The sequence below is a fragment of the Diadema setosum genome, chromosome 2 (assembly GCF_964275005.1).
Source record: "Diadema setosum chromosome 2, eeDiaSeto1, whole genome shotgun sequence".
Taxonomy (NCBI): Eukaryota; Metazoa; Echinodermata; class Echinoidea; order Diadematoida; family Diadematidae; genus Diadema; species Diadema setosum.
The window spans coordinates 30,500,349-30,572,437 of NC_092686.1; the positions used below are offsets into that span (position 1 = coordinate 30,500,349).

The 72,089-nt window shown below is 37.6% G+C and overlaps 1 protein-coding gene and 1 long non-coding RNA gene across 3 annotated transcripts; both read right to left on the reverse strand.

Annotated features, from left to right (window-relative positions):
* Positions 1–2,808: 2,808 nt before the first annotated feature.
* LOC140241667 (uncharacterized) lies at positions 2,809–4,635 on the reverse strand. Its single transcript, XR_011902094.1, has 2 exons — positions 4,092–4,635; positions 2,809–3,158 (listed from the first exon to the last, which is right to left on the reverse strand). It is a non-coding gene; the product is annotated as an uncharacterized lncRNA (long non-coding RNA).
* A 7,034-nt stretch (positions 4,636–11,669) lies between these two features.
* On the reverse strand, positions 11,670–42,386 carry LOC140246262 (transketolase-like protein 2). Of its 2 annotated transcripts, none has more exons than XM_072325723.1 (11): positions 42,184–42,386; positions 28,623–28,740; positions 26,796–26,909; positions 24,463–24,560; positions 23,003–23,194; positions 20,418–20,545; positions 19,261–19,451; positions 18,173–18,494; positions 17,291–17,505; positions 16,284–16,500; positions 11,670–13,703 (listed from the first exon to the last, which is right to left on the reverse strand). In XM_072325723.1, exons 1-11 carry the CDS (start codon positions 42,291–42,293, stop codon positions 13,534–13,536), a joined length of 1,875 nt encoding a protein of 624 aa, XP_072181824.1. In that variant the 5' UTR covers positions 42,294–42,386; the 3' UTR covers positions 11,670–13,533. The 2 variants fall into 2 exon arrangements, with proteins under 2 accessions (XP_072181824.1, XP_072181825.1); XM_072325724.1 differs by lacking the exon at positions 42,184–42,386 and adding an exon at positions 34,023–34,462.
* Between the last annotated feature and the right edge of the window lie 29,703 nt (positions 42,387–72,089).

Sequence of the window (72,089 nt, forward strand, 5' to 3'; positions counted from 1 at the left end):
AAAAGACCTCTCTCCTCGTTACATACTGCGTTATATCTACTATCACCTTTACACGGTAACAGAAATATCAAAATGAAAACTTCATGATAATTGACAGAAACCATGTGTTTGCTTACTAAGTTAAGGCAATCGTGATGATAAAAAAAGAAAAAAAGAAAATCTTACTGGTTATGATCAGTCAGGACAATTTAGACTACTCACGATCTTATGAAAGACTGTTTTCATCTTTATATTTTTTCACTTTGAAATATTGGAATATCGGTGGAGGAAAAATAATGTTTCCCGGTTATACCTTGAATTCTTCAATTCCAAATCACTGTTTTCCAAATTCCTTTTCAATATTTGTTAAATACAAATTCTCACGTTTACATCAGCCAGCTCAAATCCATAGGGATGATTTGGTTCAAAGTAGGAAAGAAAGAGCACTTCCCATATGAGTGTGTAGTAAAATCATCACGAAAAATAGGATTTTCCTACTAAAAAAAAAAGAACTGGGAATGACCAGAATTCAGATTTCTTTTTTCCTCCAAATTCAGAATGGATGAGAGGTCTGCCATGCCATAGGTATGTCACCTGCATATGGGATTTCAGTTTTTTTAGGCATGTCCATGTTCACTAGTAATGTTCCCACAGAGTAACAGAAGTGTGATAAAAAACATTTACACTACTTATATCAATTGGGATTGAACACATATCTTGTCTTGAATTATAATGTTAACTCTGATATGGTGAACTTTGATATGTTATTGTCATACCATAATAAGTTACAGCTATGAGAATCAAATTAATCGATGCAGTGCAAAAATCACAGAAAGGTTAATGGAAATATTCTTTAAAGGTAGGGAATCCCATTTGCATGCCTTAAATGAAGAGTTGTATAACTACAGTGGTATGTTGAAGAGAGTATCATTTCAGAAACTCCCATAAAGTATTGAAAGTGGAAGGTAACAGTTAGTACATTTTTATTGACCGTTAGATTTTGAATTGAATTTTTTCGGGGCTCACCGTAAATTCCAGTACATTACTAGGCTACCTTTGCAGACCCATGCACTGCATGTGTGTCCATCATGTATATTTTGTGAAGAAAGTTCATCAAAACTTACAAACATTTCTATATACATTCTTGCCACACACTCTATATGTTATTACATCAGCTCTTATACTTTTAGATTTGTGTTTATAGATGAAAAAAAAAATACAGAAGACTGCAACAAAAAGGCTTAAGTGTGGCTGACACACAGAACTACTGAGTAGTTGAGTTTTGTGCATTATTCAAATTGTAGATAACTGTTGACTTCCAAATTTCTCAGCAGTGGCCTAAACAAGTCCCCTGAGGTTCATATTTAATGTTTTGCTTCATTTTGGGAGGTCTGTAAAAGGTATCGCCTACCTTTAAGAGGTGACTTAAAATTGGAAGAATGATTTTCTGCCTTGTTAACATTTCAGCCTCAAGTGCATTGCAGAGGTTAAGAAGATAATTAAAAAAATCAATCCAAATAAGTATTTGAAGAGAGAGTATATAATATGATAACAGATGTATCTGCTGGAAGAGCTCTAACAAGGTCTATTGGACCAGGCAAACCACCAACTGGCTTTGTTGGGACAGGAACAGCACCATCTCGGTGTGATACAGCAGAAATGGCACCAACTGAACATTTTGGAGCAGTAACCACATCAGTTAACAGAGGAATTAAAGTAAATAATTATGGACTATAGCAGAAAAGGACAGAAAATGTCATTTCTATTTGATTTAAATCATACAGCATAAAGAGCGAGTTCAAAAATTTCTCATAAAGACATGGAAAATCTTACTGGTAAAGGTGGTTCTAGAGCAATAAAAGTTCGGACTTGATTGAGATATGAGTGGTGATATAATGTATTTTTTATGTAAAGACGTAAGAGTGTGACTTTTGTTGTTGTTGTTGTTGTTGGCAAGTAAAGCTAAATGATTCTCTGAAGTTTTATCTTTTATGTTTTTGCTCAGTTAAGAAAAAGAAATTAAGCATGCCTGACAATTCTTAAACCATTCAATTAGATATATCATAAGGCTAGTACCAGTAGTGATGATGGGGAAAGGTTCACCTGGCCATGTTAGACCAGAAATAGCACTAATTGGGTGAGATGGAACAGGATCAGCACCACTTGACTGTGTTGGAACAGGAACAGCACGAGCTGGCTGTGTTGGAATAGATACAGCATCGAATGACTATGTTGAAGCTGAAGCAGCACCAACTGGTTGTGTTTGAGCATGAGCAGCACCGACTGGCTGTTTTGGATCAGGAACAGCATCAACCGGATGTCTTGGAAGAGCAGCACCAACTGGCTTTGTGGGACAGGAACAGTACCATCTGGGTGTGACACAGCAGAAATAGCAACAACTGAACACCTTGGAGGGATAGTCACATCAGCAATCTAAGTGAAGAAAATAAATATGGAATACAGCTGAAAACAAAAGGCAATTTCTATTTGACTAAAATCATAAGGCATAAAAAGTGAGTTTTAAAAATTCTCATTCAGACATTTAGTATTTTACTGGTTAAGGTGGTTATAAATCAATTAAGATGGGACTTGACTGAGATAGGAGTAGTGATAAATTTCTATTTTTCATGTAAAGGCCTAAGAGGGTGACCTTTTTATTGTTGTTGTTGTTGACATGTAAAGCTAAATGATTCTCTGAAGTTTTTGAACTTTTATGTTTCTGTTCAGTTAAGGGGAAAAAAAAGAAAATAAACATGCCTGGCAATTTTTAAACCATTCAATTAGAAATATCAATAAAGCTAGTATTGATGATGGGAAAACGTTTACCTGGTCATGTTAGACAAGAAATGGCAGTAACTGGGTGTGTAGGAACAGGACCAGCACCACTTCACTGTGTTGCACCAGGAACAGCACCAACTGGCTGTGTGTTCAAACAGGAATAGCACCAGCTGGCTGTGTTGGAATATGATCAAATGACAATGCTGGAGCTAAAGCATCGCTGACTGGTTATGTCTGAGCAGGAGCAGCACCAACTGGCAGTCTTGGAACAGGAACAGCATCAACTGGATATCTTGGAAGAGGAGCAGCAACAACTGGGTTTGTTGGAGTAGAGAATTCATCGACTTGTTGTGGTATAGACCATGTTGTGGTTACTAACTCATCACCATTGTTGGTACGGTCTGCCAGCAAAGAACAAGTTAGGAGATCACATTACTTCCACTTACACGAAATTAAAACATTGTACAAATTTCCTCTTAGATCCTACATGCTGATTTTGCTAATTGATGACGCAGAGAATTAAGAGAGAATGAAAAGCATTAAATTTATTTGCGCACAAATCCAAACAATTGTGCCAGTCAAATACTTTGAAAACAAAACTTGTTACACTGAATTTCTCAATGAACCAACTCTAATGTGTTACACTACAATTCATGAAAATGAATGGAGGATGTAGGAAACTAATAAAGAAGAAATTCAAGTGCATGCTTGTTTTTATCAGTCCTGAAATTAAAAAGAATATTAAATGTTCTCTACTGCAAAGCTTTTTTATGAGCTTACATAATACATTAAAATGCTTCTGATAACTGAGATTGTAACTGTTACAATTACATATCAACTACCAAGCACTTGGTTTTGTATTTAAAGTATTACATGTATGTATACCTTTGAGTGGTGAAATGGTTTTACTGCAAAGAAAAACGAGAGAGAGAGAGAGAGAAACCACAATATCCTTACAAAGAAAATACAGTTAGAATATCCAGGTAACTGTACAGATTTTTGTAATTACTTTGCCCAAATCAATAGGCGAATACTGTTAACCGTCAACTGTAAGATTATTTCATGTAACACCACACTTATCAATTACACCATGGCATATTATCTATCTGATGGAAATTACTTCTTTAAATGCCATTGTTTTAGAGTCAGTAAATTTGAATCACATTCATTTATGCCTGGCAAAGACCTGTGCTTAAAATTTAGGGTGCATGTTAACATAGTATCATTTGGGGATGGGGGGGGGGGGAGGGAAAAGAAGAGTTTCAGACCTAATTGTTAAACCATACTCTTCTAACCAAGATGTGAAAGAAGCAGGGAGTTATTTGAAGACTCACTAGAAGATAAACAGTGATCACTGTCTCCAGCAGGGGTCTATCTGATGATCACAACTATGTCCATTTCTTCCTCTTGGTCCACATCTGTTTCTTTTGAGCTCAGGAGTCGCATCAGTTTTCCCCTTCACCATCCTCTCAGCCATTTCATCTTTATATTGATGCCTATCCTCAAAACTGTTCTTCTACACATTGAGATCACCGCATGACTGCAACGACGCTTGTTGTACCATCATTGTCCCATTTGACCACAGCATCCATGACCTTGCCAAGTTTTTCCTATTCTAGGGAGAAGGGGATACTAAAGAGAGAAAAGCAAACTGTATAGGAATTATGCAGACCCATCATAAGATCTAACATGAAGGTGCAATCTATGTACAGAAAGTATCTTAATTGTGAACTGTATCCTAATGACACCAGGGAAAGGAAAAATCAGAAATATGGGGCAAAATAGTTTCATAAAGACTCCATGTGCAGGATAGAGTACAGACCAAGTAGTGTAGTCACTAGATACTGTATGTTCTTGATCTAAATAAGACATTTCATTATTCAAAAAAGCAACCCCCCCCAAAAAAAAAAAAAAAATGCAACACAGTCTACTTAGGACTATTGGTTACCTATCTAGTGAAGTGATATTCAATTCCATTTGGGGGAAGAACTGTTACAGTTGTAGAATTTGGGGTCTAGCAGAATATGTGTAGCCACTATATAGAGCCCTCTAGGTGATTCTAGCTCTTTTACTTGAGATCCCATTCCACAGTTCAGACCTCTTGAATTGGTAAGGATGTGATCGCTACGCGCTATCACTTATACAAGCCTAGGCCATAGCCTAGATTTTATTTATTGATACTCATTTAGGAGCTCAGTGACAAAAATATCAGTGGTACTGGTACATTTAATACGTTGACACAAGCTACAATATAAATACAAGAGAAAAAGAAATAAATCGTCCACCAACTCACATATATCTACTAGAATTCTAGATACCAATCAGTTGACATATCTATGATACCTGTACTAGATCTAGCGTACTGTAAATTTAGTACTATAGTAGTACTGGTACAGTACTAGTTTGTACTGCGTACTACTACTAAGTACTACTGGTGTTCTCAATGTCAAGCTAGCTCAATCCCTTTTTATCTTTAGCTTATTATCAGATTATACTTTCTGTAAATTCAAATCAGGGTGTTACTGAATGTTTAAGTTTAATGTTAATGGTGCATGCATTTATATTGGTGGGTCATGAAACTTCCTTGAAAGATCTTTTAAGTTTTAAAATAAAGGAATAAGGACTAAAGGAGGCAACATCGCTGAACATTCCCCATAGTCTCAAGGGGGTAGAGATCCTTGTTGTGTTGGGAGTACAAAAATCGAATTGTGTTGTTTGAGGGATGGATAGACACTGTATGTAGGCCTCTGTGCTGCGTCTACTACGGCTATACCCACCGGTAAGAACTACGCAGGCAACGTGAGTCTACGTGTCTACACACACTATGAGAACATGACATCAAATTACGCATGTGGGACTAGATTTGGAGAGTCTTTGCTACGATACCTTTAAGGCCAATTTCATCTTAATTTCAAACGTGAAATTGTTGTTAAAGAAGTTGAGAATGTAAATAGTACCTAATTTGAGCAATACAACAACAATGCACTCGATTCGGGGAAGTAAAAACGAAGTTTTCGTACCTTTTACGTCCACGTAGTTTCACATTCGACGGTATGAAAAAACGATCACGAAGGATCATCGATTTCTCAAGGCGTTGAATCGATGATTCGACCCTTTGATAAAACGCTCCTTGCGATTCGACGTTTTCGTCATTTTTATGATCACGAATATCTTTAAAACGAAACAAAATTCTGGTCCCAAATTTTCACACATGATAGATACATGAAAGAAGAATCGAAAAAAGCAAAAAAGTGAATTTTCATTTTTCGACCGAAAATTCGCAGATTCGACGGTTTGTAAAATCGCTGACGATTTTGTGTCGTTTTTCGCACCGTTGGTTCAGTTGATAATAGATATATCATAGCATAATACGTAGATATAATGCATGTTGAAATTTGTGTGTTTGTATATCTTTTGTTTGTTTGTTTGTTTGTTTGTTTGTTTTGTGCTTTTGCTGTTGGTATTCTTTTTGCCTTTGGATGGCCTCTTTGAATCTTGTCAACGTCATGCATGGGGAGGAGAACGATGAAGATATAAGGGGATAAAGGGGAAAGGGGAAAAAGAGTGAAGAGTGGAGAGGAAACCACTTCTAATTATACTGATTTGATTATATTCTGCGTACTTCGTGGGAGTACTTCAAAAACTTATCAAATTTCTTCGTGTTTGTTTGTTTGTTCGTTCGTTTGTTTGTTTTTTTACAGCCATATCTAACTGTACTCACCAAACGGTAAACGTGTACATCTCCTGTAATCAGTCATATAAATCGTTTGACTTTCCCCATCTCTTTCGTCCGGTCTTCCAAAAGATCATTGATTCTAGAATTTTTGGCAGAGGAAGGTCGCATTTTTCTTCCAAACACTGACGGCGTGAAATGCGATGCGTTCTTTCCGAGTGGCCATTGTACTGCGAATCAAAACATTATCATGGGACGTGATGCTGTCATACTTGGCCGTGGGATCAGTTCCCATAGTCCAATGTTTAACGGTTCGCACTTATTTTGTTTTCTGATTTACCTGGTAGCACGTCTGGCTTTATTGATACACGATAAAACTGGTTCAGCTGAAAACACAAGATGACACTCAAGAAAAAGAAACAATCTATTCTTTTCAAGAGGCTATATCAAAACGGGGACCATAAAAATTTATACCATTAAAGGAATAAAGTCAGATATACTATCATGAGAATAGCCTCTGTATCGTTCATTGGCTTTACCTAATGATATCTTTGTCTATACTGAAAATAAAAAAGCACTGTATACTTTGCAGAAGGTTCCAGGGACAGATCTCCAGGTACTGGGCCTGCATGCAAACTCTTCGCAAATAAGGGTCTTGCCAAGGCGCTGCAAGGTACGACCCACTTACGATACACCTGAATTTGGGAAAGTTTAAGGTTACTTAACAAATAAAAAAAAAAATAAAAAAAACCTCCCTCAAAAGTTTCTTCGAGCAAAGTTCGAACGCTACACACACACGCACACGCACGCATACAAGCACACCCACATTGATATTTCTACTTATTCTGCATGTTGCTCCTATATGTTTGTGTGTGTATGCCCTTTTCTATTACATTGCTTCTATGCTGTTACCATATTTCAGTGACTATGTACAGTTACTACTACTACAGATTGATGATAATTATGAAGATCAAATTACTTGAGTTTACATGTCTTCACACTAATCTGACATAATCATCGGTGAATAAGGAAGTATATACTTGAAGATGGGGTAATGATAATGCAGGGCCCTCTGTTGGTATACAAGAGCAGTGGCAATACTGAAGAGGCTACCCTACATAAGACCTTATTATGTTACCAATCGTTAGTTTCATGTATCGGAAGTGATCGGAAAATGATAAAATCGGCTTTCCAATGAGGGTCCAGCTTTAAATACCTACACGACATACAGCTCAGATTTACACTTTTGCATATCATATTTGTCGACGGGATTGACTTTTTGTTTTATATGCGTTATCATTAAGCGAAATTTTATTTCATTAAAATGGTGACACATTTGCTCAGACGACAGTTACGTTGTTCCGGTCTTATTTTCTCCAAGGACCTAGCGTTAGTGTTAGGGTTGTGATAGAATTTCAGGTTTAGTTTCATGTGAAGATTAGGATTAGGATTAAGGTTAGGGTTATGTTTGTGGATAAGATTTAAGTTTGGCTTAGCGTGCAGATACTTCATGAGAGTAACTGTCTCAGGAGCAAATATTATTGAACCCATCAAACATAAACGTGCAAAATCCACCGATATAGAATGTTAATGTTCAAAATGAATCTTCAGAATGCTCAGAAAGACGTTGGCATCAAACCCCGATCATCAAAGGCACAAATAACCTCTGGACATTCTTTTGTACATCCATAGAAAACTGACAGCGGTGTGAATAATCACAGTCTGTTGGAACTCCATCTCTTGAACCTCCACGTATTTACTTCGGCAGTAACGGCGTCAAGGAAAGGTAACTTTTTATTGCTGCAGAAAATTAAGGGATAGGGAGACAACGATTAAGGCCGAGTCTAATAGGAGGTAAATGTAAAGAACATCGAACCAAAATTCTTTGACCCTCCAGTGTCCATTGTCCGAACGCAGATAGTACTGTTGACATCACTGCACAATCCACTCATCAGCTGCAGTCTCGATGGCCCTGACGACGGGTAAATAGACCAAACTGCAATGCAGACGAGGTTGGCTATTGCTTTCTGGCTTAATCATGTGGAAGAAAATACAATGTAGGCCTACTTGGCATAGTTTACGAGAGTTGATGATACGAAGAAAATTTCAGAACGTCGCAGCCCAGTAAGGTCTTGTCGCCTTATAGGAACTATATAATGCAAATGTACGTTGACTTGTGTTGATTTGATACTCCCAACATCGCTTGTGAGGATAAGTGAACATCTAAATCCGTTCCATACTTTCATAATGATTTTTTTCAACTATTTTTTTTCTTCAGATTACTTGGACCCCACAAAACAAACAAGCAAACTTTCCAAACCAAGATTTCTGAGAATGACATCACCAGTCAATGATTGCTTTAGTACTTGGTGCCAGTAACAAAAGATATATTTCGATGTTACTGACATGATTAATAAAAGAAATTAAAGGGAAACAGGCACGTTATGCTCGGTGTAGAGGAAGGACAATTTCGACGAACAGCGCCACCTACAGACCAATTAATTATTGTATAGGGTGTCCAGATAATGGGATAAGGAATATATGAGAGATGGAAAAGGAGAGTTGCTAGGGTGTTACCCCGTCATTTTCCCTCCCTCACCCCCTAAAATGTTCAGGACCTTTAATTGTGTTTGCGTGTGTGTTTGTGAAAAAAGCGAGAAAGAAAGGGGGAAAACGTTATTCTGTCCATTTCTAGCTAAAAAATTGGGAAAGCCTATTAAAAATAATACGATGGCATTAGCAAAGATCTAAAATTAAACCGTACATTGTTCTTGTCCTTGTTTATTTATTCATTTTTTGTGGGGGGGGGGGGGGAGTGTGAGGGTCCCATGAAGAGTACAATTTTATTTTGAACAAAAAAATAATAATCGGTAACATTGTGGCTCCCCATAGCGTGACAGAACTACCCCCTAACAGCCACACGTGTAGAAATATATACAATGTACTTGATGTCTTTGGTAATGTAGATGGTACTGTTCAATTATTTACAATCTCTCGCTCGATAGCGTGATGAAATTGCACCCCATAATTATTATTTTCACTTCACAGAACACCTTCTACATGTACTGTACATACATGTACTTGTCATTAACATGTAGATGGCGCTGTTCATCCTATCGGTCTCGAGAGCTTTCTATTTCGTAGTGTCGGTCAAGGGGTCTCGTTGACTTTCTTTGCCTGCAAGTCGATCTCGTGGGCTTTCTTTGCCTGGTGTTGGTCTCCTGAGCTTTTGCTTAGTGTCGCTCTCGTGGGCTTTGCGTAGTGTCAGTCTCGTGAGCCTTTTTTTGCATAGTGAGCCGTATAACTCATAGGCTGTATGACTCATGGGTGTCGGTCTCATGGGATGACCCCCATAAACAGATGTTCTTGTGTCCACATATGAGGGTATTATGAATCAATACGAGTCGGCATGCCTTGCTCTGCATAGTTCCTTTAATCCTATAGCTGCAGGGGGAGGGACTAGAAAGACCCCCCCCCCCCCCAATCTTGTCCAAAGCTTTTTTGTATCACTGTTGATAACATCTTAATAGTTAAATATCCGCACTTCTTAATCTCATTCAGTCATTAACATAAGTTGTGTCAATTGACTGTACAAAGGAGTGACCCTTCATATGAGCAAAGGTAATTAATTACACACTGGCAAGTCAATGTGAGACACGAACATCACTGGGAAAAATCTTTTTGTTGTTGTTGTTGGGGGGGGGGGGGGTTCTGCTTGTACTTGCAGTCCAGACCATTTCTTACCACTTCCAGTACAATTGATGATGTAGACAATCCTATACAACCTACGAATGCAACCATTACACACCCACACATTAACACATATTTTGTAAAAAAAAAAAAAAAAAAAAAAAAAAAAATTAATGTTTATGAGTGAAATGGACAGAATATTCATCTTTCATCGAATGAGATATTCTGTCCATTGCATGAATAAAAAAATATTTGTTATTTGTTTTATATAACACCCAAAAGTAAATCCTTGTTATTTAGTGTTTTATGAATTTAGAAATAGAAGGGACTTACATTTTGGTGAGAAGTGCTGAGCGCTATACACTAGCGAGTAGCACACTGTCCGTGTTATGCTCGATTGTATGCATACTGCAAACGCGAACGTTTTACGTATGTAGTGTGCCGGGCTTTCAGCATGCATGCAATGGAGCAAATCGCTTGCAGATCCAAGATTGCACGGACCACATTGGAGCCACAATTGCATGAATGATGGCACAATAGGAAAATGGGACAAATTATGAAATCAAACAACCAATCAAATGACAAGGATCTATTTAGGTGTTGTATATAAATGTACATTGTGTACACATCTTGTGTGTATATCATATACCCGGTACATACATGTATAATATATGTATATTATATTTTATTAATAATGTCAATTTATCTTGGGGTGCACCTAGGGGAGACAATACATGGTCATTACTTCTATATTAATGAGATACTAGACCTTTAGCGAGACAAAATTGTGTCTCCTTAACATTAGCGAATATGGTATACACGCATTACACATGTATGGGGGCGCTGTGGCATAGTGGATAAGACTCTCGACTCCCGATCGGAGGACCCCAGTTCAATTCCAACCCAGTACTTACATCTTTGGACAAGATGTTTTTTTACCCACCATGTCCCCCTCGACCAAGGTGAATAAATGGGTACCTGGCAACACTAGGGCAATAAAAATGGCAGGGCCCTCTGGTACAGCAGCGGCAACACTGAAGAGGCTACCCTGGATATGTAAGACATCATCATCATCATCATCATCATCATCATCATCATCATCACATCCCACTCAATCCTTGCATTACTGCTAACGCTCAGAACACATTTTCCACACTCTGTCTCCCTAGTATAAGCTATACCCAGAGTTATATAATAGCATGTATACAGGTCTGTGTATATCTGTGTACATTCTGTAACAGTGTGTTGCACAAAAATATATACATATATTGTATCAGGCCTTGACACTAACTTCTTTCTGTGGTGGCCCATTCGGGCCACTAAAATATGAATTTGAAATTTTGGTGGCCAAAAACATAGAATATGGCGCAACTATAAACCTTTCTCCCTCATATAAAAAATCATTTCGAATTGTAGCTGTCCGATCATTCCACCTCCTTGAAAATTTGGTGACAAATCATTTTTAGTGGCCCTGGGCCATGCGAAATATCAAGCCCTGATTGTATTGCCATCTGAAACAGAGAAATAGCAGACTGAGTATCCTGAAAAGCAGTTTGAAATGTATCTTTAATTGTCTATTCCATTATCTTTGATAACAAAAGAAACACAATACAACCTTGTATATCAGGAGATTTTTGTCACTAGGGACAGCCGTATTAACATGACATCTACCACAACCAAATTGTTTAACTTGAGAAGGTACAGTATACATAATTGTTGTAAAGTCTAAAATAACCTTTTACACATTGGAAGCTTTGCTTTTGTAATACACATTCTGAATACTAAAAATAAACAATGGTCTTGATCATAATCAAATGTGAGCAAAATTTTCACAAAGAAAAATACATTTCTCCTAAAAAATTTCTGCACATCTGTAGACAATACATATCTGGGCAGAAATCACATTATTTTGAATAACATGAGTGACAAACAATTGGAAAGAACTGATTTACAACAGAAACGACAACAAGTATCAAAACATTTGGTATACATAATATTGTTGCAACTGATGGGGGAGACAGTGGTAGATCAACTGGCATGATATGCTACGCATACCGAGTTCATCTAAACAAACTTATTTGTAGGTGTACACACAATAGTAATCTAAACAGCTTTTTATCAGAAAATTGGCGCATTGTCAAGTACTGCATTTTTTTTTTTCCAACATCAAACTTGGAAGTGTAAACTACTTATTTAGACACATTTTTATTGAAGGTGGTGTGGCATGAAGAGCCATCACGAAATGTTTCCCTCAAAAAAACAAAACTGTAAAACTTGGCAATGTTGTCTTCACACACATTCTTAAACCTGCCTTACATGAACACATGTTTGAGTTCTCAATTTTACATGGGTTTTTGATTGTCCTCCACTTAAGGATAAATTCAAAGCATAACACCACTGGATCCAAAGTTCACATCAGATGTTGCAGACTTATTACTTGTGTGGTAAGTCAGATTTCCTCAACTTCCATACTGAAAACTGGAGTGATGTTGATTTCCGTGGGATGCGATCGTCCTATATGCTGGTCTGAAACTGCATGCACTTTATCTTGGTAGACTTTATTTAGAGCAGTTTAAGCTAGAACCCTGCATTTGCCAAAAGCAATTCATCTCACTTTGAATTGATTCTCACCCACCCTGCGAAGACTTTGAAATATACGAAATTAGGCTATAGCTTAGAGTTCTATTGCAGTGAATGTTACAATGTGTTGACCATGTTGACAAATTGAAGCTGTTAGTCTACAGGGAAAAGTGATTAATTCAAATCTAAACACACAAGAAGTCATCAAAAGCACGCAGAATTCACCGCTGTGATATCTCTGTGGTAATTGCTTGCAGTAGAGTGTAATATGAAACCACAAGTCTGGCTCACCCGACGTTTGTGGACGCATGGCAGAAACAGGGTCAGTGCCATCATACAAGTATTAACCCTATTGCCCTGCCACTAGCTTTCTGAACAATGATCACAACACTAATGCTTTTATCCACATTTCTTTGTTTTTCTGTCTGTTAGCAATTTTATCAAAAATATTAAGGGCACTCAATATTCTGGTATTTTGTGCCATAATTCATGTAAAATGCAAGTACTGTTCAATTTTTTACAATCTAACCAAATTACACCCAGCACAAAAAAACTCAATAACAATGCAATCAATACAGGTTTTGTTTGCTTAGAGCACTGGAACCCATCAAGCTGGTTGTACCTTGAAATTGATATTTTGTGTTGTATCACAGAATTGGGGACAGTTGGAAAACAAACATGGGTTACAAAAAGAAATTACCAAAAAACAAACAATAGTTATCAAAAACCACTCCTCTGCTCTCCTAGTCTAAATCTCATCCGAAGGCTTAATACCGATGCCTTGGTATCAACCTTATCAGATGGCTTGATATCGATGTCTTGGTCCCTGAGGCCTATGGAAGCATCTCCTTGACAGCCTTGGCGATGCAGTTGGCGCTGATGCCGAATTTCTCGAGGAGGACAGCCGAGGGCCCACTACGGGGCACTCCCACCACGTTGAGGCGGCGCACAATGACCCCACTCTGGTTGGAGAGGGCGGCTGAGACTGCCTCGCCAATACCACCTGAACAGGAGACAGAAAAAAAGTGTGTGAAGTTCATTCCTCTAACAATGCTGGAAAAAAAAAATGCATTCACTTACACGGATCATCCTATAGGGAAATAAAAGCTCAAACATCAATGTGGATTGAGGGAAAACAGCAATATTAGCAGAACACATCAGTGAAAGTTTGAGGAAAATCAGACAGTCGATCCAACAATTATGAATTTTGAAAGTTTTGGTACCATCATTGCTGGATAAGGAGACTTCAACAATTCATAGCTTCATATTGGACAACATAAAGAAAATATAAGGAGAATTCCACAAATCTAATTTTCATGAAACATACTATAATGACGTCATTATGATGTTCAAGCCCTCATCTGCAATGCCATCATTACTTTTTTTTTTTTTTGGGGGGGGGGGGGAGTTTTGAATTTGGATCACTGTACAATATGAAATGTATCCACTGATTAAAACAAACGAAATCTACTTCTTGTGGCAGCAATCAATATTCACACGACAAGCTCCTTGAATGTGAAAGAGAGATGCAAAAAATAGGGAATTTCGAGGCACATTTCCTTTTAAATCGTTACATATACAGACCAGAGGAAGAGAGGTAGGGAGGCAGTCTGGTTTCTAGCCTGGCAAACATGAGGGAGTTTGTAAGGTTATTGCAGATTAAAATGACTTAAAAGCCACCCCAAATTCAAACTAACTTTGATTATCAAATATGGTAAATCAAATGAGAAAAAACTAGAAATGTCGCTATGGCGACTGATGCCTCCGCCATAATGCATGATTCTCCCAATAGGCGTATAGTACAATGTCTTCACAATGTGTGATCCATGACAGTTTCACATAACTGGCAAAATATTGAAATGACAGGTTTGTCAGAAATGTCTTGAACTGGGTTTGCTATAATTTTCTAAGAGTGCAGGTACACATATTTGGGGAATTTTGGGAAAGTTTATGCAATGAGTAATTTCCACGGTACAAAGAAAGAGTGTGATGACGGTACAAAATAGATTTTTTTTTTTTTTTTTTTGTTGGGGGGGGGGCATTGAAACCTGGCCTTTGACCCTTAACCTTTGACCTTCTGGCTGGAAATTTCCCGGAGAATCTCCATTAGGTAATGCATGGATTAAGTTTTGAAACTAATAATGCACGCATTGCATATATTAGTATATGAGGGAAATAGTAAAATTTTGAGGAGTTGACCTTGACCTTTGACCCCTGACTATTGACCCATGACCCCTAAATTCCCTAGATAATCCCTGCCAGACAGTACATGCATATGTACCAAGTTCGACGAAGATATATTGAAGCATTTGAGAGAAAAGTAATATTGCAACATTTTCATCTAACCTTTGACCTTTTGACCTTTGACCTTATGACATGAAACTCTCTCTGGAGAATCTTTACGCAGTAGTACATGTCCACACCAAGTTTCAAGAAAATACCTTCGGGCATTGCATAGATATGGGGGAAATTGCAACATTTGTAGCATTTGACCTTGACCTTTTGACCTTTGACCTCTTGCCAATGTCACTTAAATCTACTCAACTAATTGTCCCATCATACATCATCCTTGGACCAAGTTTGGTGAAAGCTGCTTCATCCAGTTTTGAGTTATCATGTAAACAGATAAATTTTAGGATTTGACCTTGATCTTTGATCTTTGACCTCTGTCCGATTTCACTGAAAAACTAATCAAGTAATTGTCCCATCATACATCATCCTCCAACAAAGTTTGGTGAAATTTGCTCCATCCAGTCTTGAGTTATCGCGTAAACGGATACAATTTCATGATTTGACCTTGACCTTTGACCTTTGACCTTCAGCCGATTTCACCCAAAATCTAATCAAATAATTGCCCCATCATACTTCATACTTGGACCAAGTTTGGTAAAATTCCAGTAAATATTACTCAAGTTATCGTGTAAACGAAAGCGGACGTACGTACGTACGGACGTACAGACGTACGGACGTACGGACGTACAGACGTACGGACGTACGGACGTACGGACGGACGGACAGAAGGACAACCCGAAAACATAATGCCTCCGGCACCACTTCGTGGCGGAGGCATAAAAAAGGGTTGAACTGTCATTAGAATTGTCCTTGAAATCAACAACAAAAGTTTGGAAATCTAAAGATTTGCATGTTGTCAACCAACAGTCCTTCCAATATGCGTGATATGATGGAGAAACAACAGAAATAAGAAAAAGGGCACACCTTTCACCAAATGGGCAGGCATGACAGCTAAAAGAAAAAGGGCAGGTAAATCTATGGCCTTGAGAATACAATTTTTCCAACCAAAGAGGTATCAACAGCCATAGCCGTAGATGGTCATCAATTAATTCGAGCCCTGTTATTTGCACAAATGGCTGTGACCAATATCAGTGTGATACGTTAAAAAGACATAAAAATCTTTAATACGATGATGTTTCTTTTTACATCAGAACTCATTGAAACTGCTACAATCGTGCTTGTGTGACGTAACTTCATTTATCAACGTCAATTTGAACACAAGAGTGGCATTATACCCTGAAGAAACAAAAAAATGCTCATTAGTAGCACGGCCGCCCAAGTCCTGGCTTACCTTCTCCATAGTGGTCCTCCACGGTGAGCACCCGTCCTCCTGCTGCCTTGGCACAGGAGGCCAGCGTCTCGGCATCGATGGGCTTGATGGTGAAGGGATCCACCACGGTGATATTGATGCCCTCGGCCTTCAGCTTGTCGGCGGCGGTAAGGGCTTCATGGAGCGTCACGCCGGCGCCGACGACCACCACTTTGTCGTCAGCAGACTGGCGCACAACCTGAACGGGACAGCACCGAAGAGGATATGTAGGAATTTGGAACAAGACTTGCAGAATTTTTTACGCCATTTCACTCTTTCTACCTTTCTAAGGTGGATGCTTTTCTAAAAGCATGCATTGTCCACTTTCATGGCAAGTTTCCACAACGGCATCTTTTAAAGATTTCTTTATAAAAAGGTCTCCAATGATAATCTCATAAAAGGTCTAGCTCTCACCTAAGTAGCTTATTTCTCCTTTATGGTACTCCACCTGCAAAATTTCAAGATTTTGGGATTGCTGCAGGTCCCTTGGGCAAAACCCTCCTAATTTGGGGGTTAGCAGGCCCTGCCACAGAGGCCCCCTGGGGGCATCAAAATCAGATATACAAATTAAAATCCACCACTGCGATTCCTACCAAGTGTGAACAAAATCCAGCCACAAATTTTCAAGAAGTTTGAACTTGAATTTGAAGAGGAAAACTTGAACTTGAAGTAGTTTGATATTGAACTTAAAGTGGATTATGTCATGAATTTTGAAAATCACCTAGTATGGAATTTTGGGTCCTGCCCAGGGGCCCCTATGTGGCACCACCCCCATTAGAACAAGCTATGATCCCCACTCTCCATTAATGCCTAAAACTCAGTAATTACAACTCAATACATCTGCATTAATGCCCATGCAATGTTCAAACCAAATCAATGTTCAAACTGTTGGGAACCAAGTTCCTGGAAGGTCCACATTGACTTTTCAAGTTCTGGGAGCTCTCATAAAAGTTACATTAGGATAGGGTGGGGCAACAGTTCCTTCTCACCTTGGCTTTTCCAACCGCGAAGACCTCGTCGGGTTTGTAGATCACTGCCGTGGCAGGTCGGCTGGTGCGGGTGAAGGTGATGCCCTTGGTCTGGGCCGCCAGTTCGATGGCGCGCTCGCAGGAGACAGCATCACTGGGGTAGAAGACGGTGCAGGTTGGGATGGCCCTGAAGATGGCCAGATCCTCCAGAGCCATCTGGGACGGACCATCCTCACCTATCAAGGAAAGGGGGGGGGGGGGATGAAAAGAGGGAGCGGGGAAGGGGAAAAGCAGAGGAGAGATAAAGGTGGAGTGTTTGAGGCGATGTGATATTTGATGACCTTCCACACTGAAGTAAAGGGCATTTTTGATCTCCAGAATGATAACTTGACAGTACTTTGAACGTAAAGGAACACTTACATGACATATGAAAAAATATATTACGTAAAAACCTGTAGGATATTGATTTTGAAGGTTGTGCAACTTCCTCAGGAAGCAGCAGTGTCCCCTCACACAAATGTCAATAGATCTTCTTGCACTCAAGAACCAAACATTGATTCCACAAAAAAGCAAGATTAAATCTTATTACAAACGTGTATACTGGTATATCTGCCTGCAGAATGGGTTAGACCAAGCACCGTTGACCCTTAGCGATTACAAGACATATGAGAATGTAATGTGGAAAAAAAGTATGGAGGCTTTGTATTTTGAAGGTTTGGCATCTCCCCTTCATGAAGCAGCAGTGTGTCCCCCTTGCAAGAATGTTTAAAGATTTTCTTGCACTCAAGAACCAGACACGGATTCGATAAAGGCAAGACTATTCAAATTATATTACAAACAGGTATACGAAGTAAATCTGCCTGAAAGCAAAGAAAGTAACATCAAAACACTCTTGACCCTTACCAATGGAAACGCCACAGTGGGAGCCCACAAAGTTCACATTGGTCTGCGAAATGGCGCCCATGCGGATCTGGTCGTAGGCACGGGCCAGGAAGCACGCGAAGGCGCTGACAAAGACGATATTGCGGTCGCGGCATGCGCAGCCAATGCCCACGCCCACAAGGTTCTGCTCTGCGATGAAGCACTCCACGAAGCGGTCAGTGAACGCCTTCTTGTAGGTGATGGCGTACGTGGAGTTCTTGGTGTCACCATCGAGGGCTATCACATGCGAGTTTGTCTTACCCAGTTTGACCAGGGCTGTGCCATAGGCAACACGGGTAGCAACCTGTAGAAAGATTAGAAATCACAGGTAGCATCACCACATGTTGGTGTGTGTGTGTGTGTGTATCCCAAGCAGTATACTGTACTTGCAATTGTTGGGTCTCATCAATGAAAATAAGGGAGGTTGAGGATCAAAAATTGTTAACTACAATTTCTTGGAATTGTTCTGTGCATTTAATCCATACAATAGTTGTACAGGTTACAAATTTAGCAATATTTTGAGGTTTTTCTAGTTTTGTTATCTTATCAAACAAACACAAATGAAGCAAATGAATCAAAATTTGGGGGTGTTGTTTTGCTTTGATATGGTATATCTGTGCAAGTACTTTTTATGTATCCATTTTGGGTAGATTGCAGCCTGTTGCTTGTGTTTATGTTTGGCTTTTTGTTGTTTTGTTTTTTGTTTTGTTTTTTTTTTTTTTTTTTGGGGGGGGGGCATTTTGGGATGCTTTTTATTCTTGATCTACATTTGATCTACCTGGGGGAAATGGATAACGAGGCAATTTACTTGCATTACACAAGAACTGGACCCAATGGAAAAACTGCTATGCCAAGGAGGTATACCGATGCTGGGCATATCACAAACCATCGACCCCTCTCCCCCACCCCCCCCCCCTTTTCTTTTTACCCCTCTATGCTTGTAATCTGTTATTTTTTTTTTTAATAAAGATAAAAAAATAGAAAATGAATACTTCTATTATATATATATATATATATATATATATACATATATATATATACCACTACAGCTTTGTAACGCTCGATCGTACCTTCACTCCTAACTCATAGTTGGGGGGTTCATTGAGGGACACAGTGAGGTCATTGTCGGCCAGTGGGGCCGAGGAGGGAGGGGTGATGCCATGGGGGCCCTTGTTGGTGATCAGCTTGCTGATGGCTTCTAGGGCAATTTCCGCCTTGTCTCCGAGAGCCTTGCCGTGCCAGTTCTCAAGATCCTCCACATCTAAACTCAAAGAGAAAAGAGTGCAGAGTGTTTTAACAAACACAGTTATAATAAAATTTTGGATACAACAAAGTAAAATTCAAGTCCCAACATTAGCATCTATATATCTTTATATACTTTGTTTGTTCAGCTATGACAAAATTTTGATATAACGAAAAAGAAAACTGCCCATCCCATGGACATTCTTATAGCGAGAGTCACCTGTCCATAATGAGGGTCATTATATGGAGCCAAGAGAGAGGGAAAGACTGCCAAGCAAAGAGCAGAAAGGTAAACACATACATAAACAAAACATGTCAACACAGACAGACAGACAAATCTGTTAGTGCTGAACGGGATGCTGGTTTGAAATGTTTTTAGACCATGATCCAATCACATTTCACCTCAATACCAATACTGGACAAATCTGGAGGCAATTTCTCACATCAAAAATGCACACTGTTATGATTCTTATTTTCTGTTTTGTTCTTTTTTTCAACATGATATTCCTGACAAGACTTCATGCAAAAATCAGTTTTCCTTGAGCTGCCTTGGATTATTGAACTTCAAGATTCTTCTACTTCACTGAAAATTACGACAAATGAACAAGCGAAAGAAAGATATTATTCAGAGGGGTGAAGGTTCAGGTGTGAGTTTCTTCTGACATGTTTGTTAATCTACAGATCAGCAGTTGCGATCTTAACAAATTTAATTTGTAGAGGGAGACAAATTGAAGAAACTCACACCTGAATAAATGAACAATATTGCACTTCCAGCATCTATATTTGAGGATAAGAGGTGACAGGTAGATTCAGCTTTTGTAGTCATTTATGCATGCCTCTTGGGAAAATGTCAGCAAGAGGATCTACCGAGGAGTCAAAAGTCACACGCTTAGCTGCAGGTGAAAGGTTATACACACATAGCATCTGGTAAAATGCTTTACACACAGTCTACACGTGAAAGGGTCATCCAGACACTGCCACTCACCGGGGCATCCCTTGCCCTTGAAGGTCTTGGCGACAATGGCCGTCGGCTTGCCTTTGACAGTGGAAGCTTCATAGAAGGCTCGGTTCACAGCCTCAACATCGTGACCGTCGACAACGATGGCGTGCATCCTTCGGGGGGAAAAAAGAAGAAGATATATCTCTCTTCAACATTCTTAAATATGCAAAAAAAGCTTAAGTTACATTGTCCACAAATCCAATTATGGACGGACAGACAGAAATTCCGAAAACAATATCTCCAGCAACACTTTGCAGTGGAGGCCTGAAAAAAAAAAAAAATTGTAATCCCTCCCCATAACAATCACTATGCTGTAAAAGTTATTCCAATTCAAAAATCATTTGATACCAACAATATGATTCCATGTCAATGTCTTTTCAAAGAGAAATTTTAGTGCAGATATGTAAGCAGTTCAGCAGAGGCCTGGAGAGGTAGAGACAATATTGTCTCATCACTATCACCGTAAAAAAAAAATAATAATAATAATAATAATAATAAGAGACAACTATTCAATGAAAATGACCTTTTTGTTCATTCAATCTTTACTTTCATATGAAAGCTATCTTTTAATCTTAAAGGTAGGGAATCCCATTTGCATGCCTTAAATGAAGAGTTGTATAAATACAGTGGTATGTTGAAGAGAGTATCATTTTAGAAACTCCCATAAAGTATTGAAAGTGGAAGGTAACATTAAGTACATTTTTACTGACCGTTAGATTTTGACTTGAATTTTGGTCGGGCTTACCGTAAAATTCCAGTACATTACTAGGCTACCTTTGCAGACCCATGCACTGCATGTGTGTCCATCATATTTTGTGAAGAAAGTTAATCAAAACTTACATACATTTCTATATACATTCTTGCCACACAAAATGTTATTACATCAGCTCTTATACTTTTAGATTTGTGTTTATAGATAAAAAATACAGAAGACTGCAACAAAAAGGCTTAAGTGTGGATGACACACAGAACTACTGAGTAGTTAAGAGTTTTGTGCATTATTCAAATTGTAGATAACTGTTGACTTCCAAATTTCTAAGCAGTGGCCTAAACAAGTCCCCCGAGGTTCATATTTAATGTTTTGCTGCATTTTGGGAGGTCTGTAAAAGGTATCCCCTACCTTTATTAAATCACAGCATTTCCTACTAGCTCAGTGTCCTAAGTTGGCATTAATGAAGGCAGTATCATCAATCTTAAAGATGTAAAATATTTCAGAGAACAGTAATATAAATGTAGCAGAAGGTAATGTTGTCATTGCCTCATAGTGCTCCCACAGACCTATGCATGATTCTCTATTAAATGTTTTTGCTTTTGACATGAAAGCCATAAAAATTGAACTGTATCCTGCATATCAGATAATTGTAGCCTGGAAATAACTAGCAATTACGACCTTTTTACGGGAGAAGGGGAGGTAGATGTTGTATGAGCTAAAATATATAGTTGAAATGATATTCCTATGTAAATGGCAAAGGGAGAGTAGTGAGGTGATGTCATCCCCCCTCCCCCTTGATGTGTGCATTTGCAGCCAATATGATTGCATGATGGTCTTCCACCGTTCTGGTGATCTGACTTCACCGTATTAATTGAAGTCAACCTAATCATGGCTTGAAATGGCATTATAATGCACAATGTATACAATTTATGCTTATGTTGCATTTTCAACAGATGACTTTATTTCCCTATTGACCCAATGGTATGGGAAAAATACATGAAGACCACCAAGCAAATACCAGGACATCTTGACATATTATTTCTTACTGTCTTTGTGCCTGTTTGTTTGTTTGTTTGTTGTCATTTAATTTTTTTGTTTTACACAAACCATAAAGACATCCATGAAAGATTTGCAAATGACACATTCCATCTTCAGTTACCAGTCACACACCCTGATTTTGCATGAGGTCTCAAAATATAGGTGCAGTGGGTCAACCTAGTCAATCTTTGGTTTTTTACATTTTTTGGAAGAACAAATCTTCTTCTATGTAATTTTACAGTTTGAGTTTGTAAAACAAATGAGAAATTGTGTTTTTAGCAGTTTTCACAGTACTCAGTTTTTAGAATGGTGTAACTGGGTGTGTCTTTGTTATTTCATAAGGCCTCTGTTATTTCATAAGGCATGCACACTATTGTTCACTTTCAAATCCGATAACTTTTGAAATGTTGGTGCTACTGCATTTAAAGTTGGTATCAGTAATGAATAGAATCTGTGTAATGAGTGGGGGATAATCCCTTCATTGTGGCTATTACAGTTTTATATCCTGTTTCTGTTGTTGTTATTTTCTTTCCCCATTCATTGCACAGCACACAACTTGAACAGATTAAGCACTTGAATCGACCCTAAACTTCAAAGCCTCTTTTCTCAGTAAAGAATTTTCCAGTCTGTGTACATTCCGTCCATAATTTAGACAGAATAGGAAGGTCCAGTTGTATTGAGTCATACACCATTTTCAAGCCTAGTCCGTTCTTTCAGAATCTACCTAACTACAAATCCATGTCTAGTGACTTTTCCTGTGGTTTTGTGATGCAGGGTCAAATAAAATGCTAGGGTCGCTCTGAAGCTTCTGAACCCTCACCCAAAGGCCTCGGCCCTCTTCTGGTAGATCTCAGTCTGGTGCTGGAGGGAGGCCGGCTCGCTCTGACCGAGACGGTTGACGTCGAAGATGGCCACCAGGTTGTCCAGTTTGTAGTAGCTGGCAAAGGCACAGGCCTCCCAGATCGACCCCTCGGCACTCTCTCCGTCCCCAATCAGGCAGTAGGTGCGGTAACTGGATATAGAGGGAGATAGCACAGAGCAGACATACCTCAACACTGCAATAATCACCAAACAACACTATAGTGCTGCAATCAAGTCCTACAGCTGTATAGCCAGATGGATGTTCCCAGCCATGTTTGATTGAAATACACATCTGTACTTCATCAATTTGGCTAAATTGATTCTAGCTTGCTTGACTGATTGATTCAAAGAGAAACTTTTGAAAGTTAGGTGCATTTTTTTTTCAAATGTACAGCCCTAAAGCAGCCACACATACATAGAGTCATATACAGAAACAAAACATAAACAAAGACACTTTCAATGATCAAGACAATTAGAACCTGCTGTACATGGGAAGATGAATCCACAGGAGGTTTCTAGCATGGCAATATAGATGATGAGTAATTCAGGCCCACTACAACAATTCAAGATAGTTCAGTTGAAACTAGGATCATGAGATAAGAAAATGTGATTCTACACTATGTAGTAAAAAAAAGAAGAAGAACAAAACATAGCAAAATCAAAACCAAAACAAAACAAAAACTGTTTAAAGGGACTGTCAGTACTGGTTGAAGTGGGGATTCATGTTTTGAACATTCCTAAGTGAGTTAACGAGAAACCTCTTATGAAATATGAAAGAGCATGTAATAATTTTATGAAGGATTCAAAGTTTATTTGATGAAAATTGGTTTTCAAATGGCTGAGATATCCAAACAAGTGATAATAATAAAAGACAACAGGCCACGTCTTTTATCAGGATCTGTTTCATTTACTATGTTTTTGGATATCTCAGTCATTTCAAAACCGATTTTCATCAAATAAACTTTTGATACCCCTTAGTATTGCATGCTCTTTGACATCTCATATAGTTTCTGAATATCTCGCAAGACGTTAAAAGCTAAATCCTCACCTCAACCAGAACTGTACACACCCTTTAACTAATATACAATTAGTTCCTTCACTAACTTTGAACTTGATATAACAGAGGAGCAAAAACTTGAAATTTTCACTTTCAAGGAATTTCTCATAATTTCACCATATTTCAAATAAAGTTTGAGTTTAAGGTCACATGAACTATGGTGTTTTTGGGGGTTTTTTTTCATACAAAAGAATTTGAGACAAGACAGACTGCTAAGATGCACAGCAGTGTGGAGTTGATGAGTGACAGGAGTTACCACAACTATTGCCGCAAGACTAGAATGAACAAGTATAACCTACAGCATCATTCGGAAAAAGTAAAGTAAAAGTAAAGTAAGTAAGTACATAAGTAAGACTACTCACTCAGCCTTGTCAAAGTATTTGCCTGTGTAGGCCATTCCAGCAGCAACGCTGAGTCCCTGACCAAGTGACCCAGTGGCAACATCCACAAAGCTCAGTCTCTGCACGGGGAAAAACAAATTGTTAAACATCATTTTAATTTTTCTGAAGAAAATCCATCAGAGAAAGAGAGAGAGTGAGATGAAAAAAATAGAAATATATAACCAAACATCTTTGTACCTGTGATCTACAGTTTTGAGTACCACTGTGATACAAATTTTGGTTTAATCTTCAAGGTAGACAACCTAATCTGTCAACTTTTATTGAGTTCAAACACAGGACCAGTAATTCCCCTCCTCCTTTTCTCGTTGGTGGGTGTTTTGGGTTGGTTGTTCATGGCATTATGATATATAACTCTGGGGGCATGAAATTAACTTCTCTCATGATGTACTGAACAGCAGGGAGTGTACATAGACGAGAAAATTGTGTCTTGTGTTTATATACATCCATCTATTTGCACTGAAGGTGGATGAATCAAACACCTTCGCTTCCTTCCAATGACAACCTACATATTTCATGCACTGTAAAAATTGATACTTTTGTGTGACCAATTGTGCTTGGCTGGGTAAGACGAGTTTCGCATGATTTTCATGCCGCGGAATCGAGACATCAACTACAGGAACACATGGCAAGCAAAAATATTAACATGCTATTATTTTCGCCCTAGTTTCTGGTTGCACGAAATGCAAAAAAAAATTTCTACACTGAAAATTTCTACTTTTACAGTGAATCGTTTTTCTTCTATACAAGGGAACCTCTTTAAAGGGACTGTACAGTACTGGTTGAGGTGGGGATTCATGTTTTGAACATTCCTAAGTGAGACAATGAAAAGCCTCTTATGAAATATGAAAGAGCATGTAATTTTAAGAAGGATTCAACGTTTATTTGATGAAAATTGGTTTTCAGATGGCTGAGATATCCCAAAAAGTGCTAATAATAAAAGGCGACATGCCCCAACTTTATTAGGATCTCTTTGTTTCACCTTGTTTTTGGATATCTCAGCCATTTCAAAACCGATTTTCATCGAATAAACTTTTGATACCCCTTGGAACTGCATGCTCTTTGACATCTCATAGAGTGGTTTCGGAATATCTCGCAAAACGTTAAAAGCTAAATCCTCACCTTGACCAGAACTGTACACACCCTTTAAAATATGAACCTAAAAACCATGACAATTACCTTGTTATATCAGGTTTCTCACTATGTCAGGTTACAACAACAAAGAAGTATTTAAGAGTTGGGACCTGGGGCCCGTTTCATAAAACTTGTCATCAGTGACAACTTGTCATAGATGTGACAAGCCACTGAAATCCTTGCATCTGATTGGCTGAGAGCAAATTTGTCTAGAAATGTGGCAGTTGTCACTGATGACAAGTTTTATGAAACGGGCCCCTGAACAATCACCTAGTGTATGAGGGTTTTGCTATCTCAGACGTCTTCATAACAAGGTTTCACTGCATAAACTAAGGTAGCCCACAAACTCTATTACTGTGCTATATTCTTGTCTGTAACATAACAAGGCAATATGGATATCTTCCCTTCCTCAACTCCCGAAGGCCATGTTTGAATGCTCAAAGGTTAACTGAGCCACTGTATCATAGCCAAGGTAGCCCACAAACTACATATACATTATTGTGCTATTGTAAAACGAGGGACGTTCGCGTGCATTTTAATTTCACGAGAGCCCAGTTTCGCAAAATTAAAATGCATGCTAAATATCTTGTCTACACCATATGCATTGAATGTAAGAGGCAACTTGCGAAAATTTCATGCTGCGAATAAGGCCGTAGGCTCCCATTCGTGAAAATTTCATGCCGCGAACATATCTTGTTTTACAGTATACTCTTTGTCTGTAACATAACAAGTAGGTAATATGCAGGTCTTCCCTCCCCCAACTCCCCAAGGCCATGTTTGAGAGCTCAAAAGTGAAGTGAGCATCACCGTACCATACCACACCATACCGTGCCAGATTCAGAGCATTACAGTATTCTATGGAGATAGCTTACCTTGTGAGTTACTTTTTGTCTCGAGACAGAAGGGTCACAAGTTTTGTAGCAACAAGGTATGATTCACACTTCGACGTAGTGTGTGTTACGTGCATTCTTCTCATGTCGACAGCTGGTATACATTTTTTGACCACTTTGTGCAGTCGAGCACTCTCTGGCATGGTATGGTAAAGTACAGTAGGCTTCTGGAGCACATGGGCAGGAGGTCCACTTTTGTCATGGTATGGTATGGTACGGTATGCTTTTGGAGTGTTCAAACACACCCTAAGACTGCAGTATACATGTACTCACAGGGGTTGGGTGTCCCTCCAGCAAGCTGTCAATCTTGCGGAGGTTCTTGAGATCCTCCACTTCAATCAGACCAGCCTCCGCCCAGGCAGCATACAGGATTGGTGCCGCATGACCCTAGAGATCAGGATAATCAGAGAAAAGGCAAGAGGAAGTAAAATAGGAACAGCTAAAATATACATTGATCTCAAACAATTTTGCCTTCTCTCTCGCGTCTACCATTTCGCATTCTCCCTCCCCTCCACACACACACAAACCCAGGACATTTTTGTTTTCTCCTCTTCACACTGCATTTACATTTTCATGTTTCTCCAGTGTGCATCTGTCTTTTTACTTTTCACAGTGTGCACATTTCCTGCGGAGGGCACCACAAGACTTCTTAATCATGAAAGATATGCAAATGAACGAGCATAAACAGATAGGGCCAAGTTCCCTCTGTTAGCAACCATAATCAAGGATTCTACAACTGTATTTAATGCATCTGTAAACCACACGATCTTTGAGTATCCAGAGTCAAGACATATTCTGGCTGTTGAATGGTAAAATCGTGTTTGTTGTCTTTACTGATACTACAGCTACTGTACATTACTTGACTTTTTTCATGATGGTTGGGTTTCACTTAAATTATTATCTCTCTCTCTCTCTTCTTGAATTGCCAGTGGGCTGATACGAAAGCGTTTGGAATTATGCCATGGGGGTTGGAGCTTTATATTCCCCGTCGCCACTTGCGTACAAATTACTGTTCAGAGTCACTATTATAGGCTCCTGCTCAAGTCAGGTGTATGAAGGGGTAAGTGCTAGGGGGATTGCAGGGCATGATTTATTGGACATCTGGCACAGTCTGACATCAGCTTCAGACGTTGTTTAAATAGTGGGCGAGACTCATCCGAACGCCTCATTCCCTCACACCATACCTTCACACCACATGCAGCTCAGGTACATCACAGCCACGCATCTCTAATTTCTGCCCACAATTTTTTTTTTTTTTTTCTGGATACAGGACAAAAATGATTCACAAATCTCTTCACAGATTCACAGCCCATCACAATATCAATCTCTGCTCCTTTCATCCCATACTTTAAATGTGTTGTTTAGTTTCGTCATTTTTTTTTTTTTTTTTTTTTTTTTTGCCTCTTTGGAGAGGGAGTGGAAAGTGTTTACGAGTTTTGTTTCCCTTCAAATGCACGAGGACAATGTCTTTCATGTTCTGGCATTCTCCAAGTTGCTAGTACAGAGCAAATAATAGTACCAAGGAACGTAATCCACTTTCTTATTTAACCATACTGATGCTAGACACACGAGAGAAGAAAACACTCTCACAGTCCCACTGCAACCTTATTAAAGGCATAATTTAGTATTTGCAGATGAAACAAAAACCCAGCATTAGTGCTTCAAAATAGTTCTAAAATGTGAGTTAGGGATACAAACAACCACTGTAAAAATTTGAATCTGTAAAATTGATGTTAAGTGTTGTTAAATACACAAAATGTGAACAATACTTATAATAAAAATGTTTCCAGATTAAACTGTCTACAGTTACGGTTTATTGAGAAAAACTCTGATATCTCCTTATATTTTTGGCTTTATTGCAAAAATGTTACATGGTAGAACATTTTGTGATACAACAGACCTACACATATGCATCAAATGTGATATCTTGAAAATTTTTGAAATCACTGCTCCCAAAGGTAAACTGGACCTTTAACTAAAACAATGTCCTGCATTCCCCTTGTTTTTTTTTAGCAACACAGTCACATTTTCAGTGGACAAACATAGAGTATCACACATACAATGATTTGATACATTTTTCATGTCTTTGTTTGTCCTGACCTTTGACATGATGAAGCGGTCGCTGCCGGGGTCCCGCGGCTTGCTGATGGAGTACCTCATGGTGTTGAAGAAGAGGACCGACATGATCTCCGCCGCCGAGCAACATGATGTTGGATGTCTAATGAGATGAAAGAAAACATCACAAAGGAATGGTGATACCAGGCTCTCATGGACACTGGAACAGACCTGCCAAGCCTGCCTAGAGCTGCCTCATGGGGCTCATACAGTAAGCACACCGTAGGAATTATAGGCAGGTGGTTACTCTTGGCAGGTTGGCAGCCAATCAATTAGATTGTATTATGTATCATCTAGAATACTTATCAATAATATCATCCCCACTTCCCAAGTACTCCTGATTGTATCTTAGCATTACACACACACACGTACACACCACAGAAACCCTCCGAAGAAGCAAAGTGTGAATCTCTTTATTAAAAATGACCACCCCCTCAAAAAAAAACACCAAACAAACAAACACACACAAACAAAAGAAGACAAAATGTTTGCTACTTCAATGCATAACCAACACATCCGGGTTCTCTTGAATGATGGGGCAAAAACAGGAAAACCAGTTAAATACACACTCTCAAAAAAAAAAAAAAAAAAGGTTTCCTGAATAGCTGCACCAATACACAAGGTCCCAATCCCCACATGGCAGACACAGCACAAGGAAGTATTTGGGAAAAATCCATTCAGACAGTGAGCATTTACAACACAATGCATGCCATACCAGTACTCACAAAAATGCATGCTCCCCCCCCCCCTTCCTGCTGATACCCCATGACTTTCAGAGAGTATCTACAATGTAAACGACATTTTCAAATATACAAGTGACTCAGCTATAAATATTGCCTACTCACTACTACTTTACAATGGCTTATTCTTTGTTGTTAACAATATCTGTGTCGAACAGATATGGTAGGGTGGGGTCTGGAGATTCAACACTACAAGTGGTGTTCTTCCATATATCGAGTAAACTTCATCAAGATAGCTTAGCAACATGCTCCAGCTTTAATACAAAAGCAATGCTTCATCATCGTCATCCATATTTTTTCTCCACACACAATTTTACCTAAATCATTATATCATGCAGGATTCTTCCTTTTTTTTCTTGTAAGATTGTAAAATTTCAAATTGAGAGAGCCTGCTTCCTTCCACTGCAATGCAGTCCCTGGTTCATTCTTCTTAAAGGGGAAGGCTAGTAACTGATCAGTGGGAATCAGTGGAAATGCTGGGAGATGATTGTTCCAATCCTTATGGGATTCATTCAAGAGTATATTATATATCTATTGTTGTATGAAAATTATTTGCTTCAGAATGGTCTCATATTCAAGTAATGTGCAGTTTAATGTTTCCAGGTACGCGTCCCTGGTCAGTGACGGGGCATTAAACTGCACATTACTTGAATATGAGACCATTCTGAAGCAAATAATTTTCACACAACAATAGATATACAATGTACTCTTGAATGAATCCCATAAGGATTGGAACAATCATCTCCCAGCATTTCCACTGATTCCCACTGATCAGTTACTAGCCTTCCCCTTTAAATGTGCTACATGATGTACTTATTGAAAGGTACAGTTATGTGGTTTGTCCTTTCATGCTGAACATCTACTTGTAAGGATGTGCATATATGCATTGCAAAAAGAAACCATAAATGCCTACCATTCCTGAAAACAATGAGATTTTTGAAGGAGCTGTACTTTTTTCTTTTTATCACCAGCCATTCTTCTTACTGAAATAATGTCCATGTTACTTCCTGGTTGCTTTAGCAATATTGTTTTCTTCAATAGTATCTCACAGAAATATGCACACATCAAACATAAAAGTACCAACTGTTATCCTTGCATAGCTTCCTGTGAAAGCAATTTTTCCACAATTCTGCAGAATTTATAAACATCGTGCAACTATTCTCAATTTCCTTATAAAGGCAGTAGACCAGAACACAGGACAAATTTCTGCATGGGATTGTTCAACCAAACACTAGGTGCTGAATTTTGAAAAGTTGCAGAGTGTATTGTGAGTTTACAAAAGAGGTGCTATAGAAAAATATGCCATCCCAATGACAAACGATAGAGGAAGACTACACTTGTACAGAACTTTGTTTCTTGTTTCTCCCATACAGTGTGCAATGAAGATACTTTGGTATAGTACAGTCATCAAACACTGATAACCCTTACAGCTTTAAAAAAAAGAAAAAGAAAAAGAAGTTTACAAAATATGATGCAAAAACAGAAGGAATAGGGGTTTATGGAGTGATGGTCAGTTGCACTGGTACAGCTACAAATACAGTGAGTTGCAGTATCCACATATTTGAGATATGAACATACAATTGTACATATTATGTACATCATTATACACTGTAAACTTATCCTACTTTTTTGCATCATACAACTGTAGATACACAAACACAGACAAAGGCCCCGTTTACACTGCGGGGCTGGGCCGAGCCGTGGCCGAGCCGCGGCCGAGCCCAGCCTCAATTGTGGGGCCGAGCCCCGCAATTTTGTCCGTTTACACTGCCGGGCTCGGCCGCGCTTTTAATTCAAACCTTTCAATATTTTGTCATAGTGGCGCTCTGCTTGCAAACAAACGCAATTTGGTATAGCCTGGTTTTCAGACCCTTTGCCAACTGGATTCCGTGGCGACAAAGTCGCCGTTCGGGCAAACACCTTTGCCGAAGGAAAAATCCTTTGCAGGACAACACCACCTTAAACTATACTAGTTTTCGATCGTGAATAGCGAAATAGTACGGGCAGAGGGTCTGGAAGCCAGACTAAAATTGGCCGCGCATTTGGCCCAGTTTGCGTTTATACCAAGAAGAGGCCAGGCTCGGCCGCCGCGCGGCCACAGCCGAGACCACCTCCAGAGCATGGCCAAATGCGCGGCCAATTTTGGCCTCGCATTTGGCCTTTTGCGCGTTTACACTGAAATGAAGGAGGGCTCGGCCGCGGCTGAGCCGCAGCCGAGCCTCGCACTGTAAACGGGGTCAAACACACAAATACTTGTTGCTAAAGCACAAGAAAAAAAACCAGTTCCAAGCAGCAGGCAAAATAAGGCAAACTTGTACTTGTCTATGATTACACTTTCCCTCATACACACACAGATAACAGAAATCAAATCGAAAGGTTTTTTTTTTTTTTTTTTTTTTGGTAATCTCACGACGCAACTCACTGCTCTAGGTGTGTACACTCAGGTGCCATGGTCATGCCCTGGTCATTGTTTAGGCTTGTGCAGTTTGGTGATACAAGTGTTTTTGCTTGCTGCTGAACAAATTTGTTGTTGTTGGGTTTTGTGAGGTTTTTTTGTCCATACGTGTGAATAACGGTGAATGAAATACAGTAGTTTTACATGTATTTAATACAATTAAAGAACCAATAACTCTTGCACAGCTACATGTATACATACGGTATAATGTAGCTGTATACATGTATACACGTAGTCATATGTCAGTAAAATCAGATGGAGCACATCAGAGTACAAAGTGGCCCAACAATGTTTGAAGGTCAGCATGCCAGAAAATCAGAACAGGCACGCCAGTTACATCACTTATTGGAGAAACGCACTGAAATTTTACTCGTTATTTCCTGTTCTACGGCACAGCTCACACACCTCAATGGCTCTAGACCATGCACAATTTCCTTCTCCAGGAATGCACCGACCAGCACAATTCATCCTAATGAAAGGAAACTGTGCCCGGAATGTCGCCCAGCCCGGGTACCAGTATACTGCACCTGAGTGTCGCCAGGGTATTCCTGAAACATGCAAGCGCTGATTTGCCCAATTAGCAGGCACCGCATGCCTTTGAGCATGTGCTACATACTGAAAATATGTGATATAATTGCTGGCTCAGTCAGGAATTACAAAAGTATGTTTTTCCTCAATGTCCCAATATGGCTTTGGAAATCTAAAACAAACAAACAAACAAAGACCTATTGCTAGAGTGACTGGCTAAGTCTGTCTCTATAAATGGTTGGTTTTATGTCTGTGTATCTGCTCTCTGTGCTTACATGTAGATTAGCAAATCCTTAACAATCTACAAAATATGCTATAAAACATGTATAATTACTATATATGTATACACATACATTTGTACAAACAAGGATATGGTTGTGTGAGACACATGCTATCATTTTAGAAATGCAGAAATCGTGTGTTGGTATTAAAATGTTATTATTTTAATAGATTATAAAATTGCTCGTCAGACTACACTTGCATAATCTGCACCCATCATAAGATACTTTTCTTTCAAAATAACTGCTAAAGAGGCCATTACCCTTGTAAAACAAGTTATTAAAGAAAGAATTAAGATCATGAAAATAAAAGAATGACAAAACTGGATGAAATGAACACTGTCCCAACGTTTTAATGCACAATAGCTTCATGATAACTGAGTGAAATGCCAAGTCACTGCCACAACTACAATTTGTATGATATCATGGTCCTCTAAACCACTTCACACATGAAATGTTGACACTGCATCGAAAATCATGTGGAATTTAATCAAATATCTCAGCTGAACATGATTCAAGGCGAGGGACTCGCATAATCTTTGCCATGTCATGTGTAAACAAATTGTTGGACCACACAGGAAACACCAAAAATACGCAAGTCACTGTGGAAAGCAGTGCATTCTTCACATGGCTTCTACTTTACTGTACAGCCTGGGTCATACATGTATGCTGGTACCACTTTTACATGAATTACAGAAATTAAATTCATAAAGGTTATGGTTATTCATACAAACTCTCACAAGGAAAAATTTTCCAGGTATTGCATAGCAATTCACTATGCATTTTGGGTACGACTGCTAAAAGTTTCATTTGTGTAGCAATTCTATCACAAAGAATTGTGTGTACAATTGTGTGTAATATCACTCTGTTCAAAATATTGTCTATCGATAGTTTGCTATTCAATTTTGAAAATGAAAATCATCCATGGCTCTCACATTGGAAATGTACAGAAGCACTAACGACACGTGTGCTGGTATGTCAGTGGGTAACCCTCACAGAATCAATTGTAAAGTGCAAATCACATTTTCCCCTCTTCCATTTGAAAGTACACTTGGGACTCTGGTAAAATGCAAACATGTGTATTCAAGTGCTATGTCAGGCAACATTTTGGCAAGAATGGCTCTTTAACTAACACACAAAAAAAAAATGTGCATTGCATTCAATGAAGCATTTGATATCACACATGTTTACTGAATATGATAAAATATTATAACACAGTTATAACGGGTATCACATGGAAATGTGTAATTATCGATAAAGCAACTTAGTATTTTAAGCCTTGTACAATGCATATTGTGAAAGTTATAATAACAGAAAATAATTTGCCACTAGAAGGGTAAACACGGTAATTTACGTAAAACGTGTGGGTTTTTCCTCTGCTCACCCCGACTTTGCTGCAGAAGTAGAAACAATGCTGTGAACTCTGAGTTTATTGGCAATGTCCTTCAGAGCCTGCTTCCTCTTATCATTAAGTGCTGCCGTCATGTTTATGATTGTTGTTTCCCTTTAACGTTGATGAAATCCAATTTAGTAACCAAACAGCTACCATGCACCCGAGTGGCAGCAACAAGGTACTCGTGAGCTCCCGATTGTACCAGCAGACAAACGTCAAAGAAATGCTGGTTACAGTACCTCCGTACCAAGGGTCCACAGGTCCAAAATCAGGAACTAGACTTGATACCAAGATCCGGGCCTATAACAGTACAGAGCACAGGAGCTTACGCTAACGAGTGTCTGGCTACCAATGGTCTGACTACCAGTGGAACCTGGAAGCTCCTGCCACACCTCTCTCGGACCGGCGCCTGGGACTGAAATGACACAGATTGCCTGCATGCACCGGTGAACCTGCCACAAAGCAGCCCAGGCTTTATCCTGTCAGTCTATATTATGTGCACTCAGGAATGTGCATTCATACGGGATTGGATGGTTGGCCCGCACAAGCATTTCTATGAATTTGCGACTGGCTTCATTTACATTTTGTGCTACACCTGTCAGGCCAGGGAGGAAAGGGTCTTGCTAAAAGTAATTCATAGGTACAATTCTTGTAGGCCAACTGAATTGTGCAAAAGCAATGTTTTCTTCCATTTTTTTTTTAAATCTAAAATGTACAACTAAAGTTAACTGCACATGACAAAGATCAATAATGTGAAAGACTACTACTACTGAAAAAGAGAATCAAGTAAAAAAAAATGGCATTCACACACATATTTAATAATATTTATAATGATAATGATAATAATAATAATAATAATAAATATTATAATAATGATAATAATAATAATAATAATAATAATGATAATAATAATAATAATAATAACAATAATAATAATAATAATAATAATGATAATGATAATAATAATAATAATAATAATAATAATAATAATGATAATAATAATAATAATAATAACAATAATAATAATTGAATTTATATGGTGCTTTATACTGGTGATTTTAGGCATATTTAAGAGAGACATTAAGGGTGGCCCGGGACCATCAGAAATATGGGTAGATGTCGGGGCACCACTTTGGAAAAAAAAGAAGATGTGTTTAGGGGCCCAATTGGAACACCACAATTTATAGTCCAGCCACCAAAAGAAAAAGATAGTGTCAAGCCTTTGTATTGCAAGGTACCTGCTAAAGAGCTAATTGGGGCTAGTGGCAAAATATTTTTGAAATGTCTTGCCTTCTACACTTTAACTCTCCCTAGTATGGATTCTAGCTGTGAGGAATATCCTTTGAGATCAAAAGTACTGGTATGTTTGCTGATAATAAAATTACATTTCACATGATGGAGAGAAGGCAGTCAATATCACTGTTACATAATATACTGTGTAGTTATTAAAGATTTTAAGCTAATTGAGATACAACATAAATGAAGAAAAAGATCTAATGACAGAAATAGTTTACTGTAAAACGAGGAATGTTCGCGAGCATTTTAATATCGCGAATTTCGCGAGCGCCAAGATTCCTGAAATTAAAATGCACGCGAAAGTTCTTGTCTACGCTATATACATTGAATGCCAGTGGCAGTTCGCGAAAATTTCATGTCGCAAAAAAGGCCGTCGGCTCCAATTCGCAAAAAAATTCATGCCGCGAATATATCATGTTTTACGGTAACCATAGGACACATGCTCCATCTCGACTTCACTAACTTCACAATACATGTTGTAGATGTCGCTTTAATAGTTCCAGATTTTTTGTGGTGATCATGAACATGCAGCATCCAGTTGTAACTTTGTTTCATAATTGATTGGTCTTAGAAGTCTGAAATTTGAAGGTAAAAACTGGAACCAATTCTTTAACTTTGATGATGATTGTTACTACATTGTATGTTTGCCTGCATGTGACCAGCTTTAAAAGTTTTACAGTTGGCAAAAGTTGCATACTGTCATGTCACAGGAGGTGCAAATATTAGTAAAGGGGCCTTGAACAGAACATCAATAAATCTATGTTTCAAAATAAAGCCCCCCCCCCCCCAAAAAAAAAAAAAATAATAATAATAATAATAATAATAATAATAATAATAAATAAATAAATAAATAAATAAATAAATAAATAAATAAATGAATAATAATAAAATAATAATGCATCAAATAAAGTAAAGAGGCGATGCAGTGGTCCTTTCTTCAGTCTTTTGTTTACTTTTTTTTCTCCCCTCTCTGAGACATTTAGTCACGTGTAGTCACTGTAAAACAAGAATTTGGTACTATGTCTAACAAACCTGAAGGATGAACCCTTTCCAGAAAGCATGCTGGTTCGATAAGAGCTAAGCCATTCAAAGCGATTGGCTTGCAGCCTATAACAAACACACAGTGTTCTTTTTTTGCAGATTCTCATTTCACACAATTACAGCGCATTCCAAGTTTAACAGAGTTTAGCCCAAAGAACTCTTATGGAAAATCAAAGCTGTTGACTACTGTCTAATTTTATCTCTCTGTCTTTATCTTTCAAATTGATGAATAATGCTAAGCATTTTCTTTTTGTTTGTTTGTTTTCCATCTGAGAAGATGGCTGGATAGCCCATATTGAGCTTCAATAGCTGGTCTTCCATGGGGTCCAGTTGGATGTACAAGGTGGGACCACTTCACCGGGTTAAACACCCTGCTCTTTGCGATGAATAAATGAAGCGGAATCTTTTACATGCATGAGTTGTGACTCTCTCACACGGGACCTCCATCTTATGTCCTATCCGAGGGACAGTGTTCTGCCTCTTGCTAGAGGGGATGTCTTCCGGAATAAACATGCTGCCACTCCCATGCATCTTTGGTCCTCAAACAACCATTCACCAAGCTAAAAATCAATGGCAGTTTTCTGCACCTGCATAGATTCAGTTTTACCCAAGGAGAAAAACTCTAATTGAAATAAATATAGACATGCTTTATATTTAACCCGTTGAGGACGAGTCCCGAGTATACTCGGGCAGGTGTCTATGGGAAATGCGTGTTGTAGCAAAATCAAACCGTCCTCAACGGGTTAATGTAACTTTTTTAGAAGTCTAAAACATGGATAATTCATATCATGAAAGAAGTTTAAAACATGGAGAATTCATATCATGAAATGACTTTCAAAAAAAAAATTCCAACTTCCAACTGAAACCATCAGACAGAGTCTCATTTACATAATGTATACAGTAAATTCAGAATGTTATCTTCACTGTACACACCTACACTGTACAGTATGTATACTTCAACACCATCAATGGGTTTTCTGGCAGTCTGTGTTCACAGCATACATGTATATCCCCTATCTTCGTTTTTTGAAAATAAAGATAATCTCACCAGTGTCAAAGGTTTCGTCATTTGCAAGAGCATCACTGCTACCTCACTATACAGTCCAGACTCAATGTTTTAACTTCAGTCTATCAGCTAGTGTGCTTATTCAGACCCAAATACACTACCAACTTTCATAGCAACAGGTATACATCGTGTATCTCTGGTATCAAAATGGAATAAGTATACTTAATGCAAATGAATTTTCTACGGTTATATGTGAATGAAATTATGCAGTAAATCATGCTCAACCCCCCCCCCCCCCATCTGTGTTCAGAATAATAGTTCTATTAAATGCAAGCTACAAATTCATCAATCTAACATGTACCTTGTACGCACTGAACAGTGTGACAAGAATATCAAATCACAACTACACTGTAGACTATCCTATCCCAGGTAAGTTCACACTTTGTACTGTTGGCACAGCCAACGACCAGTGGTCAGTTGAGAGGGCAGGTCCTGTCTCATACTCTGACCTTGACCAAGGGTCCAAACAAAAGAGCAACCAGTTGCCTAGCTTGGTGAATATTTACATAGGCCTATAGTTGCTTCTATTCCACAAACTGATGTGTCTGAAAGACACTACTGTCATGATTATATTACCTCCACCAAGAGAGGAGGTTATGTTTTCATTCACCACTTGTTTGCTTGTCCGTATGCAAAATAACTCAAAAAGTTGTGAACGGATATGGTTGAAACTTGCAGGAAAGGTTGAAAATGACACAAGGAACAGATGATTTAATTTTGGCAGTGATCCGGAAATTTTTATGGATTTCATGAAGAATTTTTAATATTTTGGCAGGTATGGTCAATGAACTTCGAGAGTCCAAGCTGCGCATTTGTGAGGTTTTCATACACGCACTTAAGTGTGTGCTCTAGTTTATGTTAGGGTGAGGCAAGTACGCAGCTGGAACTTGGTGATGTTTATAATAAAAGACCAGTTCTACATTGGGAAATCGGGCGACCTTCAGCATGCATATGTATGTATTATTGGGTGGAAATCACTGATCTCTATAATATGGAAGAACAAGATCATTGGTGGAAATGAGCTGCTTGGTGGAGGTCTGCGCTCTCAGAGTGCTTCTCTAGTTTCACATAATTATATTGGTCCTGCTTTCAACAGACTTTATCACTTCTGTTTTTCACAGACTTTACCTGGTATATCTCTTCTGTCATGACTATTATTTCAAATATCGGAACTGCTATACAGAAACTTCAATACACAACCATAAATTAAGGAGCGTAAATATTGTACATACCTGTACATCAGACATGTACAACAGTAATCACAAATTTTACCCATGCTCAGATTGGGAACCATGCAGCACCAAGTGTTGGGGGTGGGGGGGGGGGGGGAGATATGCTTACTGAATAGTTAACAATGTAAGGAATTTGGATCGTTTGCCATTCACTTCACAGATTCGGAGGTCCAGGATTACACAGTAGATACAATTGGGAATGACATATAGAAATTTATCCACACTACAGGTACACAATAAGAAGATGACAAAGAGTGGACACGCTGGTATGAATACTGGTATTTCAGTTCTATCAATTGAAGATGTGCTCAAAACTGCTTGTTAGAGTGGACTTTTGAATTACTGTTAAAATTTTCCTCATACAACCTGCCCAAAGTAACTAAAACAAACATCGCAAACAAATAAAATCAGTGCCGTAAGAGGCTTCTGTCCACTAAAGTTGATGAGCAAGTACAGATGTACAATGTACCTCACCAAGTTGGGTGTTTTTTTCTGCATTTTTTTCCATTTCTTAAATCTGACGTCTTGGTTTTGTGTTATATCAGACCTACAATCAAATCATGAATTGTACAATAATATTGACAGCAACCCATGCAACTTGAAGTGCAAACATGTTCCTTCTGTATGCACATGAGGAGAAAAAAGTATCAGTAAATTTATAGAACAATCATCACTTAGCTTTGAGTGAACATTCAGGAGCAGGCCAATCAAAGATTGCCAGCTTTGTTAAACTTGCATCAGACACACAACAAAGGCATGGGGATGACTCTTATCATCAAGGTGCTACATTGTACATTTTAAAAGCACTTGCCTGACTGCCCAGGGCAAGTGAAAATAAAACTCCGGCAAGTGTTTTGGAGTAATGAAAAAAAAAAGCTTACCTGGATTGGGCAAGCTAAAATTTTTGAAGCCGCTTTTTTTTTTCTCACCTTCCCCCCTTCAAACCTACAAAGAAGCCCAAAGATAATAACTGTCTAATGATGCAATGCCACTTACAATTGTGATTTCACTTCAGCAAATTTTCAGCGCTTACAATGTATGTGAAGAAGCCCATAATGCAACACCAACACTTGATCAAAACAAGTTTGTTACTCCAATGTGTATGCTAGGTCTATGAATTACTGTATACGCTGTTATTTTCACGTACAGATATTTTCGCGAATGACAAGACCATAGACATTTTCGCGAAATGTTGTCTTCGCGAATTGACGCCGACGCTTAAGTTAATGCACTATCAACAGGGCGCATGGAGACATTTTCGCATGTTGTTAAATCGCGATCCAACTGTGATTCGCGAAATTCGCGACAATTAAACCCTCACAAAAATAACAGCTTATACAGTAATGTGTCCTATTCATTCAAATGGTTGTGTTTTATCAAGTCTTTGAGTTTACAGGTGATTTTCTGTTGGATGATTTTCTTATATTTTTGGACTTTCTTTTCAGACAAGTAAAATTTGAAAATCTGTTTGTCTGACTGGGCAAGTGGTTAAAAAAAACAACAAAAAACAAGTTATGTAGCACCCTCTTTATTACTAATCTTTCAATCAACCAATGTATCATGGAACCCATCTATTTCACCAGCAGTCAACACACTTACAACGTACACTGCATATAGTATCACACAAGCAACCCTCAAGAACTGAGGGCGCTATTTACCATCATGACCAGTGCAACATCATAGTCCATTGAGCAGGTATGGGCAACAGCCAAATCAGTAAAAATCAATGCATGACAATTGATCAATTAGATTGCAGAGATTCTAAAGCCCATTTTGCAATAAGAACTGATCACTGGCGAATCTGTTTCTGTGCTAAAGTATCCTCCTACAGAACCCGTAGGACTGCCTTCGGTCTGTCCAGGAGAAGATTCTGTGAAGCCAGTTATGCAGTCTCCGCAGAAAATATCCCTGACGACCAGATACAGACCGATCTTTCAGTCAAGTCCAGGAGGTGATGCAATCCCCACACTACTAACTAGATTTTTATGAATCGAGGCATCAACAGTACTTATTATTACTATGAAGTCAATAGATAGCGTTAATCAAAAACTTGTTATTGACTGGTTAACGCGCCCTGAGGGTCCAGCTAATCCAGCTGGCTTCCGGCAGTGTTGCTTACTTCTGGTCTCTTATACCACCTGCAGTTCATTTCTGGTCAGTGTCTTACAGCGACTCCAAGCATTCATCAAGTTTCACTAGTTGTTTTTATTCTTATTTTTGTTTTTACCTCTGCCAAGGAGGTTATGCTTTTGCCAGCGTTTGTGTGTTTGTCTGTCTCTCTGTGTGCAAAATGACTCAAAAAGTTGTGAACAAATTTGGATTAAACTTACAGGAAAAATTGATAATGACTAGAGAAACAAATGATTAAATTTTGGTTGTGATCCGGGAATTTTTATGAATACTTAAGGATTTTTTTTAATCTTTTGGCAGTTAGGGTTAATGAACTTGCGAGTTATTTAAGCAGAGCGTATTTAAGGTTTGCATACGTGCACTAAAGAGTGTGTTCTGCTTGGGCTAGGCATCGCACAGCTGGTTCTGTTTAAAAAATAAAAAAAAATCAATAATTCGGTACAAAATCACCCAAAATTTTATCATTCTCAAAATCAAGAACAAAAAAATCACCAGTTGAGGATTTATTTAGCAACAAATTAGCGGGGAAGTGAAATTGTAACAGCACCAGGCCGGGCATGGTTCCTTTTGGCGCAAATCTATAGCAGAAAAAAAACAACAATAAAAACGGTCTGTTGCCATTTCCATGCCCATGCGCGGGGTGCCGAGACCTATAGTCACATTGATAGCAGAAAACTGATCTACTTATAGAAAGAAAAATTTGTCTGTCCAGAGAGGAGTCTTTCATCATTTTTGTACTTTTACGGCTCTCTTCCAAGAAGCCAGATGCAATCTCCGCAGAGCATATCCCCAACGACCAAAGACCAATCTTTTCAGTCAAACCTACTCACTAATGCAAACGTCATTACCCATGAAGTTCCAGCATACCCATTTAAGATCTAAATTTACGTATCATTCAGTAACAGGGAAATGTTTTACGTGATGACTTTTTACAGACTTCTGACATTTAATCTAGCTTATCTAGCTCTAGTTAACTCGAGCTAGACTAGTTCAAACGTAAATTTAATAAAAATCTAACGTGTTAGTCTAGAACCCTAGTAGGCCTACTGTTTAATTAGTCACGGTTGACTTTTTCGTCCATCTGAATATTCTGTATTCTGATCTTGATAGGTCTAGGGCCTAGTTAATTCTCATTTTTCTCGAACAAGAGAGCACGAGACTAGACGGGAAAATCCGTCTGTAAGGACTGAAGGAGGAGTTTTGTTACTTAAATATGTTCCTCCTCCTGCATGAATGTCCGGAGACTGGCGGAGGAAGCCTGTCCGTGAAGCCAGACGTAGGCACCTAGTACGGGTTAGACCCTAGTCTCCGCGGAACATTATCCCCGACAACAAGATAGAGTGTCTACAGTATCTTTCGGTCAAGCACAAGACCGAAGTTGTCTTACCCTGAGCCTGCAGCGCTTGTCGAAGAAATGCTGTGAATTCTCAGCTTATTGGCGATGTCTTTGAGAGCTTGAAGTTTCTTGTTATCGGGACGATGGTATGGATCTGCCATTTTCAGTTGATAATTTTAAGTGGCAACCTATTAAAAGCGGAGGTAAATTTAGTCAGAAGAGGTACAGAGGTCAGACTGCCGCTGCTGAAAGTAGCCTGGTGGATGGGAAGCGCGAAAGAACGTACGAACGAATAGGGCACTGAGATCGTGGGTCGTCGTCTCAGCTCATCCGGCATGGTCTATCGTTACGCGCACAAGGTTCATCGTACATGTACTGTACATACAGCATGCAACAGCAGCAACCAGCAAACTCATGTGGTCCATGCGTGCAGCTGTAGCCTTTAATCAAGATGCTATTAGTTGCCTTCTCTACTACTAACTCCCATCCATAGAGACTACATTGTCATATGTACTACACTCGAAAAAAAAAAAAAAAAAAGTAATATTCTTTGCAAACCCGTCAGGTCGCTCTGCCTTGAACACAAGAGCCGTTTGCATTTATACCTAAGGGATCTTGCGCTCATGCAGAGCGACGACGAACCGTTCATGAAGTACGAAGCAAAGAGCTATAATCTCCAAAATTGCGGCCATAATGCAGCGAAGTTATTTTTTCTCCATTTTTTTTTTAATTGATTATTGATTTGAATTTTTTTTCTTTACATGAAAGCAAGATATTTGTAAAAAAAACTTTTAGTAGGTACTAGGCGTTGGGCCTAAATATCCACAACTGAATGACATGTGCCTTAAAATTAGAATAACAACAACAACATGTTGAAGTTGTTGTAGTTGTGACTGCTGTTTGTATTAGTTGTTTGAAAGAAGAAAAGAAGAAGAAAATGTATATTAAATAGCAATTACGATAAAATAAAAGAACATTATGGAGAACAAAAAAAAATAAGAATGAAAAGTATAAGGATTTGGTGTTCAACTAACTTTAGGTCCTCGGTGTAAACAATTATTTACTAAAACCATGCACTACATCATGCAGCAACAACAAATAGCATACCGAACTAAACTAAACATGCTAAGAATGTTGAATGCCTCAGCTCCTCTTTACTTTAATTTTTCTGGGTTTTTTTTTTCCGAAGAGTTTCTTGCAAAATAGTCTCTTAAAGGAAACACTATTGGAGGAGCCTGCAGATCACTTCATGCGTTTCGAGTCCCAGCATAACTCTTGAGAAAGTTCCAAGTACAACATTGAACTATTGTAATTGAAGTATCAAACAATGTAAGCCTATAGATAAAATTGATTTCAACCTTTATACAATATATATTCCACAGATCTGTCGTTGTTTTGTTTTGTTTTTGTTTTGTTTTTGTTTTTTTGTTCTCATAAGTCTAAATAGACTGACATAACGCACATTTCCTTAGATTGAATATCTCCTTCGTGACCCGGTAGACAAAAACAAAAAAAAAAAGCAAACAAACAAAATCATAACCGTTGGGAATTTGCCTACATTAATATTGACATCATTGATTGTTGTTCATGTAGTAACACCTATATCCTTCTTACATTCTTTTCCATGAGGACAGTATAATAGGGTCAGGTGTGTGTCCAAAGTGAGTGAGAAATCGATTTGGAAGTTATTTCAAATATTGCTTTTTTGATCGGGTTCAGAGTTGAGATTAAACAATTTAATGCACATCTTTGGTGGAACATTTACAAAATTTTGTCTATTAAAAAAGCAAGTCAATACGTTGATTATTTCAGTCAAAATGATAAGAAACAAGAAAACAAAAACAAATCTAAATCTAATATTATTGTCTATATAATCACAGCAACCGAGCAGGGGAAGAATATGGGAGAAGAATACCTCCCACATGGGAGAGCTTCTTTTCATTCTTAGAATTGAAATTAGTTGATCTGCTGCTGGCGCACACTTTTGGTGGAATATTTTGAATTTTCAATAAAAAAAAAGTAGACGGTACGCTGGTTATCTATTCAAATAAAAAACAAAACAAAACAAAAACGGAATTCCTGAAACAAAATTGATGCGCAATTTTCTAATTCAGAGGCACCGAATGCTTTCCCCACACACACATACTAAACTTTTGACCCCCCTCCCAAAAAAAAAAAAAAAATGAAGAAGAATAAAAGTCACAACAAAGCCTATAACTTTTCGAAGGTCCCATCAGGAGATTATTGCCGTCAAAAAAAAAAAACTAAGGTGGAGTATATCAAGCGCACTCGCCAACGGTGGGGAGGGGGAACGGGTATTTGAACCCAACCCGGATCCCCCTACTGTATAATAATGCCCTTTGAACCGATTGCCTTTTGCTTGTTTGTTTCTTTGTTTGTTTTGCTGTTGTTGTTCGTTTGTTTTGCTTACTGCAGCCAAAACCGGGGGGTCTTGAGACGTACAGGAGACGTAATATTCACCACCCAAGTTTCACCTCTCGTCATGAAAAATCCGCAAGCTGGGTACAGTATTCTTAAAGTATGCCAAGATCTCGTTTGACAGGAATGTTACAGCGCCATCTGTCGTTAAAATCAAGCATTATCATTGTTCGCAGAGTATTGAAATCATTTTTCTACAATCACGGAATCTATATACATGAATATTGATATTACGCTTGTGGACCCTTCTCTTCTAACAAGCCTTCCCCCTTGCCTTTCTTCTATAAACAGGTATATTCAAGTGCATACAATGTAGAGGCCAGGAGGGGGTTAATATTTGCCCGTGTCGCACGTGGGCAATCGGGTTTTCATGTGAAAGTAGGTGTGGCAAAGCGGGTTCATGAAAACCCAGCGCCTTCTGTTGAAAAATGATAATGACTGGTCAAGAAATGTTTCCAAAAAACAAACAAACAAACAAACAAAAAACGTGAAATTTCAAAATGTCATCTTTCTTAATTCTTATCCGATTTTTGTCCTTTTTTTAATCATTCCGCATGTAGGAAATATTTTTCTCTTTCTTTTGAATTAAGTTTATTCACTTTTTGGGTGGATTTCTTCTTTAAGTCCAGTAAAAGTCTTTCAATCGCACGGGCTTCGTCGCGACGTATTATGATCGACTTATTATGAGCGCAGATAAGACGTGATAATATATTTTATGGTTACGTCTGATATTTTGGTGATATTGAAATGCCAACGCTTAGCTTTCGACGCACTTCGGGAAAACTCAACTCAGTTCAAAGAGCCTTTTGCCAAAGCAGCTCGCAAAGGGCACTCGCACGCAGCTGGATCGCTCATCTCCGCTCGCAGGTCGCTACACTCGCTGAGACTGTGCACGTCCACAATATTGCGAGCTGCCTTTGCAAATGGTTCATACTGCTTATAGTACATAATCATTATACATTTTGTACGCAATGGTTGAAAAAAGTAGTGTCACAAGAATAAGGAGGAAATGAAAGAAAGAAAGTATCGCGCCAGGCTTATTATGAGCTATGATTGATTATTTTGAAGGTTTGTTCAGGATAATTACTATCATGAAAATTATCATGATCGTTATTCCTATCATCATCATCATAAGTAACAGTAGCAGAAGTCGTATAGGAGTGACAATCATCATACTCACTACATCATCACTACAATAATAGTATCATTATCATCATCGTGAACAATAATGGTGGTGTCACCACCATTATCATCATCATGACTACAACAGTAGCATTATTATTATTACCATCATCATCATTTTCAACATCATCACCATCATCATCACTACAACAATAGTATCACTATCATCAACATCATCATCATCATCATCATCATCATCATCATCATCAACATCATCATCATCATCATCATCATCATCATCATCATCATCATCATCATCATCATTAACATTGACATTGGTATACTCCCGACGGAAATGGATTAAGTTTGTGCTTACATCTTATCCGCCCAATTACAGAAGTATAACATAATGATGATTATGTCATAGGGAGCCCGTCGTTGTGGACCCGCTCTGACCAAGGAGGTTTGAGAAATGGAGTAACAACAGTCTCATTCCCTTTAATCCCATGTTTCATGCCGCCACTCAGAAATATTTGAAGTAACTATGTGCTAAACTGGAGCTGCCTCACAGATAGGAAGACAATATTGATTCATGTGGCATTGCATCATGACTCGTCACTCTCAAAGAAAGATATGTCTATATGATGGTAATTGCTTTTCGCCGTCCCTTCTTAGAAAACAAGCGGCACATTGATAGTACAGGCACGGGGATGTGCGAATAAAAATTGTACAAAAATTGATGAAATGAAAATCAAAATTACTCGTTTTTACATGACTTTACACTAATCTAACATATAAATGAATAAAGAACTATACTCGAAAATTATACCATATCCGCTTCATTTGTCGTAAGCGATCGGAAAGATGATAAAATCGGCTTTGTGGTGAGAGCACAGTTTCAAATATTTTCACGAAATAGAGCTCAGGTTTACATTTTTGCACAGAATCTTGGACGGGATTTATTTTTGTTTCATGAGATTATGCTTTATCATTAAGAGAACATTCATTCTATTTGACAAATAAACAAGCAGAATATGGACGATATAACGTGGGAGTTAAAAAGGACTCTTCAGATTGCTCAAAAAGACGGCGGCATGGAACCCTGATCATCAAGGGCACAAGTGCACCTGTGGAATTCTTTTGTGCATCAATAGAAAAATTTCAGTTGTATGAATAATTACAGCCAGTTGGAACTCCATCTTTTAAACCTCCTTGCTCTGACTGACGGCGAGTTGATACACAGTATAACAAATAAGACGTTTAAGCCCTTGATAAATGGACACAAACCAAGCCAGGGTTTTCGGATGAAGGTAGCTGGCCTTTAACGGTGACAGTTTACATGAAGAGTCAATCTGTTAAAGGGGGAGGGGAGGGGTGCATACATGCTCTGACTTTTCAAAACCATAAACACGTGGGTTTCTTTGTTACCATCACAATAGATTGCTCTGACAGGCACATGCACTTAACGGCCGGGCAGCACGTAGCCTTTTGTCAAGGCCCTCTCGCTGTAATGGGCGAGCGAAGCGAGCCCAGCCGAGCGCACCAGCGCCTCGCGCAACCCCACTCAGCTGGGCTCTCTTCACCATACAGCGAGAGGGCCTTGACAAAAGGCTAGGCAGCACGTCGATTAGAAAATGATTAGTTAAGTTTTCTATTAGAGGAGGAACGTTTCCTTTGTCAGCTCTCGAAGCGGTGCTCTGGTTTCAGTTTCATCAACTTGGTTTTACAAAGGCAGGTGTTCAAATATCTATTAATTGAAGGAGATAGAGAGAGGAAAAGTCTCGCCTTTCAAAATGAGGAATTAGATGAATTAAAAAATAAAACTGTGCACATTATAGGCCCTAGAATAGGCGGAAGTCATTTAAGAAATTTGCTGTTTCTTTCCGTCTCTGTTTGTCTATCACACCTAAACACGCGCGAGGACGAATAATATATATAATAATACATGTATTATATATACATACATAATATATATATAAATATATATATATATATAATATGTGTGTGTGTGTGTGCGCGCGCTGTGTATTTCCATGTATTACATTGTAGTATACCACTTTCCTGGACTTGTATTTTCATTCTCTCAGCTGTTAAATGTCTCTTAAAAATTTATGGGTCCAATTCTGGTGAACCATTAACACTCTGTTTGTTTTGCCGTGTATTATACACATGTTATTTTGAAAGAAAAGCATCACGTGAAGCAAAGATGTCGTGATAATTGGTTTATGTTGATTGATTTATACAAATGTCGGTCAATGATATGCCTTGCAGGACGGACGAGTTTATTGCGTCACTTTTTTTTTTTAATCTGTCAGGAAATAATGTTAGAGCTGTATACTTGCGTCGGTATTGATAATCATGAACTTCTAACTCATTTCAAAATAATTCTAAATATTTTTTCCGCTTTCAATTGGAAATTTCTCTTATTCCTACATATATATATATATATATATATATATATATATATATATATATATATATATATATATATGTATATATATATATATATATATATATATATATATATATATATACACATTTTGACCATACACGTAAAATCAACATGCAACATGTAAATACACGTAATCAATGTCGACATAGTAACCAAGCAAGATATAGAAGATATTATAAGCTAATACAAGATAGAATATAAGAATATGATAGCGAATTCGTAGCGCTGTGGGATCAAAGAGAAAAGAGCAACATTAAATGAGTAGGCCTACACAAACAGTGGAAACATCGTTTGACCAAAAGTGAGCATAATTCTTTTTACAGCTTTTAATACCATGAGGCAATACCATGGCAAGGATTGGAAAAAAAAGAAACAACCATAATCCAATTGGTTTAAAGTTTTACTTAATAAACTTCGTTAACAACTGTATATGAGAAGTGCATTCTGTGAGGGGTAACGTCTGACAAGAAAATATTTCCAGTCAGCTGTTTTATAGGCAGCTAAGTGTCAACAAATCATTAACTGAGTTGTATGCGGTCACGTGTTCTAGTTTCTAAGGGCTTGACAGCTCTGCAAACCGAGAGAATAAAGAAATGCCTTTAATGACAAATGTAAATAGATAATCATGCTCTGAAGAAAAAAAAAATACGCTCAAGTTTGAGGGCTTATATACTGAAAGCATTACCTGTAAAATTTAGGCCCCTCTATACGAAAATCAGCTGGAATGAATGCGGAAAGAGCATGCGGAGCTAACATTGATTCGGGAATCGTGCATTGCGTTGTTGTGGGGCAGTCTCCTTGACTCGATTTGAGATAAAGGTCTAATCTATGTCTTTGATTAGCGATAGTCTTATCAACTCATTCTATACCCATACCTTCAAACATTTACTTGGTATTATACTTGGACAAAAGATGATAATAACATTTCGTGTCAGAGATCTCTACCAAGTTCATGGTGGCCTCCATTTTTACAGACGTTTCCCAGTGAATCAAAGTTTATGTATATATATAGATATATACACGTATATACCCGATAAGTATATTCATATTCATTCATTTGTGCTTTTTTTTCCATCTCCAACAAAACTTGTAAACACAATCACATAAAAGTGCATATAACATGCCCAAATTACAAAATGGCAAATGAAATTGAATATATATATATATATATATATATATATATATATATATATGTATATATATATATATATATATATATATATATATATGTGTGTGTGTGTGTGTGTGTGTGTGTGTGTATGTGTGTGTGTGTAACTACCAGAATAATTATGTCATTCACCTGTATATCAGCTGTGGGTTTTTTTTAATATAATCACACACATACCTATAAATAAATGGGGAGAAATCAATGTTACATGGCATGAAAGAAGTTAATGATTAATTTTGCGTGAATTGAATGGATGAATTTGAATTTATTATTCAATGCAATATCATATGTTTACAAATATGCAGTCACATAAAAAAAAAACAAGCATAATGGAAGGAACCGGAAAATAGTAGGAATACAAGTCGAATCTGACCTCTTGAAGTTCAGTCAGTTACAAAGTATTTTTCGTATATATTATTTTTTAACTGTGCCGTTATGTGTTGCCGTGGTTACTGTTAGATAGTTATCAATAAGATATCATAGTGCTAATAAAATAAGAGTGATTAAATGAACAATCCATTACATGGTGAATATACTGATAATATTGTGATATATAATGTCACACAGTGCACGCTGTCTACTTCTACCGTTGTATCATGGTTCTTCCGGGTTAACCAGCAGCTTGTTTGGTATTAGGTACTGAGGTAGAAAATGCTTCAAAAGTTTTATTGAAGTACAATACAGCAGGGGCGGATCCAGGAATTCCGTAAAAGGGGGGCGCGTTTACAAAATTAAAGGGGGCGCACGCACCCCTCCCCCATTTTTTTTCTTTTTATTTCTTTTGTTTTAACAAAAAATAAAGGGGGGGGGGCGTGCGCCGGTTGCGGTCCTCCCTGGATCCGCCACTGATACAGTGAATATTGCCAAATTGCCCTTCCATCGGTCTGTGATTGTGATATTATGAGATGTTTTGAGGCAGTGCTCGATAGAGCATGATATTTTTTGTTCATGGATAGCTTGATGTAGGTTTTCCCGGCCAATTTCGCACTTTTGTCAGTCTATTTGATAGAGGGTTCATTCAATATAATAAAACCCCTCGTTATCGCACAGTCTGTCCTTCAGAATTGCACATTGGGCAATCAATTTAGCATTCCGATCAATGCAATTTGCGCATTGTTGCTTCCGAATTAAAGGGCATTCAAATTGGCAGGTACTCTACGTTCATTCAAAATAGCCATCACTCGCCGAGAAGGATTTTTGAGTCATTCAATTTCGCGAATTTCATCCACACACTGTTAAGCAGTAAAAGTATCATTTTTTGACCCCATATAACTCGAGTTTGTTATTCTGTAATGGCCCTTTTCTTTCATACATATCATTATAGGCATACATGTACCAGTACATGTACTACAGATTAACTTCATCTTCTTATTGATACACAAGTTAGATACAGTTGTATATTTCAAGAAGACAGAGAAGAATTACAGAAACATTTGAGGATCATAACCTTGACTTCCTATATAGAACTGGCCAACACACTCAGAATAAAGCGAATTCACAACGGCTTAACAAGTTGTGGCCACATGCACCATCTTCGGACTGGGAGACTCAATGATCAGACACACACACACACACACACACACACACACACACACACACACACACACACAAACTGTTGCCAAAATCTCTATAATGAATACGAAAATGTGAAATGTTATGATGGTTACAAAACAATAACCATGATGAAAGAAAATAAAGGAAAAACCAAAGCATAAATGTGTGTGCTAATGACTGCAGAAGATGTTAAATTGGATGCCCAAAAATAAATTCGAATGAACGAGCGCAGCATGTACGTGATCACGTGACTATATCATTCCAAATTGAATGAACAAATAGCGAATTTACTGACGAATTTCAGTGGAAAAAGTGGTAATTAGAATGAGATCAAAAGCAATTTGAATGCTCTAAAATGAATTTGAATGAAGAGATCATCAAATTGGAATATCGAACATGACATTGTCATTAAGGCTAAATTTTGCTAAATTTAATGCAGCAATATGGAATTGGATTGACAAAAGTGCGAAATTGGCCGGGATAGCCTATATTTATATTAAAAAAAAATTTCAAATGTTTGTTCATTTCTGTGTTTGTCCGTCTCTAAGTTCATTAAGTAGAGCTGGGCAAGACAAAGTTCGACAACATTAGGAATTCAGTTCATCTAAGACATAAAACGTTGCTTTACTATAAGGGTCTATGTACCAGCTTTGTCTTATACCAGTCAATCTGATTATCTGAACAGTTAATCCTTTTTAAAAATACGTTGAGCAACCAAAAAGCGAGATATCTCCCATTAGAGAGATAATCCCTTTCTGTTTTTAGCATTCCTTTTCTGGATGGTGGCCAATTCCTTAGCAGCCTCTCTTGTGTGGTGTATTAATGGTGACATTTTTAGCATTCAGCCACCACAGGACGATCTGAAAGAATACGCTGAACTTGTTTTCCTTTATTCACCTCTATAGAATAGACTTGAAAAAATGGTCACGAGTTATATCACATTGTATAGACGCATATTATAAGCAAAGTTTCAATAACTATCTCAGGGCTTCCATTTAAGCCAAAAAGTCAATCATTATACGGTCGGTGTATTTACTTAAATTGAAATATAAACACGGGTCTCCTCACAGAAGCAAATGTGAGTTTCGAACCAAGCTGCCTTATACAGACCCCAAACATTCAAGTTTCATTACCTGTGAAGAAAACATAGTTTCCAGATCGATGGCGTGATACAATGCAGCTATAAAACAACAACGGCCACGACACCATAAACCTTGGGAATAATCAGGTTTATGGTGTTGTTGTCGTTGTTTTTGTTATGCTGCAGCATGACACTTCAGCCCCGGTCACACTCTTAAAAGATCGAAAAGTTTAAAGCAAATGTTTACTATCGGGAGCAGTTGATTAAAAAAAATCTAGTTATCACATTTGATGCGTATGTATAATTTAGTTGTATTACAAAACGTATATCTTACCACATAAAAATTGTGCTATAAAGCCACAAATATAAAGGAAATATCATTTATTTTGTAAATATACCATAACTGTACACGGTTTATTCCAGAAACAATTTTGATAAAACTATATTGTTCACATCTTGCATTATATATTCATTAACATTTTTACAGTGGTTGTTTCCATCTCTAACTCAAATTCTAGAACTATTTTGAAGCACTAAAGTTGTTTTTCTTTAAATACAAATGGCTATGATAATGATGATGATGATGATGATGATGATGATGATGATGATGATGATAATGATACTTATAATGATAATGATGCTGATAATAATAAGGTCTTCTTTATCCAGGGTATATAACCTCTTCAGTGTTGCGACTGCTCTACAAGAGGGCCCAGTGGTTTTAAAATCATCTCTTGCTAGTGTGACCGCGGTTGCAAAGAACGTTGTTTTGTATTGTACCAACTGACACTTTTGTGTTCATCACCAATCGACAGTGTCGCCTTTTCCCCTTACAATATCGTTTCATGAAAGATTGTCAACCCAATAACAAAAAGAAATATATAATATAATATATAAATATAATAATTTTCCCTCCCTCGAGTTTGTAATTGTATCGTCGATGAAGCACCCATTCATTAACAAAGACAAAACAAAGAGTTTATAACATTGTATAGAAAATACCGTTAGATATTACAAAAATACGTTTATTAAAACGTGGATGTCTGGCGGGTCACACTGCTGGTATATAAATCATCATCTAATGTGGAAAAAAAAATAAAGAGACGTTACACTTGCATAACTTTACTTTCTGATGTTGAATTTTAATGAAACTCCAGCTATTCTTTTTGTTTTTGTTTAGAAAAATTTAATTGAAACCAACTATAACATTTTTAGGGCTTTATTTTGAGTGGTCAACTTAATTTTTCTACTTATTTCAGAATATACAAAAAAAAAAAAATCCTGTCTGACATTATCTATATACCAGACCGTTGATTTATTGGTTTTATCACCTCATCAACCCTTGAATAAAAATGCAACCGTTATGTCATCGCGACAAGGAGAAAGAAGCATTCATCAAATATTCACGGACTGAGATAGATAGATAGATAGATAGATAGATAGATAGATAGATAGATAGATAGATAGATAGAGAGAGAGATAGATAGATAGAGAGATAGATAGAAAAACAGAGATAGACGGAGGCATGAATTGCGGATAATTATTGTGACAGCTATTGTGACGTCACTTTGCTCTCTTTCCCTCAGTGCTGCAGTTAGATTGAAGGTAAATTATAAGGTGGTTTTTTTTTTTGCGAGTAAAATCGATTAAACAGTATTAACAAACAAACAAACATATACTAGAACATTTTTCTCTTGTCGCGTAAAACACAAATTATGCTACATAGGTTTGAACTGCACCCACGCTATGTGCAATTTGTTGTGTCCAATCTCTTATGTTATTTACGACTTTTTCACTGTGAAATGCAGCATGGAAAGACGGCAGTGTCTTAATTCTTACCGGATGTAACCAGATTATTTATATCGTGAGACATTACTAGAACCATTATAGAGGTATACTGCAATCTTCATTTCCACAAGAAATATATATAACATAATTATGAATATCGCCTAATATTCTATCAAAACTCAACTCGTTAAACGAATGATAAGAAAACGGAAATTCATATGAAGTTTTGCGAGGGACATGGAGATATAACCTGATAGAATGTTTTCAAGTTTCTTGAGGGCAACAGACAACTGCGTCATGGCATTGCATGCTTTATGGGGGAGGGGTGTCATTTGTTTCTACATGTAACCAGATCATTATGAAGGAGAAGAAATGCTGAAAATGTGAAAGCTTTGTCCGTTTATTTGCCGAGTGGATACTTGCACCATGTTTTCTATAACCCCCCCCCCACACACACACACACACACGCACACGCACAAACACACACACTATCTTTGAAAGGAGTTCAAGCGTTTCTCAAGCTTGTTCACCTTTTTTAAAAAAATCCATATTACACATTTCCGTACAAAATTTTACATTCCATTAATTTTGATTGTGAAAAAAAAAAGTTTAAAAAATAGTCAATTTGAGATAAAACTACACAAAATTTATCATATACGGACATATAAATGATGTGTAATACATGGAACCTACTAAAAAGCAAGGCTTGTAGGATGTAGGCTCAAAAGATATATTAAAAACATTTAGTACAATATGTCAATGACAAAAGATGACGGAAGCATGCAAGAATACAATATGTCGAGAATGTAACAAAGTTTGGATATGGAATGTGCAAATATCATATAATGTTCATGATTAAACTTAAGGTATCAATGCTAAATAAAGTAACAATCATGTGATCAACAAATGTAGTCATCCGAGCTTACCCATAATCCCAAATACAAATTTACACATTTTAGGTATGAAATGCGACGTTGGCATACACCCTTAAAGGTGCAAAATTGACCGCACTTATATAGTGAAAGTTGAGCCTTTTTTTTTTGTTTTTGTTTTTGTTTTTTTTTTTGGTAGAGTGTACACGGTTCGGTCATGGGCAATCCCCTATTTCCCGGTAAATGCTGCAACGTCCTTTGTTTACCGCAGGGCCTCGCTGGGCAGGAATAATATAACAGTCCGTGCGTTATTCCCTGCTATTCGTTGGAATTTTGTATTGAGCTTTGGAGGATTTGTTCAATCATTGTTCAGTTATCTCTGTCACGCCCATTAGACCAACACTTGTTTCACGTGTCTCATTTGCATTATGGTTTTAATGCACCTACTTTCTGAATCCCTTTTATTCGCAGTTGTCCACTATTTTGAGGTCCATGCACTTCCGCACTTAGCACGATGCATCTTGCACAATATCAGACATAATACTCCTACTCTTTTTCGATTTTTTTTTCCACTACCACTTCCTCAGACCATTATCATTTCAAGCACACGCTTACGATATGTGGTCTGATGCATTTTTCACCTTATAAACATTCCCTATAAATTCGTTTATTATCATCGCTGACAATTGACTTGTACGTTGGGTATGTGCTGTATTTTCCTTTGTTCGCAATGCTGAAAATGTTATTGATGATGTTATTTTGTATTGAAAATGTTTAAAAAAAATCATGATTTTACTTTGAAGCGAAATGATGAAAAATGCAGAAATAAGACCAAACAAACTGGTTATCGAGAGCTCCGTTAGATGCATATAGTGACGTCATTAAATAGCTCTGATGTAAAGGTAAAACGAACAGCTTGGATTTAAAAAAAAAAATAATACACACTGATATAGAGATCTGGGAACGTTTTAATTCATTGGAATTCCATGTCAAAGCGTACCATAAACCAAATTAGTCGTTAGTTTATTATTGATGGCAAGAAATAGGTTTTTGAATGAAGTAAAAAGGTAACACTTAAGAGATTTATTTATATTCTATTATTTTGAAAATAACGTATACTCAGATGATATTCTTTTCATTCATAATTTTAATGTAATTATATGCATGTGTTATCATAAGCACCATGTACACCATCCTATATTATTATGTAACCTTATATGCATACAGGACTCATAATTAAGCCCTTGTACATTATTATGTAGGCCTATATATAGAGAGTGTTTTCGTTACCACTTTGCTTTTACTTTCGAAATTGTTTCGAAACTATATTTTTGTCTATTGTTTTCCGCAGGGGGTCTACATTTTTTTTTAACGCACTGCTTCTTACTACATGGTCTTCTCCACATTTGTAATTATGCAAAAATTTAATGTCGACGATATACTTTATGTTTATAATGTTCATAAGAATATGAATAAATTTCATTTCATTTCATTCCAACGGTAACGTCTAGCGTTATCTCTCCTGTAAAAACTGTATAATAACATGGAGCTCGTTTCAAAGGACATAAAAGTAAAGAAACAGAAAAGGAAGAAGAAAAGGAAGAAAAAAAGTCACAGACAAAATAGAACATTATAAAACAGACAAGAGCGCGCTATCTACGACAGAGCTTGACTTATAGCAAAATACGGTGGCCGCACCGGAGATATTACAAGGAGCAAGAGCACGTGTCAAAGAGGTTATTAATGAGACCTTATTGTACCAATGCAGAAGCCTGGTTAAGTGATTATACCCCATGTGGCAGAGCAACTGGGCAAACATACATTTCTTATGACGCAATAAACTGTAATCCATTACAATTATTCATACGGCGACAATCTAACCGCTATACTTCCATTACTATACCTGGGCCCTGTTTCATAAAGCTGTTGGTAAAGTTACGAACAACTTACGAGCTACTGGTGATCAGTTCTTGTGCTGAATTATGGAAATTCTGATAAGTATATCACATCAGAACTTATCACCAGTCGCTCGTAAGTTGTTCGTAACTTTAAGAACAGCTTTATGAAACAGGGCCATGTTGCTCCGCATAGTGTGCAGCCTATTGACCGATCCCTGTGGAGGGGGAATTGTTAATATTTGATGAGCACCGACCATTAAAGATTCGACCAATAGGAAAGCGAATGTCGACACGTGTTGTTTTACCGACCTCGTATTTTCGTAGCAAACCGGTCACTAACATTTTGCTCGTACACGACGTACCAAAACTTTGAGATTAATCATGAAGTGTCGATAGGGTATTTGCATTGTTCACTCCAGTGGCGTAACTACGGGGGGGGGGGGGGCACCCCCATGCCCCCCCCCCCCCAATCCGCTGGTTAAAAAAAAAAAGAAAAAAAAAACTACCAAAATGGTAATTCAAGGGTTAGTAAACTGCTTTTGAAATCGACATGAAAGGATGATCAAGAAAAAAAGATATTTTTCTAAGATTTCTTTTAACCATACAATTAAAGAGGTATTATAATGAAACATTGTTCAAAAAGCCCGGAGACGACAAAAGATTGTGATTCAGTGTGATTCCTGGTTGGCATTTTGAATACAAGCAGGATGTGCGCAGTGTACTCAGAACATCGGAATTGCAAAAAGAGTCGCTGCAATGTTGCGCAATGTGATGTTTGATAGGTTGTACACATTTGCTATCAAAGCTTGATCATTGATTTTGCAGTTTTGCTTTACATACTAGTCTATATTAAAATGCCTTGCATTGCCGATAATAAGACTTGACCTTGGTTTTTCCTTAATTTTCCATCTATATGAAACACACGCACTCACAAACACAAACGAATTAGGGGATGCTCTATATAAAGTGCAGATTTTGGACATCCTTCTCCCGCTTGGTCACTTCGACGCCCCCTCGCTGGTCATACCTCCCCCAATCATGAACATAAACCGACACCCTTGACTACCAGTGGCGGATCCAGGGGGCGCACCGGGCGCCCCCTCCCTCCAAAGCGAAAAAATATATATGTAGCTACAAACGACAGTTTTTGGACTGTAAAATGTCAAAATTTTCAAGCTCGCTCGCTTCGCTCGCTCGCATTTAATCGTTATGCAATTCTCCTGATGCTGCTGTCAGTAATTGCCAGCAGTTGCGCCCGGTGCGTCCCCTCCCCTTAATTTCCAAAGCGAAAAAATATAGCTACAAACAGCACTTTTGGGACTGTAAAATGTCAAAATTTTCAAGCTCGCTCGTTTCGCTCGCTCGCATTTAATCGTTATGCAATTCTCCTGATGTTGCTGTCAGTAATTGCCAGCAGTTGTGCCCCGTGCGCCCAGGACCTCTCCTTAATTTCCAAAGCGAAAAAATATAGCTACAAACGGCAGTTTGGGGACTGTAAAATGTCAAAATTTTCAAGCTCGCTCGCTCGCATTTAATCGTTATGCAATTCTCCTGATGTTGCTGTAAGTAATTGCCAGCAGTTGCGCCCGGTGCGCCCCCTCCCCTTAATTTCCAAAGCGAAAAAATATAGCTAAAAACGGCAGTTTTGTAACTGTAATGTCAAAATTTTCAAGCTCGCTCGCTTCGCTCGCTCGCATTTAATCGCTATGCAATTCTCCTGATGTTGCTGTCAGTAATTGCCAACAGTTGCGCCCGATGCGCCCCCTCCCCTTAATTTCCAAAGCGACAAAATATACCTAAAAACGGCAGTTTTGGGAACATTAAATGTCAAAATTTTCAAGCTCGCTCGCTTCGCTCGCTCGCATTTAACCGTCATATGTCATTCTCCTGATATTACTGCCAGTAATTGCCAGCAGTTGCACCCGGTGCGCCCCCCCCCCCCCCGAATTTCCAAAGCGAAAAAATATAGCTACAAACGGCAGTTTGGGGACTGTAAAATGTCAAAATTTTCAAGCTCGCTCGCATTTAATCGTTATGCCATTCTCATGATGTTACTGCCAGCAACTGCCAGCAGTTGCGCCCGGTGCAACCCCCTTAATTTCCAAAGCAAATATATATATATATATATATATATATATATATATACATACATACATATATTATTATATATAGCTACAAACGGCAGTTTGGGGACTGTAAAATGTCAAAATTTTCAAGCTCGCTCGCTCCGCTCGCTCGTATTTAATTGTTACGTTATATGCAATTCTGATGTTGCTGCCATGAGGTGCCCCCCCCCCCCCCCAATGTCTTGACCCACGGTACGCCACTGGTTCACTCTGTTTAGATATTTCATAACATAATTTTTAATATTACGCATTCTTTTCTCTGAAAATAATATCACAACCTCTTAACTCTTGGTCGACAACAGGGTGATATAGGGTACATTAAAAAACGAAAGAAAATGGAGCTTGCCCATCTGTGTACTTCTCTGAATAGTTTCATAACATGGGCTCATCGCATGATCACTGCACTGACACACATTGACATTCTTGTTGTTGCTGCTGTATTTGGCGTGAACTTTGTTGGTCTAAATATACACATGCGCACAGTACAATGTACTATGAACTACGTGACAATCACAGAGGCAAAGTGAGTTTGTATAGTCGCTAAGCAAGAACTATGAACGCCTGCCTTATCATCAGTCCACTGACAGGCATTCGCTGAGCTGACGATCGCCTGAACGGCATTCGCGGAGCTGACGATCGCCTGAACGGCACTCCGATGGCAGTCAACAAGCATGCGCCAAAGTGACCACAGCTTTTCAAAGAGTCGCCACCTTTGAGTAGCTGGAGACGGATGATGCTGATCAGAAGTTTTCGTTGGCCACGGATCTTTCTCAGATGAAAATGATCTCTCTTCAGAAAGAGCGGCTTACTCCCACTAGAAGGATCTAAAGCTTTAGACTACCGGTACCATCCGCGTCGTTTGGCTTTTCCACTGGAGTGGTAGCGAGCCGCTGAGAAGCCGGCGAACTCCCGGGATGGCGACCTGGAGATGGCTGGTTCTACACATGATCCACTCAACGATAATCGCATTATCTCTGTACAATCGAACTTGGGCCCAAGAATGTTGTCAAGAAGAACCGACGCCAATTACGAATTGTTCCTTCTATTCCCCATCCCAGGTAAGCCAAATATTGATTTCTAAACACTGACAAAAGCTTCAAAGCGGAGGGACATCATAATAGATTATAAACGTTAATTGTGTCATATTTCATTGGTTTGAATGGCGTTAGACAGACATAAAATCAAACGCCATTGCTTCACAACAAAGCAAAAGAAATCAGCATATGAAAGCATGACATCATACTGTCTTTATGGAAAAATCAGACTCCAAACTACCTTCTATTGCACACACTTCAGAAGACACAAAATAGACTGCAATAATCTCAAAGATAGCCCCAAACTTAAATTTAAGCCTAAACATGATTACAATTTACTTTTTATTTCTTTATAAAAACTAGCTAGATATGTTTCTGACTTATTTCAGAAGTTATATATTTAAAGTGGGTAAGAAAGATATTGCAATATTCATTGTCAAAAATTGGTAGATTTGGGGCATATATATTATGATTGCAGTAATCTATGGTAGATGTATACTTGTGATGCATGCAGTTCGTATGCAGGATTTTGGTGGAAGAAAGTTGTGGATGTATGGGTGCATATAGATATTTAGATTACACACATGCACATTACATTATGCATATATGAATACATATGTCTGTGGGTATACATATTGCTACAAAATAGGAAAAAGATGATTAAGCTCTGTTGTGTACATATTGTAGTATGTTTTATCTTTGGGGCTCATTTGTCATGATTTCTATCTCCCCCTCCCCCTACTCACCCTCTCTTTCTTCATTTCTCGTTTTCTTTCTTGTGCATCAATTTCCCTGTTTTAGGCTGTAGAAACAGGGTATGGTAATTTTGTACCATTGCTAAAGATAGCAAGTAAATTTGTTTGATTATATTCACACATTGTATATATGTGTATCTACACACATCTTTAAATTCGATCACAGTTGTCGAATCTTTAACCCATTAAGGATGATTAAATTATGCTACGACACATATTTCCCATAGACACTTGCCCGAGTATACTCAGGACTCATCCTCAACGGGTTAACTCACTTGTTCAGCTGATTAGAAAGAGAGAGAGAGAGAGAGAGGAAAAAGAACTCTGGACTGATTATTGATTGTATTGAATTAAGAATATGATTGCTCTTTCATCTAATACCACAAGCACTGATTTTTAGTGATGAAGAATACATTCACACTGATTTATCAGTAAACGTAAACTATTTTCAACAATGATATACTGCATAATTCCTCACCAAACTTTATCATTACCATTGAAATATATTGGAAAGAGAACTTATTGCATAGCTCCTGCTTCCATGTGATCTGATTCTGCTATATGAATATGTTAAACATGTGACCAGGAAAATAATTTGATATACAAGATCCAATAAAACACTTCTAATATTATGATCATGTAAAATCTCTTTTGTGAGTTTGGAAACCAATTTGATACACATTATTCAATAAAGTACTGATGTTATTTTTTTATGTGATTGGAAAATGACACACATGATTCAATAAAACACTTGTAATATGATGATCATGTAAAGTCTTTTTTATGAGTTTGGAAAAACAATGTGATACACAGGATTCAATAAAGCACTGATAAAATTAATGATCATGTTGAAATCTTTTTTCTTATATGATTGGAAAAATAATGATATACAGGATTCAATACAATACCTGTAATCTTATGATCATGGTAAAATCGTGTTTGACATGTTTTTTTTTTCCCTTTCAACTCAGAGAAATATTCTGTGGGCTTAGTGTACAATAAATCTCTGTCCCTGTAACTTTGCTTTATCAGAATGAAGTCATGAACTGGAATTACAGTCTTCTTAGCCTGTAATGGCAGCACTGACACTTTGAAAATTCATAATTTTTTTTAAATCAGTTGTCTGATTTTCCTCAAACTTTCACTTAAATGTGTTTTTCTAATATTGCTGCTTTCACTCAATCCACATGTTTAGGCTTTGGTTACTATGAATCATAGCCCTTAAGCCTAAATCATGTCTCTTGATCAATATTAAACTCAAATTCAAGATGGTTGTAGTCCCACATCAAATAAAAATTAAAACATGTATTATACAGTCCATGAGTGAGACCGACAGCAATTTTTCCTAGTACAAGGATGGTAAAATGATAATCTGCTCTCATCAAGACGTGGTTCTGACCTTTGAACTCTTTGTCTGTTACAAAGTCTGAAGGACAGCATGGATTTGATGTAAGTGTGATATCGTTGATGCCGAAATGATTGCTTTACCATCTGAAAGGAGAGAGAAAAAATGTATTGTGACTGCCTTGAAAGAAATCTGTATTGATTGAATGCAGATTGGTAGTTACTATTTGTACTGTGGCTTTATCCACATTCATTTTGCCAGTGTGTCATTGTATGCGTGATCATGACCTGTCCCAGTTTGAAGGATAATATATACAGATATGTGCCCACGCAGTCAATACAGATGTATGTGTGGGATCCGCCATTGGCTGAAACTTCTTTTGTGGAAGCATGAAAGCTACAAGAAGAATAAAAAGAGTTCACCAAATAAGGAGAGCAATGCAGTACCATCCATATTCTGCACTTCTTGCCATTATGCCCAGGCAGCCGTGAAGATATCAATCCATGTGATATCAGCAGGGGTTGAATTTCTGCAAAAAAAAAAAAAAAAAAAAAAGGGAAGAAGGAAAATATCCTGAGGGTATTCAAGCACAACAATACTTTGCATTGCACAAGGTTCTATGCCACAATACCCCACCCAATGGGTGGGGGGGGGGAGTAATTTTCTCTATACAGGGTGACTGTTGTTGTGCAGAAAGATTTCAAAATGGGACAGGTATTTCTTATACTTTGAGTATTTAATGAGGTTTTGATAAAGTCCAATAATAGATGATTGGGAAAAGTGCAACTATTTAAACAGAACTGATACCAACAACATTCCTTGTTTGAGAAAAAAAAAATGGATGAAAAGAAAATAATCAAAATATGTGAAATTGAGAAGATGAGGATATTCCTCCCCCTCCCCTATAAAAAAAAAAATATACATATATTTGGCAACTCCAGTGAATGGAATAAGAAAATACTGTAGTCAGCAAGTGATGGGATGGTCTTTGGGCATTGATCATTGTTCAGTACTTTGTGTTACTGGTTGCATTGAATTTAACTGGTTCAACAAACTATATTGAGGTATTCATGAGTGAAGAGCTCATTGCATTTGACTTCAGAAATTATGTGCATTATATGCGTTGCTGGTGAATGGATTCCATCAGCTAAAACATGATTTGGAAAAGAAAAAAAGGTGCTTAGAATGAGCCTTGTTATTGACTCTATCTTTTGCTCCCTTCTCATAGCAGGTTTCAATATTAGAACTATTGTGTTTGTTAATATCACCTGTGTGAAGGCAATAACAAATAACTAGCATGGTCTGCTACCCTACTAACTTCTCTCTTTCAAGAAATGATACTTAAAATATGAAAGAATTTGTGATTTTAAGTATGTATGTACACTCCATTTCTGATGATGAAGCTCAGCTTAGTTTTAACTCACCAGCAGTTGGAGGAACAGCTTGTTGCCTAATTTTCATATTCTTTTTGGAAAGCCATGGACAGATTTTCACCAAACTTGGCAGGTAGCATCCTTAGGATGAAAGGATCTTGATTTATTCAAATGGGCAACATATCACCCCCCCCCCCCCTCCCCGGCCTGAAACCCCCTAGATTAAGGAATCTTTACAAATCTTCTTCTCAAGAACCAGAAGTAATAGAGCTTAGTTGCTGCTATGTGTAAGTGCTTAGTTAATGTTTATCAGTTTTATATTTTGATTATGTTTAATTACTGTTTACTCACTTTCCTGGTTGAAGTCAACAAAATCAAAGGACTTTTTAAGTATCTCTAGCTTTCTTCTGTTAGTGTGCCTCCATAAAATTGTGAAATTTAATGCACTTTGATGCCAACCATCTATGGAATCTTACAGAAATTGCAATGATGAAGTTAAAAGTGTTGAGGAGAATTACTTTCAAACGTTTTAAAGGTTTATTAGCGTTGTACCCAAGAATGTGATATATCTAGGACTTTTGATAAAGTGTCATGTTGAAGATATATTGAAACTTTATGGTATTTGTGTTTTTACACATATGACAGAATCAAAATTTGCCATATAAATGTAATACCATGTGCTTTACATTGAAGAAAATTTATTCGCTTGAGTAAAAATATGAGCAAGTTTATTGAAGCAGGATTATTGATGAATTTTCACAATTACACCTAAGTGAAGTTGATAAAATTATACTATATGTATCCCTATATGGGAAAACCTTAAAAGATCACTCCTGCTGTAACATCCTTTTGATATCATTTTCCTGAGGTCATACAATTTGTGATCATGAAACAAGTTGCTTTGAAACTTTTGATTACATCTCTTCATTATCAAGTATAATTATAGGGACATTTTTATTTTCAAAAATGAAGCTGTGTTTAATTCATGATTATTTTGGTTAAAGCTTCATTGACTGCCATTTTTTTTTTCTGCATGTAATAATAAAAAGTCCAAAGCTCTTGAGAGCCCTTAGAATAAAAAAGGAGTCTAATTTTTCTTTCTTATTGTTTTGTAAGACATGTCTTAGCATACAGAGATTAAAAGGACTGTACAGTAGGCCTACTGGTTGAGGTGAGGATTCAGGTTTATAACATTTTTTGATGAGATAATGAGAAAGCGATCCTAATAAAATTGGCAGGCCATGACTTTTATTAGGATCTCTTTGTTTTTCCTTGTTTCTAGATACTTCAGTCATTTCAAAACCAATTTTCATCAAATAAACTTTTGATTCCCCTCAGAATTGTATGCTCTTTAACATTTCATAGAGTGGTTTCTAAATATCTCGCAAAACGTTACAAGCTGAATCCTCAAGCTCAACCAGTACTGTACAGTCCCTTTAAAGCCATCCTTCTCTTTCACTTGAGTGTCAATTGAATGAATACATTTTGGGAGTATATATAAGTACAGTATGTGTAAACAACACTTGTCGTGTTTACAGAGTCATGAATCAGCTCATCGACACATTTTTGTAGAATTTATTACACGGGCCACAAATATCTGCAATTCAACAAAGAGGAAGCTCTCTCTTTACTTTGCTGTTATACGTGTCTTTATTTAAGAAATCAAGAAGTTTTTTGACACGGGTCTGTCCAGCTTAGCATTTTATGACTGTGTTTATCAACTTTCTCATGTTTGATACACATTACAATACCCACCATCAAAATGCGTCTGCAAAGACCTTTCTTATCACATTTTTGGAGTTGTTGCATTTATCATATCTGTCATGAGTTGAGACGGAGAACTTGTCATTGCATAGCTCCATTGCACAGTTTGACCCGAGGAGCGAAGATGTGTAGTTGGCAGTGGTTGGCGTGGGCAGGTCCGTGTTATAAAAGTGTTTCAAAACCACTTTGTGTTTATCTTTTTCACAGAAACAATTTCTGGCTCAAACGCATAATTTGCAATTGCACTTTTCTTTTTCTGCATCTCAGAAAGGTATTTCTAATCCCTTAATCAAAACAGCTGTGAATACATCAATTGCTGAAATCTCCCAGAGGTTGTTTGGAAACCTTAATTCTATGCCAGAAATGAGTTGATCAATGCATATGGCATCAAAACGAATAAAAAAGGCTATTATCATGCAATTTTACTTCATACTGCAACTGGGAAATTCCATGAATTCCAAGAGACCATCAAAAAGTCCCTGTCTCCTTTAAACATTTGCCAGCATATATGAATACCTTTTTGCACTTTGTTAGACTTTGCCCTGTGATAGTAATATTCATACATATATATTGATTCATCCGCGCACACACCCCAACTATGTATGAACAATGCTGCTATCTTCATTCCTGTTTGTCAAGTCAAAATGGTATCTTTTATTCCCCAAGTTTAAACTATCAGACTGAAGGTCAACATTGAACAATGGGTTGCACACATATACATAGTTTGGAAGTACTATGCATGAGTGCCAACCAAGCATTTATAAGTCCTTCATACCTATACGTAGAATGTACAATTATGTATGAGCATTGATTTTGTTATTTATATTAACACTCTGTTCTATTGTGAGTTGTTTCAATTGTTTTTTTTTATATGGTTTCTTACGTTTTTTCTTGACAAAGCTTATATTGATAAAAATGTGTACATAATTACAAGTGTACATTCTTGTATGCTTACTATGGAGGTCTGGGAATTATGACATTGCAACACCAAGCTATACTACTCTCTTAATCTGAACACTTTCTGGCATTATTCCAAATGTTCGTTAGTCTGAGAGTAAGGTTTAGTATTCCAAAGTTCATTTATCCAAAAATGAAAAGAAGGTGTGTACGATGAAAAGAACGTTAATAACTTTGAGCTTCATTTCTTTTTTGGATTAATGGACCTTCAGAATAACCAACCTTATTTCATTTTAGGATTATTAAAGGCCCTTTGGAATAATGAACCTTTAAGGGACTGTACAGTACTGGTTGAGGTGGGGATTCATGTTTTGAACATTCCTAAGTGAGATAATGAAAAGCCTCTTATGAAATATGAAAGAGCATGTAATTTCAAGAAGGATTCAACATTTATTTGATGAAAATTGGTTTTCAAATGGCTGAGATATCCAAAAAGGTGCTGATAATAAAAGGCGACATGCCACAACTTTATTAGGATCTCTTTGTTTCACATTGTTTTTGGATATCTCAGCCATTTCAAAACTGATTTTCATCGAATAAACTTTTGATACCCCTTAGAATTGCATGCTCTTTGTCATCTCATAGAGTGGTTTCTGAATATCTCGCAAAATGTTAAAAGCTAAATCCTCACCTCGACCAGAACTATACACACCCTTTAATCAATATGCGGAATAGCAGACCTTAGGAATAATGAACATCATTTTATTTTTGGATGAATGAATATCAAGAATAATGAACCTTTTAGAACGTGTATACTGTAACCTCATTTCCAACCTTCATGTTTCATTTTTAGAGGTACTCAATTATACAATGTCAAAGACTTCACAAGCATATATATGACCAGGCAGCTCAGGCGTTTTTTTTTTTTTTTTTTACCTGACACATTGTTATGCAGTACCTTTAACTGCACAAGTGCACTAATACAGTATATATTAATTCCCCTTCTGTGTGTGATATGAAAGTGTTTCCAGTTTGTGCTGTACAGACAATGCTGTTTTCACATACACCACACACTGGACTAATTCAGCATCAAATTTTGAACAGCATAGTTTCAAGTGAGCATACACAAAAGTAAAACCTAAACTTATCATAATAGTCACTTATCATCAGTCACTACTGAATTATGAGATCAAAGATGGAGTTAGTTCCCGTAGAGTATAAAGTAGAATGGATCTGCAGCTTTATGATATGATGTGCGCATAGACTTCTGTGCTTTGCTTTGTGTACTGAATGTGACAGCCACAAGCAGTGCACAATTTTATCACTAACAAAGAATTGAATGAATTTCAAAGGAATGCAGTATTTGATCAATGAGATATACTTAACTCCCTCATTTCTAGAAATATAGATATACAAATATAACCATTAATCATATTCACTTTGTGCAATGTTTGACTGTGGTTCATGCAACAATTTCTGATATCCCATCTAATTCCATCAGAAAATAATCATTCAAAGTTATAAGCTATATGAAGCAGTCAGCGTGTTGGTGCAGAGCATCTACTTAACCCGTTGAGGACGGACTGATTTTGTTACAACACGCATTTCCCATAGACACCTGCCCGAGTATACTCGGGACTCGTCCTCAACGGGTTAAAGTGTAATATTGTGTGTTTGGAATATATCTTCCAATGTCTTGTATATGCTGCATATGACATTTTTTTCGAGATGCACCCGTAAAGTACAGTGTGCTACATCACATTTTAACCAAGAAGTGACAGATTGCTGAAAATTACCCTGAAAAAAAAATCAGTGAAATAATATTTTCCTGAATTATAAGGTACATGCCTGATATTTGCCCAGTGGATGTTTTTAGGGCAATTCATAATTTTCATTGTGTGGCATTCTTTTTTATGCATTTACATATTGTTGTTGTTTTTGTACTTTACCAAGTTGAATCACCATAACCAGCAATTGATCTCTGTATTTTGAATCCAGTCATTTTGCTACACATTTGTATTTTGACAAGCAGTGACATAGTAATAAAAAAGAATTCTGGATATATATGAGTATTCTCACTCCATCAAAGTAGAAGATATATATACCTTTTGCAAAACAAAGCAAAAAAAACAACTCTTGCACTACAACTTTTCTAATTTCAGCGTATTTTGGCAGATGGCATTTTAGCTGATTTTTCGTAATTATAGGTTGTTCTAATCATGTCACTGTATAGTATTTAGATTATTTTCTTGACCGATGGTGTATGTCTTAATAGGTCAGTGTTTTTTATAGGTTAAAGATATTTTACATCATAATTGTGTCTTTGAGATATAGGGTTTGAAGTCCAATGCAAGCTTTTAAGAACTATGCTCAGTAGCAAGGCAAACAGAACAGCTAGATAACAAAGCTCATTTTAATGCAGGCTCCATCATAGATTATTTTATGTGTTCACCAGTACAAGAAAGAGACCCAATACTGACCATTTTATTTCATGTACAATATATTTATTTGATTGTATTTTGGTTTTGTGGTATCAATGTGTCATCATTTGAGAAAAGCAAATGTGAACAAAAGGAATGCATTTGTAAGAAACTAGATAATGGAAATCCTGAATTTGAAAACATTTGACAATTGAATGTGGAATGTTCCTATTTTTTCATGTTTTTGTGCATTTTTTTTTTCCCAGAGCAAAGACATCTTGTGCCATCTGACAACTTTCCAAGGGGGTAAGTTTCTTAGTTATAACAAAATTCTGGTAATACAAGGAAGTATAAATTCTGGCCTCAACATTATCCACTCTATGTTTGTTATTTTTTTATTTGTTCAGTTATAACAAAATTTTGATATAACAATAATGATATTGATGTAACTGTAGTTTGAAGTGACAGTTCATTAACTTACTTCCTCTGAGATATAACTGTCTGTAGAGTTTACACATGGCACATCCATTTTTAAAAAGTAATGGGTTAACTAGCTCTGTGTGTACAGTTCTGGTCGAGGTGAGGATTTAGCTTTTAACGTTTTGCGAGATATTCAGAAACCACTCTATGAGATGTCAAAGAGCATGCAATTCTAAGGGGTATCAAAAGTTTATTTGACAAAAATCGGTTTTGAAATGGCTGAGATATCCAAAAACAAGGTGAAACAAAGAGATCCTAATAAAGTTGTGGCATGTCACCTTTTATTATTAGCACTTTTTTGGATATCTCAGCCATTTGAAAACCAATTTTCATCAAATAAACGTTGAATCCTTCTTAAAATTACATGCTCTTTCATATTTCATAAAAGGCTTTTCATCATCTCACTTAGGAATGTTCAAAACATAAATCTCCACTTCAACCAGTACTGTACAGTCCCTTTAAGATATGCAGGGATGACAAACACATTTTTAGCTCTATGGATGACATTTCTGCTTTCGAAACAAAACAACAACAACAAACTAGAAAAGCACTCATAGAGCACAAACCTTTGCCAAGCAGTTCATTTCTACCCATACATGCATGCTGAAAATTGCCTTTTATTACCCAGTGATAGAGAAGACAGTGTCTCAGGGTCTACCACTGCATGCTGCGGCTTGAGTGTGCCTTCATTATAAGTATGCACATCTCAAATACATGCAGCTTGAATTCCCTTGTTTGTTGGCCCTATTTGCCAGTGATATCTTTAAAAAAAAAAAAAAATGAAATCCTCGATCCAGACAGTGGTCTAGATTGATCACTACCAAAATTTAAACATCTGTTTTTGGTGTCATTATCAAAATTTCCTGTAAGTTTTAGTTCAATCCATTCACAACTGTTTGAGTCATTTTAGCAAACAGACAGACAAGCCAGGTATGAAAATGAAAACAATCCGTGGTTCAAAGTCAGAAATATGATATCAAAGCCAATTGTATTGTAGAATTTCGTTTTCTTCTTTACCAAAGGGATATTAACCTGTTGGGGATGAACTGATTATTCTATAACATATATTTTGAATAGACACCTGTGTGAGCATACTCAGGACTAGTCACCAGTGGGTTGACACAGAGCAGCAGATCGATATAAGCTGTATTGTGGGTCCCTTGCACGTGGCTAATCCTGATTTACTCATGAAAATCAAAGACATGGTAGTGCTTGATGAATGTTTAGCAATTATCCCTTCTCATTCCCTTGGTAAAATAGCTGTACAAAAGTTGACAACCAATGTCAACAAGCAGAATGCACCATGTCAAAGAAGCAGATCATTAATTTTTTTACTCCATCCAAGCAGTAGATTTTCATTTGAAAATAAGGCCAAATTTGCTAAATGAGGCAATTATTTATAGACTGGTTAGATAAGTACTTAATAAAACAAAACCCCAACAAAACAAAGTCAAAAACCCAGACGAGAACAGAGAATATCTCAAGCTGCACATCAAAAATATTGGCTTGGTTGATGTGTAGTCATAAGTTATATAATTTTCTTTTAAAGGTCAACATCAAATGATGAAAATTTCAGCATTGTTCTGAAGGGAACCTGCCTCTAATGAACCTCATCTCAGCTGTGCAGCCCGGGCATTTAGATGATTCTCAATACAGCATCAATTTAATGGCGTCATTGTGCAAACATGGCAGTGCTTTTCAGAGAAAGATTGACTCTTTGATAAGGCTCACTTTGCTGTGAAGACTGTGACAGGGTTGTGTTTACATGGTACCTACAGAGTGAAGTGGGTGGCACATTAAAGAAAAAAAAAATGCCCCTTGCCCTTTTCCAGGTGTATCAGTTAATAGTAGATGTCATTTACATATTGTGACACTATGTGACATACATTTGGCTGTCATTGCTTGGTATAACCCTTACTGCACTTACTGTGCCGATCCATTGGCACAGATAAATCATAGGTATGGAAACTACTGTATAAGCTAATATTTTCGTGAGGGCTTAATTGTTGTGAATTTCATGAAGTCACAGTTGGACTGCAAATTTAACAACATGCAAAAATGTCACCATGCATTAAGGTCATAGTGCGCTTATAAAGGCCTCAGTGTCAATTCACGAAAACAACATCTCATGAAAATGTCCTCGACCTCCTCATCTGCAAAAATATCTGTACCCAAAAATAACAGCGTATACATTAATTACTTACAATGAATAAGACTGCTAGGCAGTGGCACATTGCTACACTAGAGTGGGCTTGCTAACTTTACAATTATAGGTTAAGTTTGGAGGGAATATTTGAATGCTAATGATAAAGGTTGACAAGTTATAGTTGATAAGTGCTTTGACATATTATGGAGATATGATATCATGAGCAGTGAATAATTCACTGAACTTTTGTTTGTTCTTGACTGATTTATTAAACTACTGTCAGTGCTCTAACTAAATGTTCTTTTTTTTAATTGTTCATGACATAACTTTTTACCACTGGTGATGCAAAATATTGATTTTCATTGGAACCAGCATTAGTATATAGGATTCATTTCGATGGAAATATAATGTCTGGTATGGTGTATATAATTTTGCCATTTTCTCCCATGAGGTGGTATGCCTTGCTTCTCTGACTCGGACTATACCAACGACATGGATGTCCTTCCCGCAAGGGTTTCGTCTCTCGGTGCCAAGCTGTTCATCACCTCCTGCGCCCCCTCGCTTCCCCTGGCCGAGAGGGTCCGGGAGGTGTGCAAAACCAGCTGCCCGGACAGGTCTGGCATTTTCCACGTGGGCGTGAACATCACTTTTCAGATTGAAAAGCATTGTAAGTTGGGTGTGCTGTATGCAAACAACCTGTGAAAGATGTTTTTCCATAAATACAGAAATTGTTGTATGGTTCCAAGTAGAGTGACTTCTCTCTTGGGCTGACAGTCAATGGTCATATCTTAATACCTTGCTTTAAAGAAAATGTATTGTTGGCTGCTGTTATATGTCCACGATGACACGTGTACTTTCTTCTTCTTCTTCTTCTTCTTCTTCTTTTTTTTTTTCCTTCCCAATTTGATTTCATGTCAGTTGACATTGGTTTGTCGTATTTTATTTCATATCGGTTTGTAGCTTCGTTAATTCATTATTCACTGTCTTATGTATTTTCTGAGGGTCCAGTATCATGCAAGCTCTGCTTGTCATTTCCATTCCCATCCTTGATTAACTTGTAGAATATGCATATGTATATCTTGAAAAAATACAATTACAGATTTGTATGTTTTCTTCATTTGTTAGTCATTTTCACATGTACTTTATTAATTTACTCTTTTTTTGCAATGATTACAAATATGTCCTGCATATACATCATGTATAATTTCTCTATTTATTTGATGCAAATGCAAATGAATTTGAA

Bases quoted from the DNA above. Each gene is read 5' to 3' on its own strand.
- LOC140246262 (XM_072325723.1), bottom strand. From the start codon at position 42,293: ATGGCAGATCCATACCATCGTCCCGATAACAAGAAACTTCAAGCTCTC. The intron at 24,561-26,795 runs GTGAGTACATGT...TTCCCCGTGCAG, and splicing joins TGGAGGGACACCCAACCCCT to AGACTGAGCTTTGTGGATGT. The intron at 16,501-17,290 runs GTGAGAAGGAAC...TGTCCCGTTCAG, and splicing joins TCGCGGTTGGAAAAGCCAAG to GTTGTGCGCCAGTCTGCTGA.